This window comes from Pinus tabuliformis, chromosome X (assembly GCF_031772625.1).
Source record: "Pinus tabuliformis cultivar Carrire ecotype Pingquan chromosome X, CPIR1, whole genome shotgun sequence".
NCBI lineage: Eukaryota > Viridiplantae > Streptophyta > Pinopsida > Pinales > Pinaceae > Pinus > Pinus tabuliformis.
Genome location: NC_142308.1, coordinates 1,413,415,900 through 1,413,487,988, shown reverse-complemented (window position 1 = coordinate 1,413,487,988; position 72,089 = coordinate 1,413,415,900). Strand labels below are relative to the sequence as shown.

At 35.9% G+C, this 72,089-nt stretch overlaps 2 pseudogenes; both read left to right on the top strand.

Moving 5' to 3' along the window:
- Nucleotides 1-12,219: 12,219 nt before the first annotated feature.
- On the top strand, nt 12,220-14,381 carry LOC149145330 ((-)-camphene synthase, chloroplastic-like; annotated as a pseudogene).
- Nucleotides 14,382-25,477: 11,096 nt separating this feature from the next.
- LOC149145329 ((-)-camphene synthase, chloroplastic-like) lies at nt 25,478-54,275 on the top strand (annotated as a pseudogene).
- The last annotated feature ends 17,814 nt before the right edge of the window (nt 54,276-72,089 follow it).

The window sequence follows — 72,089 nt, the reverse complement described above, 5'->3', positions numbered from 1 at the left end:
CAATCAAGATGAACTGGTATCTTGAAACGGTGCTGTGACACGGGACCGAAAAATAGGATGTTTTGAAAGAAAGTTTTTGCTAACTTTTAGCTTTTAATATGGGGTTAAGTGTATATATGAAGTACTGCAGGAGAGGTAAGCTACTGTATCCAAAATGGCCGAAGAACTAGTTCAATGGGTACAACCAGATTGGGGTATGCACCTGCGCCATGCTCTCAAATGCTACAATGTGACCGTGGACGATGGCAAGGAAGAATGTAGGAACAACCACATTCCTGAGTCCGAAGGACAAGGCAAAGTTGAGGGACCTAAGGAAGAAATCCCTGATATATCGAAGCCCTTAAAGACCAATAAGGTGAATATTAGATCAAAAGAAAAATCAAAGTTCACGAACATAAGTTACTATTGGGATGAAGATACAGTAGATAAGGTCGTGGAGCTATTGTGAGAGTATCATGACTTGTTTTCCATCAATTTCTCTGATCTAAAAGGGATAGTAGGGGATTTGGGAGTCATGAAGATCACTTTGAAGCCAGATGAAAAGCCAATGAAACAACACACCTTTAAGATCGATGATTTAGTGTTGCTATATGACAGTAAGTTCACAAAGTTACCAAGCAAATTTTAGATGCATTGGCTGGGGCCATATGTTGTGAAGGAAATTATAGATTTCTACACAGTTCAGCTCGAAAAGCTAAATGGGGAATTATTTCTCAAAAAGGTCAATGGGAGTCGATTAAAGTCATACAAGGGTGACCCTGCCACTATTCAATGACTATATGATTGCAAGAAAGCCTTAGTACTCCAAGCAGCTACAAGGAAGTACGTGACTATAAACTACAGTGCATGAAATTTCGAAAGGAAAATTGAAGGCATTGCATTATAATGTTGAAAAGTGTGAAACAAGAAATGCTTTTCGAGAATACCACAAGATGGTGGAGCTTAGTGGAAAGGAGTCGCCTTCACTAAGTGGGCCCGCAGGCAATTTATGGTGCAAATTCTATTTTTGGATCACAACACGAGTGGTCACAGCAGGATTGATCGCAGCAGGAGTGATCACAGCAGGAGCGATCACAACAAGAGCGATCACAGCAGGAGTGATCACAGCAAGAGTGATCAGCGTCTATTTTTAGACTGCTAGTCAAAAATAGAAAAGTCAAATATTATTGTCTCATAATAATATTTAGACTATAAACTTTATCTTATCCTCTTGGAACACTTCAGTTTGAGCTACAGATGTGGCACATGCAGCTGTCATAAGGAAATACGCTTTCTTATGGGTTACTTGAGCTATTGCATGAAGGACTTCAGTTAGAACTTCAGTGATTGAGTTCTTGTGGAGTTAGATGAGCAGTTAATGGAGTTGTGTTCAATTTGACTTAGTTGAACTAGTTGTATTTAGTCTAACTGATCAATAGACTAAGTGATGAGTTGTGTGAATTGATTGTTAATTAATTCACTAATTATTAACTCATAATGCAACTGAAGAATACATCATTTAACTCAGTGCATGTACAGTTCAGTGGAGATAGGTGTTAGAGGTTGAGATTGCTACCAGTTGTGCATGTGATTGTGCACATGCATGCAATTGAGTTATGCCAATGATCTCTGCGTAGTGTGGGCCAATACCAAGTGAAATATAGTTTGCGCTCACATGATTTACAATGTCGGTGATTTTCACAAGGTAAATAGGAGTTTGGATCAGCCATTATCATTCATTCTCTTGTAGGATTGTGTAGTGGAGGTAGGCAAAGCAGCAGGGGAGATTTGGAGATCAGATCTGAGCTATATTGTGTGTAACAGGTGGAGATAGTGCTGGATACTTGTGAGGAGTATTGTACTATGTATTGTTACATGTTCTAAATCAATATAATATACAGATAGTTGGGGTTTTTAGCGAGATGCTTTCCCGGGGAAAATACTGTGTTGATATGTGTGATTGGTGCTTCTATGTGCACATGTTATTATTTCTGCTTCTGTAAATTGATGATCAACATAGAGGAGGTTATGTATTATGCATGTATTCTGAACTAGTGTATAATCGGGATAATCTCTGTGAATATGTGTCATATTATTCAAAATTTCTAAATGGTATCAGAGTTGGTTGGTTTGTAGAAAACGTTCTACAGGATATCAAAGCGGGATTGATCATCAGATCCATTATTTAGAAAGTGTTTACATTTTATTTCTTCAGGCAGAGTCTGTAATCGGGCCAGGTAGCTTCTGAATTTATCCTTATTTTGGAAGGTGAGATACCCGGTGAATGCCCATACAGTGGATCTCTGTATAAGAAATACTTTGTTCTCACAAATCTTAGATCAGAGGCGGTTGAGTTTTGAGATGGTGGAATTCGAATTTGCAGCAGTGTTTTCTTGGTGTCAAAGTTGAAATGTCTTTCAACGGATTGCGATTGGAGTATGCCCTTGAGGGCAGCTCAAACTATATTGCATGGAAGGACAAGATGGAGGCGGTGTTAGATGATAATGGGTTGAAGGAGTTCATAGATGCAGATGTCCCAAAACCTACTGATGCTGCTCAAGTCGGGGATTGGCAAAAGAAGACAGCAAAGTGTCGAAGGATTCTGTTGGAGGGCGTGAGGTATCACATTGTGTCCAGCCTCCATGGAAAGGCTTCTCCATATTTGATGTGGAAAACATTGACAGAATTATTCCAAAGCAAGAGAGACTAGAGGAAGTTGGCGCTCAAGGATAAACTCAGAAACATTAGGTGTGAGAATGGAGACAGTATGCCCCAGTATCTCACGAAGTTCACCCAATGCCGGGATGAGCTGGGAAGTGTGAGGGTAACTGTTGAGGATGAGGATATGGTGAGTCTAGCACTCCTTGGCCTTCCTAAGAGTTAGCATAGCTACCAGGACTCGGTGAATGGAAGGGAGAAATTGCAAGGATGGGAGAGACTTTGGTCAGATCTTATGCAAGAGGAGATCAGACGGAGCACCAGAGACAGTTCTTCATGCATGCATGATGAGGAGAACTATGCCTTAGCGAGTAAGGTGAAGAATGGAAAGGTTGTTGTTGGGAAAAGTATCCGATACGGAATGCCCCTATCCCACTCTAAGAGGTGATAGTGCCTTAGCAACAAACAGGTAAACTTATTCGAGTATTCTTCTTTATGAAATGCAAGTGAGGAAGAAGGATCTAACTAACCTGTATCTTCCACTAGTTTGTCGATCCAAATCACTCCTCTCTTCGGTAGCTCCCAGCTTCTTGCTCCTTCACCGGCCCAGCTTCACTGAATTCCTGCAAGATCACAAGAGAGAGGAACTACACAAAGATACAGATATACATTCATAAAAAGCTCAAGATCAGATTAAGCTAAACATGTAAGCATAACAAAACATCATTGGTATACAACATGTAGGAGAAACTCAAATAGTTTATTGATAAGATAATAAAGTCTGAGAAGAGATACAACCAAGTGAGTTCCGATCCAGCATCTACCTCCCAGCAAAGGAATCCCTTCCTCTCCACCAACAAAGCATAAATCACCCAATGTGCTAATATCAATCTCAAACCAATAGCAATTCTCTGCAAAGTACAAAATTCCAGCCTCCTGAACCTCTGGGTGAGAGATCCATATATAGATGTAAGCAGAGAGGATAAGTCAGCTTACTTTTTGACTTGTGGCTTCTCTCTGTCAGTTCTTGCTTCCACTTGGAGGTTGAGAACCTCTTACTCATCACTAGTCGAATTCATTGAGGCAAGTGTCATTGGAGAAGATTCTGGAAGCTTCCAGGGTCTTTCCACCTCGTTGAATGAACTTGCCATTTGTCATTTCCCGCTCAACGCACCCTGGTAGTGCTTCTACCTGCGTTGCAGTGCACCTAGCCAGTGTAATCTCTGCATTTCAGCGCAGACAGCTAGTGGAGCCTCTGAATTGATCCTGAATTGACTGTTTCTGAGTGGTTTTTGGTGGAGAACTTCTGGGAGAAGCTGTCATTGGTTGACCTTGTTCGTTTAGGAGCTGTAACAACATCTTTAGGGACTTTGGATCCCTTGAATTATAGACATTTCATGCTCAATGCTGTAAGGCACAAAAATGTCTATAACAGTTGCCCCCTAAAGTATGAGGCCGTTTATCGGGTGAAATGCTTTATTAGGAGGATCTGAAGTTCTTCCAATGCTGGGAGGAGACCTGTAATAAGATACAATACAATACATTATTTTTCATACTGCTTTCATGATCTAGCTGAGGCGGGCATTCCCATGCTCAGCTTTATAAATTCATTTTTCTGTACATAGAACAGACAATCGTCTGATGGTAGACTGATAATTTTGATGAAATCATCATCCTTTTGGTAGGATTATTATCCGCTGCAATGATGTACATGTCAATGTCTTTATCTTTCCTGAATATATATCGCAGCCCGGATGGATGAAACTAGATCCGGGGTCTTCAATCTCGTCCGATCTTCACTCCAAGTTCAAGTCGATCCATGTGAGAAATGTTCTGAAGTCGAACATGGAAAGACATCGCTTGATTACCGGTCAATGAGGTGAACCGTTAACAAGCGCGAGAGGAATCACCGATAATGATAATGACCCTCAAGGTACTACAGTACAATTCACGTGGTGTGAATAAAGGACTTGGCGTTGAACACCACGCAAAATCTTTCGGTCGAAGGTCATTGATGTAAACCTGTCGCCGGAAGTGAGAAACTTGCCATTGAGGCATGCAAGCTTCAAAGTACTGAAGGGGTTGTTCCTAGATCAACTTCTTGGATAATGAGCTAATGTCGACAAGAAGCGATCCGTCAAAGGAGGGCCTTAATGTATCCCACATCAGTGACACGGAACGGAGCAAATGATTTTGATGGAGGTGAAAACGATCTGATGATATATGGTTTAGGGTGGTGGTCATGAAAGGATGAAGGATAATGTATGGTAGTGGATGGGACATGGTTGACTTCTCTGGATGACTTCTCTTGAACATATCGGCGACACTTGTGTGATGGACTGGTAGCATTTACCCCAAAGGTGGATGGTATGGCGAGACCATGGTGATGTGACTGGTGAATGAAACAACCCAACCCGACTCAGGCATGGAGTGGAAGTGTCATGTTCAAGAGCGACTTGCTACCAATAAAGTTCTTTGAGTTTCTTCCCAATTTTTCCCCAGTCATTGCTGACCAGTACCTCTTTATTTTTGTCAAGCTTGAGGAGGATAACATGTGCTTGTTCTACAATTTGCCCTTCGGGCAAACCCATCGCTATGTTTTAGCGAGCCTAGCGATAGTGAAACTCGTTCTCGTCTAAAGACAAGTTTGTCGCTATTTAATGCTTTTAACGAGTCTAACGACAAAGATAACTTGGTCCTTTTCATTTTTAGAGAGTCTAAAAAGGTAGGTAAAGTCAACTCCGAAAGTCCTTTTTCGTCATCTAATCCCTTAAGTTCGAAAAAGTATAAAACAATACAGAAGGGATGAATTTTCGATAGTTTTAACGAGCCGAACAAAACAAGCGCTCGATCTTTTTGTGCAATAATCCCTCAGGTCCAAAAAGATTAAAATCTAGAGGAGGGATAGCACTTCCGGTCGCTTTAACGAGCTGGAAGGCCAAAACTCGGCAATCTTTTCATATTTTACGAGTCAGATGAAAAGAGCTTAAAGAAGACTCGTCTTTTGAGGAACGAGTGATAAAACGGGTTAGCAGCTGATTCCAGGTAAGGGTTGGAATTTTCCAAGCATGGCAATGTCACAAGGATGGCTAGTGAAATCACTCTTCGCAGCTATTCCTCAAAATGGGTAAACAATCAATATGGAGGTGAATGATCGGCCAATGGAAAAGTGGAGGTGACGGTGCAAACACGACCAAGGCTTTAATGGCTGATAATGTTATATTCACGGTGGTTATTTACCGGAAGATAGTTCATTTTTTAACGAGCTTAAACGCGGAAAAACACTGCTCAGTCTTATGTTTATTTTTTATCGAGCATGAACTATGTGCTAAAACTGCTCAATTTTATGTTTATTTTTTAACGAGCATGAACTATACGCTAAAACTGCTCGATTTTCCAGTCATATGATAAGAATGTCTCATGTAAGATCCCATTTTTTATGGAGTTTGCGCCTCACAAAGCTATGCTCATGGAATCCTTTCTTTATGCAAGTTCGGAAACAACTAATCCTATGAGTTTAAAGGGTTAGACCTACAGGTTTAAAGGGAGGACCTAAAAATTTTAAAAATAAATAGCCGCCCCTCGCTTGTATTTAAAAAGGTTTGCATGCCCCCAGGTATAAAACAGAGTTTCAAGGTTACCCCTACTTTAGTCCGATAAAACATTTGTTTCAGCGAGAGAGGCCTACCTCTTACAGGTCACCCAAAGATTGTTCTATTAATCTTTCAAACAAAACACTTCTTCGGGAATGTCTACCAAGATAGACAAAGGTAATTGACTCAGTTCTGTCAACTCACATAACTTTGACAAAAGAATCTTATTCTATAATAACCCCTCTTCCAAGATGGACGGGGTACAGACTAGTCATATTCTCCCGCGGAAACCTACCCTATACCCAAAGTTTTCCTGCCGAAGCAAACCAGGACCCATGCCCCCTGGGTTCCAGTCATATCCCTCCAAATTACTCGCGCTCATCGCGAGGACGGACCGTGGGTTGAGACATTTCTTACGTGAAGAGACCATTTAGGGAAGGTATATGACTATTTGCGATGCGTGATCCGGGAAATGAAAGCTGGTCCACGAGCTTGACCACTCTTCCTTCGTGCGGAAAACACATTACTCTAAAGAGTGAGGAGACGATGGCTCCCATGCAATATATATAGTCTCGTCCAAGGAGTAGGTTATAATCCAAGGGTCCTTGAATGACCATCACGTTCATTTGAACGATCTTCCCTTTCAATGTGATAGGCACATTGGGGAGGATCCCTAAAGGTCGACTGGTTCCTTTATCAAAGCCTGTCAGATTTCTCATTTCAGGCAAAAGCACTGGCGAACCAAGCGCTTTCCAAGCAGTGGAGGAAAGGATACTCACAGATGCCCCTTCATCAATGATGGTGCCAGCCATGACCATTTTGTATATTTGGACGATAATTCTAAATGGTATGCTTGCTGGCAAACGGGGTCTGCCTAGTTGGTTCCAGTCGAAGGAGACAACTAGGTTGCTTGGTGGTGGGACCGAGTAAACGGCCGGGTATCGCTCTGACAAACTTCCTTCCTGCGATAAAGGAATGGGGGGAGTGCCCCCATGCTCGTCGGAGTCTGTGTTGATGAAGAGAATTTGGATGGTGTCATCTTTATTCTCTTCAGTGACTGTATCATTCAAAGATAAATCCTCTGAAGGCAAGACCGGGTCAACTGCCGCCTCGACCTTTTGACTTTCGTCAGGTATGGATTTAGCTGGTTCATCTTCAATGACCAGTGCTTCAGCTGACCACTTGAGCGGGCCAGCTGGATTTTCAACTAACAAAGGACTCGGCAAGAGTTTTTTATATCCAGGAGGAAGTCGTAACGGTGAAACCGGACGATCATCCAAAACTCTTTTCGCTTCGTCTAAGAAGGGACAACGGTGGATGACATGATTGCCTTCGCACAGTCTACAGGGGGATCTAGCTCTCCCTTTTTTTCCAAGGACTTCACTTTCGCTAGTTGATGGTATGCATTCAACATGGCTATCAGAGGTTGATGCTACCAGATTGTGCAAGCGGGGAGACTAGTCCCTTAGTATCCGAGGGATGCAGGGACAATCTTTGTGGAAGTGGTCTCCCTTGCATATGACACATGGCGATTTAGGCCTAGTTAATGCTGTGTGTGGATTTTTGTCAGACGACACTTGTTTGCCCCCAGTCGCTTTTGGATCCTTCTTCTTCTTCTCTTTCTTCTTCTTTTCCTTCTTCTCCTTAGGAACTTGGTTTTTTGTTTTACTAGTTCCGTCAAGCGAAGAGGAAGGAGGAGAGGAAGAATTAGAGGAAGTAGAAGGCTGGTGGGCAACTCTGGGCTGGTCTAACTGTTGATTCGACTGTTCAGGAATAGTGGTGTTCTGAACGACATTGGTTGAGAAGAGCCAGACCGGCAAGCCAATTGTTAGTCCTGGAAGCGACAATGTGGCCATATGGGGCGCACCAACATCTCCCCAAGAGGAGAAGGGACTAGGATTTCCACCAAGGGGAATTCCTTGGTTGGTGGGTTCCATTTTCTCAACTTAAAGATCAACGCAGGAAAAAGGGGTGATTGTTCCGTTTAAAATAAATTTTAATGATGCTTTAGACACAACTTGCTTTTTCAATTTTAAAGAGTCGAGAAAAAGCTAAAGATGACTCTAGTCTCCTTCGATGTTTTAACGAGCCCGAAGTGACAAATGCTCGGATGGACTTTTTCCGTTATAGAGTCTGAAAAAGGCCAAAAGGAACTGCTCTGGAGTTCTAGGTAGAGGGTGTGCCAAACTTTTCGCAAAACCGCAGAATACATTTTAAGGTACGGGCGGTCAATCTTCCTGAATGCTGTGTTCAGTGCATTGCGATCAGTAGGGCAGCCGACACGGCTTCCTAAGGATAAAGGTTTTATGCCTATAGGGGTCTCCCAATATATACTCGATGGTACGTGGGAGCACAATCCGTACTGGCGCTATCGTCCCTCGGGAGGAATCACCCAACCATCAGCAAGATCGACAGTCACCAGGTTTTACGACGCCGGAACACGTCTCTAGCCTAGACCTCTATGTTGTGCGTTATGTTACAAAGCGTTGTTAAGTTCATTCAATTTATTTTAGGTTGATCTTTCTTAGAAGTTTGCCTTTTTGGATCACCACGAGATGTATGATACAATTCCTAAATGCAGTCTAAAGATGATAAGCAAGCTTTTATATCTTTTCAACAATGAAAATCCTAGCTACAAGGGGAAAAGGAAGATACAAACTTTTCTCAAAGAGCATAGAGCACACTGTAATGCACTTTTCCCTAAATCAAAGCATGCAAACTATCAAAATGCAAATGCACAAATGCATGTATTTGTTTTCGCTTTCTTAATATTGATGCCTAAAAAGAAAGCTGTTGTACAAATTTGAATTCGATTTCAAGTGAAAACATAAACAAGTTCCTTTTCAAAATCAAAAAGACGATTACGACACTTTGTGATTTACTTGTTTCGACACTAGAAATGCATAAATTCAAACCAAACAACAAAAGTAAAAGCTAAATCAACTGTGAACAACAAACGAACTCACTCCTAAGATCAAAACGACACTTACGACAGGTCTAGATCTAAGGGCGACAGTATGACTAGTTTACTTTTATAATGGGAAACTGCAAATGATGTAACAAATACACAAAGAACAAATACAGTTTCTTTATACAACCGAGGCGGAATTGAGGCAAAGAAAAGGGGTTTCAGATAGGTACACTAACTGATAACAGGCTGCAAAAAACTGAGATAAAACTGAGCAAAAGGAAGCAGGGAACCACAGCTGCACAAGGCAAAGACTGATCAACGCACTCCCAACACAGAGGTTTTGACATTCAGCACAAGTAGCCTTCACGGGACCTGCGTTGAAATGCAAAACCTCTTCACAGAGTCTGCGCTGAAGCAGAAATGAGAGTTGTTTCTGGGTTCTGGGTTATGTTTGCAGTTAAATCAACAGTTTTTGGTCGGATCAAAGCTATCAATTAGGTACAATTAGGAGGATGATTTAAAGGAGGACTAAGGTCTATCACAAAGGGTTGTTAGAGCACTTATGGATCAGTTTGTTCAGATCATAAAAACAGGCCCAGTGATTGGACTAGAGTGGCAGATCTCTACTTTGCACTTGAAAATGGCAAGTGCATTTCTATTCGGCACTCCTGAGTTTACGAGAAGAACAACAATAGAAACACAAATAAACCAACAAGATACGATCCCCAGCGGGATTCACCAATTTTTTGTTGTGAAAAGTATCTGATACGGAATGCCCCTATCCCACTCTAAGAGGTGATAGTGCCTTAGCAACAAACAGGTAAACTTATTCGAGTATTCTTCTTTATGAAATGCAAGTGAGGAAGAAGGATCTAACTAACCTGTATCTTCCGCTAGTTTGTCGATCCAAATCACTCCTCTCTTCGGTAGCTCCCAGCTTCTTGCTCCTTCACCGACCTAGCTTCACTGAATTCCTGCAAGATCACAAGAGAGAGGAACTAAACAAAGATACAGATATACATTCATAAAAAGCTCAAGATCAGATTAAGCTAAACATGTAAGCATAACAAAACATCATTGGTATACAACATGTAGGAGAAACTCAAATAGTTTATTGATAAGATAATAAAGTCTGAGAAGAGATACAACCAAGTGAGTTCTGATCCAGCATCTACCTCCCAGCAAAGGAATCCCTTCCTCTCCTCCAACAAAGCATAAATCACCCAATGTGCTAATATCAATCTCAAACCAACAACAATTCTCTGCAAAGTACAAAATTCCAGCCTCCTGAACCTCTGGGTGAGAGATCCATATATAGATGTAAGCAGAGAGGATGAGTCAGCTTATTTTTTGACTTGTGGCTTCTCTCTGTCAGTTCTTGCTTCCACTTGGAGGTTGAGAACCTCTTACTCATCACTAGTCGATTTCATTGAGGCAAGTGTCATTGGAGAAGATTCTGGAAGCTTCCAGGGTCTTTCCACCTCGTTGAATGAACTTGCCATTTGTCATTTCCCGCTCAGCGCACCCTGGTAGTGCTTCTACCTGCGTTGCAGTGCACCTAGCCAGTGTAATCTTTGCATTTCAGCGCAGACAGCTAGTGGAGCCTCTGAATTGATCCTGAATTGACTGTTTCTGAGTGGTTTTTGGTGGAGAACTTCTGGGAGAAGCTGTCATTGGTTGACCTTGTTCGTTTAGGAGCTGTAACAACATCTTTAGGGACTTTGGATCCCTTGAATTATGGACATTTCATGCTCAATGCTGTAAGGAACAAAAATGTCTATAACAAAGGTGAAGGGTTCTCTTTCTGAATCTAGTTCTTCCAATGATGGGAAGAAGGTTGACAAGTCGAAGGTGAGATGCTTTTGTTGTCATGAGTTGGGCCATTGTGCTACTAATTGCCCAAAGAAGAAGTCCAAGAAGGGATCCAAGGAAGGATCCGAAGGTGAGGCAGCCTCACTTGCTTCATAGTTTTAGTTGGACTTCACACTCTTTGCATGCATGGTTTCATCCATGATGGGAAGTGGTTGGTTTCTTGATAGTGGAGCTTCTTTCCACATGACCAGTGACAAAAGTTTGTTCAGTACTTTGGAGGAGAAAGATCTCCAGATACTCATAGGGATGGGTAATGATGAGAAGTATAATGTCTCAGGTGTAGGCACGGTTATTTTTCAGAGGGAGCATGGAGCTCGCCTTACCTTGACCGATGTCAAGTATGTACTAGCACTGAAGAGAAACTTGGTGTCGATCACGATGCTGGAAGACAGAGGCTATGATGTAGTCTTCAGTAAGGGAAAGGTTTTCCTTAGACACATCATCACTAGACAGGTGAAGCAGATTGGTTCACGGGTCAAGAACCTGTATGCTCTTGAGGTTCAAGATGCATGCAAAGCCTTGAGCAGCAAGGCAACTGATGGAGACTTGGTGGTTGAGAGAGAGCGTGTATTACCTCTCAACATGAAGAGCTAGAAGAAGTCTCAGACGATTGTGGAGGAGCCACGATTGGTTCAGCAACTTCAGGAGGTTGTGGAGCAACCACAACAAGGGAAGCTAAGAGGAGATCGAGTAGAGACATCTACTCATGCAGAGACCTCCAGTAGGGGGAAACTTCAAGCCAGGTGGGCAGAGGGATTGCATGCAGCCATACCTCTAGGTAGGAGGTGGGGTGATGTGGATTGATATTTCTAAGGAGGAGGGGCAGGATCCTTGAGGTACGCAACCTCTTAGATGAGACCTTGCTACGGGAGCCTCGATGTGGAGTAGCGGGAACTGATTAATTGGGTAGAGACAGATGCGGATGGAGTGGCGGAGAGAGCGACAGTGTAGGGAATCCCAAGACAGGACATAGCATGCAGGTTGCAGCAATGCGAGAGGCACAAGTGTTTTGCACAGTGCTAGGTGGCACAGAGAGGTATGCAATGGTGCGATATGCTATAAACAATGAGTGGGTGCATGAGTGGGTGCATGACGCTCTATATATAAACAATGGCAATATGGTTCCAAGGCACAAATTTTAGTTCGTTATAATCTTCACCTATCACAGTAGGCCGAAAGGTATCATACCGTAGAAGCCTAACACAAATGGCTCTAGTTTCTGTTGCACCGTTGGTTTCCGTGCGCAGACCCTCTCTCAGTTCTACTTATGAGCTGAAGGCTTTGCAACGGAAGTCCGCAACACGTTTTATAAGCATGAGATCGACCACTTCTGTATCTAGCGATCACGCTGAAAGAAGACGCATAGGCGATTATCATTACAATCAATGGGACGATGATGTCATAGACTCTCTGGCAACGTCTTATGAGGTCGTTAACTAATTTCATAAAAATTTATTCTTCTGCATATTCCTTTTTTCGTTCAGAATTAGTTTACTGTATTTAATGTAATGTCATTCAGGCACCTTCCTACCGTGAACGTCATCATAGACTTATTGGGGAAGTAAAAGAACTAATCAGTCCCCTCAATGACCTCCATCAACGTCTTATCAAAGCATGGTGTCTTTTAATAATTTAGTTCCAAAGTAATAGTAATCAATTAATGACGCGCTATATATATGAACATGAACAGGAAGAAACTCGTAGAACTTGCAAAAGTGGAGTTCAACATCTTTCACTCGTTACAAAAGAGCGAGTTACAATCTCTCTCCAGGTAATGAAGTTTGTTTGTTTAGATGGTGGAAACATTACGGGTTGCCTAAACTGGCATTCACGCGACATATTCACGTGGAGTACTAGACTTTTGCATCTTGCATTGCAACCGATCCTAAACATTCCGCATTCCGACTTGGCTTCGCCAAAATTTGTTATTTTGGAACGGTGCTCGACGATATCTACGACACCTACGGAACAATGGAGGAGCTCGAACTCTTCACCGCAGCAATTAAGAGGTGACAATTTACAGTTGGTAGTAACATGTTTTGTTTTCGTTTTTTCTTCATCTTATTTTCATGTAAGGGTTGTGAAATAGTTGTGAAAGTGATGGACTATAAAAATATTTTAAGGTAATAGATATATTCAAACGTCAATCATAATTTAATATTGATGTCCTTTTAAGTTACTACTAAACGCGTCCCACGATATGACCTTTCACTATACTAATTGACATGACTAAAAGTTAATGTGTATAATGATCAGGTGGGACCCGTCGTCGATAGAGTCGCAAGAGCTATTTCCAACACTATAGCATATTTATGACGCCTGACATGCGCCGGAGATAGCACTTTATAACGCGCAGTTTTTTCTTTTCTTCCTATAGTCATCCGGGCGCGTGTTATAAGGGACTATCTCCGACGCATGTCAGAGTGTCATAAATATGCTATAGTGTTGGAAATAGGACTCGCCCGTGGTCGATACATTCTCTTCCGGAATATATGAAAGGAGTGTACATGGCGGTGTACGACACGGTAAACGAAATGGCGAAAGAGGCAGAGAAAGTTCAAGGCCGCGACACAGTCAACTATGTTCGACAGGCTGTATGTACCATTATAAAGCAAATATGTACCAATATTTATTTCTGAGAAAGTTAAGAAAGCCAAATATTTCACTGAGAGATGATTAGTTAATTTATTTTGCTTGTCATGTTCAGTGGGAGTCTCTTTTGGATTCGTATATGATAGAAGCGAAGTGGATTTCCAGTGGTTATCTGCCAACGTTCCAGGAGTACCTGGATAACGGGAAAATTAGTTTGGGTTCTCGCTTAGCCACATTGCAACCTATCCTCACTTTGGATGATCCCCTTCCTCATGAAATCCTGCAGGAAATTGACTTTCCATCGAAGTTCAGTGACTTGATATCTGCCATTCTTCGACTGAAAGGTGACACTCAATGCTACAAGGTACTCTCGACAAACTTGTATATCAAATGGAGTAAGTTCCGCATTTGTTGATTGTGTATACTAATTTAGAATTGGAACACAGATGATAGTGGAATTGGCATGGTGAGTGTAGGCTGACAGGGCGCGTGGAGAGGAAGCTTCGTCCGTATCTTGTTATATGAAAGACCATCCTGGATTAACAGAGGAAGATGCTATCAATCATATCAATGCTATTGTATCCAACTTACTCAAAGAACTAAATTGGGAGTTACTCAAACCCGACAGCAATGCTCCCGTTTCTTGCAAGAAAGCTGCTTTTGACATTTGCAGAGTTTTACATCACGGTTACAAATACAGAGATGGTTATGGTGATGCCACCATTCAAACAAAGTATTTGGTGACGAGAACCGTCCTTGAACCCGTGCCTGTGTAACCACACGTCAAATCTACAACAAGTTCCTACTTAATTTAGGTTTCTGATTTCATTAAATAAACCTCGATGTTGAATACGGAGCTCACCTTGCTTGGTCGAGATTTCTCTGTCATATCTGGAGGACGTAGTACAGTGCATTAGGATCAGAGAGATACCACAGTATATGTTGGGTCATGTTATTCTATTATATTGATTATGAAACATGTGCGTTCTTGTTATTCTATTTCAGTGATTGAATTCCATATCACTTCCATAGTAATCAACATAGAGAAAAGGATAACTCTAAAAAGTGTATAAATTTCAGAACCAATCACAAAGATTTCACATTTTGGCTTTTAATTATAAATACAAACTTAAATTTAATTTCAGTTTTTTAATTTTTGATATGCATATTTATATTATTTTTTAATATAAATTATTTAATAATTAATATTTTGTCTATGTTGTACAACTCTTTTGAGGATTTTTTATTTTATTTTTTATTTTTATTATTTTTTTTAAATTTGGGTTAATTTATTATTAAGTGTAGCTTAACCCAAGGTTAATTTATGTTGGTTTAATTATTTTCTTAATTTTTAATTTAGGGAAATAAATTAATTCATTAGTAATAATTGAGACATGTTCCGTGTTCTTCTAAACACTTCTATTAAAACTTAAGTGCTCTTAGCCATAAATTATATCATTTCAGATCTAGATCTTCATCATTGATTTCTCAATGAGAGATAGGTAATTTTGGAGATCAATTCATTGTAGTGAAAGGGGCGCAATGACGGTGTAGGATTTGACACTACTGAGGGTTTCAACACGACTATTCTAACCAGGGATAGCATAACTAACCAGGGGCTAGAAGCACAAGTTCACTACCCACCCATACCAAGCTGGAAGGGAAATAGTTCACTACCCACCGCCAAATCCCTTCTTCCTACTGTTGTGCACCTCTCTGCACCAGGTGATCCATAATCCCACCTTCCCCCATTGAATATGAACTGAACTATTTCTACGCCTTTGTAAGGGGTAGTGAGGGTTTCAAGAGTAGTTGAAGCAACAAATATTTCTGGAGTTTTATTTCATTAATATTCTTCTAGTTTTCTAGATCTAGTCGAGGAATTCTCCGAGAGTTATTCTGCAGGCAAAAAGTGCGAGATTGTCGGGAGAGGTTGTACAAGATTTGTACGAGATTTCTAGGAGGAGGTCGTATGAGTTGCCAAGTTTAACAGATCCATATTTTCAGTTGCAAAGTGAATTACAACCAATCAGTGAGATTACAAGAATTCGTAATAGATTACAAGAATGGCTTTGTGAATTGCACGAGAGGTTGTGTCAAGTTGAAATATTATATTCCAGCTTTGTCGTAGTTTGGCAAGTAGTTTTAACATTTATCAATGACTTAATTTGTTTAAGATAATAATAAAACTCTTAGATTTGAAGAATTGGTTTTCCCTTTGGGGTTTTTCAAGAAAGGTTTTTCTCAAAAATATTATGTTTACATTTCCTAGCTTTCCTGTCAAGGTTTTTGCAGTTTATTTAATTGGTAAAATTCAAAATTTTGTTTTATTTTTTATTTGCAATAAATAACTGGCTAAGATAAATAATTAGTTTAAAGATAGTAGAATAATAATTAGATAATCACAACCTATGTTTTGGATGGAAGAATAATCACCCGTGAGATGTCATCACTAGGATTACATGCCTACCATTAAAGTGCTATCAACAAAATTGTATAGCACTAAAATTTCTTTCCTTTTTTTATCATGGAAAGAAAAGAAAATTAATTGGAATTGTTTCTCAACACAATATATAGAGATGTATTGTAAATCTAATTTCATTATATCCTTTTTGCTTTCTTTTTTTTAGGGTTTTTGCTAGGGTGGGGGCTTGTGGAAGGGATATCGACATGGATACAATCTACATGTGTATTGATTCTATTGTACATGTTTCCTGTAGGCAATCCTTAGCTGCAAAAACTACGCCAGGAAACCAACTCAAGAAGCCTTTAGGTTCAAGCTGGCCCTTGAACCAGAGGGGGCTCCCTTAGGTGTTACGAGGCTTTGTTTAACGTTGTTCACCTGTCATTGAACAACAACCTTTGAAGCACAATGGCCAGATTTATGGTTTTAATTGGGGGTGGTTGGCGATCAATGATAATCCCTATCCATGATTAAAGGCCTCTCTCACAGGGTCCCTTCAGAACATGTCAGCTTCCAGTCTGACAGAATGACTTACCCTTTCAAGGATTATGATAGAAAAATGTAAGGAGATTCCTAATAATTAAGTGGCCAGACAAACTTCTTAACAACAAGGGAAATTTCGATACATGTAGAAGATTTCTACAACCCAACAAAACACATTGCAGAGTATTCAAGAAGGCCAAACTGAAACCAATTCTAAGAGGAGCCATTTCGGATAGATAGTCCAATAAGCTAATATCTTTTAATGGCTATGATTTTACAAGGGATTTTACAGAGATTAAGACTTAATCTACACTTACCCAGACTTTCATATAAATGCTTTGAACATGTGTAGAAATAAGATATGAAACACTAGAAATACATACTAGAAAACACAAAATTCTGTCAAACTGGAGCTAGAAGGCTTTCAATAGAAATGATATAATAGAAGTTATTAGAAAGTTAAGAACCTTGGCATCAAAAGCCCACACATATTACTTCAATTGATGAGGTATTTATACAATTTCCTCCCAAAATATCTTCATAAAAATATCAAGAGCTATTACAAATATTTGAAAATTGTATTACAAAAGTAGAACACAAATTAAAGATAACTAAAACTTTTTGAAGAGTTATACTACTATCCTTGAGGATTTCTGTTGATAAACAAGAGAGATTTGAATTTGATTGCAACTCATATATGATGAGGTTGCCTCCAAGTCCCTAAATGTCTTTGAGCTTTTTCCTCCCGAAATGCTGAAAAATAGGGTCCTGTAATACCTTGGTTTCTCCCAAACCATAATACCTATTATAAAATGGAGAGAGGTTTCTGTAAATTACGATGTTGGAAACAAAAACCTCTTTCCATTTTGGAAAATACATTTCCACCTTATCCAAAACCGCATTCGAAAAAATTGGCTCAAAATAGGAAAATTCGAGAAAACATGCCTGTAAAGATTCATCCGAATATCCCAATAATAACCTCCGTTACAAACGGAGAGTTGTTTTGTAGATTAGAATCTAAGGAACAAAAACCTCATCTAGTTTACCACAAATCGTTTCTGATTAGATCCACAATAGTCTCTGCAAAAAGGTGACTGAAACAAGAAATTTCTAGAAAATATGCCTTTAAAGAATCATTAGCATCTCCCAAATCGTAATAGTTGTTAGAAAACTAAGAGCAGTTTTTCTACATGAGGATGTTATCAACAGAAACCTATTTTAGGTTTTGAAAATTCATTCTTGGATGTTTGTAAACCATGTTTGAATTTACTTTATTACATCATTTAATGATGTTTAAATGAATGATTAACTAAATCAACCAGCTAATGAGACTTAAATTTACAATTTGAGGGCGTATTTACTCTTGCAAACCCATTTATTATTTCTAAATGACTAAAACCTATTATATAAGCAAATTTAAATTATCAAAACTAATAATGTTACAACATCGACAACAATGGGGACTGCTTTCCCTTGTAGGATGCAGAGAACTAGTAGACTAGTTTCCTTTAGTGTTGGGCATGGAGTCATACCATTCAACCATCAACCACTAATTCGCCATATTATGTAGAAATATTGCCAATCCCCATGGATCAATGTTTTTATTTGAATACTCTTCTACTGCACACTGTCACTTGCAACTATAAAATGCAACCATGTGCCTGCACTAATTCGGATGTCCCTTCATACTGAAACATGAAAACTGAAAATTTCTGGAGACTGAAAATATAAGTTGATCTATCATATACTCTTCAAATCACACCAGTCATAAACAACGAACATGCTGATATACTACATGTTGAAACTCATAATATCTATTCAATCCCCACACCTCTATCTAACTGAACTAAAAAACTTTACACTATTAGGTGTAATCTGCTTTCCAATGTAACCAAGTGCGGAGTGGATTTATTGATAAGCCACATTACGAGAAGATTAAAATTTGAAGAATATATACAATATGAACATGAAATCCCATGGGAAACATATACTCACATGTGTACTTTAAAAGTTGCATCCTCTGTAGAAATTTTAGATTTCTGACCATGGTTGAGAGGGAGAGACATATACTGCTGATTGCAAGTATCAATGAACCTTACATCATAGTAAAGGTAGTTGAAATTTCGAAACGATAGGATCAGTTACCCTGTGGAATCACCATATGACAAAGTGGAGTCCCAAGGTGAAAGCAATGCAACCAATACTAAATGCCTACTCCTTATTCACCAACAAAGAATAGATCTAGTCTTTATCGTTCCCCGAAGAAAGATATCTTCGTTACTTTACTACCTAGAAACGACACCAAATGTTGTACTTGTTTCCCATAGGCAGTCCTTGGCTATAAAAGCTTGTCGGGAAACCAACTCAACCAACCTTTAGGTTCAAGCTAGCCCTTGAACTAGAGGGGGCTCCCTCAGGTGTTATGGGTCTTTGTTTAATGTTGTTCACTTGTCACTGAACAACAACCTTTGAAGCAAAATGCCCATATTTATGGTTTTAATTGCGGGTGGTTGGAAATCAATGACAATCCCTATCCATGATTAAAGGCCTCGCTCACAGGGTCCCTTCAGAACGTGTCAGCTTCTAACCTGAAAGAATGACTTAGATTTTCAAGGATTATGATAGAAGAATGTAAGGATATTCCTAATAATTAACCAGTCAAACAAACTTCTTAACAACAAGGGAAATTTGGATGCATGTAGAAGATTTCTACAAGCCAACAAAACACATTGCAAAGTATTTAGAAAGGCCAAACTGAAACCAATTCTAAGAGGAGATATTTCAGATATATAGTCCAATAAGCGAATATCGTTTAATGGCTATTATTTCACAAGGGATTTCAGAGAAATTAAATGCTTTGAACATGAGTAGAAATAAGATATGAAACACTAGAAAGACATACTAGAAAACACAAAATTTTGTTAAACTCGAGCCAGAAGGCTTTCCTTAGAAATACTCTAGTAGAACCTGTTACAAAGTGAAGAGCCTTGGCATCAAAATCCCACACATATTACTTCAATTGATGAAGTATTTATACAATTTCCTCACAAAATATCTTGATAAAAATATCAAGAGCTATTACAAATATCTTAAAACCGTATTACAAAAATAGAACACAAATAAAGGTAACTAAAACTTTTTAAAGAGTTATAGTACTATCCTTCAGGATTTCTATTGATAAAGAAGAGAAATTCGAATTTGATTGCAACTCATATTTGATGAGGTGGCCTCCAAGTCACTAATTGTCTTTGAGCTTTTTCCTCCCAAAATTCTGAAAAATAGGGTCATGTAATACCTTTGTTTCTCCCAAACCATAATATCTATTAGGAACATGAGAGGGTTTTTTGTAAATTATGATATTGGAAACAAAAATTGCTTTATGTTTTTGAAAATTCATTTCCACCTGCTTGGAAACCACATATGAAAACACTCGCTCAAAACAACAAAATTTAGTAAAACATGCCTCCAAAGATTCATCTAAATCTCCCAAACCATAACCTCTGTTACAAAAGTGAAAGGATCAGATAATCTCATGCTTTTAGTGTTAAATGTAACATTGAAAATGAAAAATGGACTTGCTAAAATAAAAAGTTTTGAAAAAGGTATTATGTGTATGATACATGATACACTCATAATATTTCACATGAAAATGAAAGTTAGGAGCCCGGAAAGAAATGGGCCATCCAATTGATATGAAAGGAAAATAATAAAAGTAAAATTGTTTAGTAAGACGTTGCAAAAGGATGGTAAAGTGGCAATATTATTAAATATTATTTTAGTGATATAAATAAAATGATTGGTAAATATTTATATTTTTTGACTTATTAAATAGTGGGTAAATTTTCATCTATATTAATTTATAATAAGTATCAAAATACTTATTTTATCATATATTTTAAGTTAATTTAAAAAACATAAAAATAGATTAAATTATATTATTTATCTATTTATTTATTAGTAATAATAAAATAAAAAGATTATTAATCATAGAGATTTACTTATTTTCTCATGGAAATTTTTAATTTATAAATAAGATACATTACAATACTATGGCTAATCAATACTAATGCCCAAAAAAACATAACACATTTCACATCGTAGTTGTTGATATGGCATTTTTTCTAATTAATGAATTTATTGAAGAGGATAAAAAAACATCACTGCTTTAGAAATAAATCTTTGCCTTTGCTTTGAGCATATTATTAAGAATATTCTAGAATATTTTATAGAGATTAAATACCTACCATCTATTTTGAAATAGGGTTTCATAAATTTAATTTAACTATAAATAATTATCACATGGATGGTAGGGATTTAAATTCCATAGAATATCTCTTAATATTAAGGTTAATATTTATTTTCAAAGTAGTTATTCATTTTTTTTTTTATTTTTTACTTCAATTGATTGATTAAAAAAATGTCATTTGAAAAAGCGTCATATGAAGTGAGTTGTCATTTTTTTGGCATGTGGTATTGATAAGCCATGGTATTAGAAAAAAAGACTATTTACATATTAAAAATCTGACATATGCATAATGTATTGACTTTTCAAGTAGGTGAGTTTATGTTGTTTTCTAATCTTTAATCATTAATTCCTTGAATGCTAAGAGATATGTACTTGGAAAATTTCCCATGTGACATTGTTTTCCCCGTTTTCAAAAGACCTTCGGTTGGGGGGGATATTGATGCAGGAGCATCTAGACCGGGCCAGCAATATGATGGGGTGGTCACATGTTGTGGCTAAATGCAAGACTTGAGGAAGGCTTAGTTGTTAAATTTGTGTTAATTTCAACAATTAGGGTAGGTAGTTAAAAGTGGTCTAGTTTAGTTAAATGATGATGAGTTATAACTGAATAACTAATTCTTCATGTGTGGGAAGAAGTAGTTAGGTATGAGTGTTGTATAACCTCCTTTTGAAAAAAAGGAAGAGATAGAATAGAATAGGGAGGAGAGGTGAGGCTTGGACAAAAAACGTTTGTAAGCCTCTGGGCATTTGTAAAGGGCCATCGATTTGAAAATATGGCCATGAACCAAGAGAGCTTTTATAATTGATTACATTTGACTACATTGATGAGGAATTTGTTTTGGAAATTCTGTGTGAATTATATATATTCTTGGTTACGTTCTGTTTAGAGAATGTTTGAATTACTGTGAAAAGCATATGAGGAAAGCATCGATTTTAATTAATATCGAATTATGTATTGAATGGAATTCAATCTACACATGCGAAAGAGGATGTAAGAAAAGGGATCGATCATTCTAGAGAAATATTGAATCGAAGTTCGATTCAAATTGGTATTGGTATATCGGCTTTGGAAAGTCGATTTCCAGGATAGCGCAGTGGAAATATGGACGGAAGGATTTTGGATGAATCTGTGGAATGCTGAATTAGAATTGAGGAACCGACCGAGTGATGGGGGTATGGCGCGGAGCTTGTGCCAGCGGTAAAATCAAACCATGGTCTGGATGATACAGAATCTGTCATTATGTGGAAGAATGCGGATTCCAAAATTGAGATCGAAGTAGTCTCCGTGGAGTTAGAGTAATCGAATAAAAAATGGAGACAAAATTGATAGAGTTAGATTGAGAGGACTTTCGCGTTGAAGATGGAGACAAATTCCAGTAAATTTGATACGTAAGTGTTTGTTTGTTTATATCTTATTGATATATATGTTTGAATGCTTTGGTTAGTATAAGTCAAAGATGCAGATTGGTATTGATCGCCTGGAGAATCGAGAGCAGTATAGTGAATCCACAAGTTAAGGCAGAACCAGAGAAATTGAACCAAAGCAAACGATGAGCAGACCTTCGATGATGAAATTGAATCGAATGAAATTGTGAAGATGGATGACGGCAAAGGATGGATGCAGAGGTTGTTAATTCTCTGTGCGAACTGTAGTAAAAGCGTACCAAAGATGAAGGCCATCCGAGGAAGTGATATGTATTGAAGTGGCAGATTCGACTGATGAAGACAGATCGATTTACATAAATCGATGCTAATTTGTGTTAAAATTCCTACACAAGGAGTCAAGGGCGCAGAGAAAGAGTTGTCAATTCGAGGATGATGGATGAATGGTAAGTCACAATTCAGCATTGGGGAAAATTGGTACAGAATGAGTACCATAATGAAGATTGTTGAGTTTATGACTTTTAATTGAGGAGCTTCCGCAATTGAGGTGTGTACAAATTGCTAGAAGGAGTCTTATCTGGGAAAATGTTTGGAGATGTGTTTTTATATGCATGAGTAGAGTAAATATTCTGGGTTTGCAGGGTAGACCTGCATCAAGTGGTATCAGAGCAAGAATATCTCTGTGTGAAGAAGCAAGTTTTTTTTTTTTTAATTGAGTTAATTGCATGTGATGAATGAATCTCAGATTTGGAAACTAATGAAGATTGCAGCATAGGGACACAGTGCAGTTGAGGAAGGAAGAAAGATCAATAGGATCTTGAAGGTGAGCAGACAAAGTCTTATTTAACTCTAGTTGAAGGTTATGCTTGAACAATTTGGTTTACAGGCATAGTGAAGAAAGTCTCAGCGGGAAGAAGCAGATTATAGCTGTAGAGCAGTAATGAAGGAGTCGAGCAAGGGATTCTAAGAGAGAGTGGCAGAACTTGAAGATTCAATAGAGGTTGAATAAAGTTGCAGATGAGTGAAGCCTGAAGGAGCAGTGAAGAAATGCTTAAAGGGTTCCAGCAGAGGACCGAGCGATTACCAAAAGACCAGATCCAGAGGGAAGGATTGGTGAGGTAAGTGGCAGCAGGAGAGTTTGCTGTTGTAGAGGTTTGGTGCAACTCATAGCGAGGAAGATGACTACTGAAAGTCATAAAGGAGAGAGCAGAGGTTCAGAAAGAGGCCACAGTAGAAATAGGGAGAAAGAAGATGCCAAGGCAAATGGCATAAGACAGCAGTTGACTGATTAAGAGTATGAGAAAGAGAAAGTTGAGATAACAATTCACCTTGAATTGTTAATGGAGTTGTTGCAGGAAAATGTGAAAAACTGGACACATGGTTGGACCATGACAAAGAGGATGAAGTGGCAGAAGCTACATGCAAAGAGAGAAACGTTGATAAACATACAGTTGGTAGAAGAGCTAAGGAATCTCGAGCAGATGTTGAGTTGTGGAGAACTCAGAGAGGCTGAGTTAAAAATGGATGTTTCCATTTGTGGCCCAGAACAGGGTGAAAGTCTGAGTGAAGAGACCAAAGAGGAGGATCTCATGAACTATTGGGATTGTTCAGAAGCATCTGAAGATGTGTTGGCGAGAGAAGCAGATGAGGCTATGCAGTCTTGCAATTTTTCTCACAGTTTATGTATGTTTGTAGGATGTGCGAAAGATGGTGAGCAGTCTGATGGAACTGTCACAAAGGAGAATGAAACGTTTGAGGTAAAGCCTGGTAGGGAATTCCTTTTAGAGAAGGAAGGTAATGATTTATCACAATAGGAAGAAATCACAAACGAATTCTTGTTGGGAATAAGACAGAAATTCGAAGGTATTATGGAACAGGAGAAACGTGGAAATGCCGAAGAAAAATTCCAAGGAGGTAAACAAATGTATTTGTTTAATGAAATTGCTGACGAAAGTTTTCAATGTAATGATGCTGAAACCAGGATAACTCCGGAAGATTGCCAGAATGAAGGTAGTGATGAAGTGCTAAAAAGATTTCAAAGGGAAATCGAGTTTTTGGAACGATGGCTAAAGGAACCCGATGGAGGAGGAAAACCTGTAGAATCTGATCAAGGAGAAATTACGGTTACTATGCATGATAGAGATGAAATATTTTTAACACTTATGTAGTTGAATGAATGTCATAAATTTTTAAATGATGATGTAATTGTAGGAACAGAAAATGACATTAATAGATATGATGTCGAAATCAGAGGAATCGAGCAGAAGTTATTTGGCAGTGAGATGGAAGATCAGAATCCGCAAGGAAGTTGTGTCTGTAGGGACATTAAAGAAACTGTGAATCAACCGAATGAAGACGAAAGCAACCAACAATTCGAAAAAAGATCTATTGAAGTCCAGAAAGTCAATGATGGGAGATTGATGCCTGAATCATCAAAAGAGACCGAAAGATCCTATTTCTTTAAAACTAACCATTTATTGGTGAATGCAGGTATTGTTGCCGGTGTTGAGAAGCATTTGACTCAATTGAGCAGTTAAATGAAGGAAGAATAAAATTCTGTGGAAATTTCAAAACCATGGGATGAGGACATTATGTTGCTGGAAATGATGCTGAAAAATCAAAATTTAGTACAGGAAGAATCTCAATTTCAGGGTTGGAAATTGCAGATGCAGAGAGATGAAGACAACAGAAAAGAGTACAAAATGTACCAGTCGAGTAAGTTGCTGATAGGAGAAAGCAGAAAACAAGAGGGCATGGATGATTGGGTGGCAGTAAGAACAGGAGCAAGAAGTCAACAAGTGATAGTAAAAATTGAACAAGTAAGAATTGAGCAAGTCGTCTTAGCTCAGCAGGCAACAAGAAATCAGCAACTTGAAGTTTTATTGGACAAGAAAATTGAATTAATCAGAAGAATCATGTCGAAAGTGTCTCAGAGGAAGACATCAGGAGGAACGAGGAGAAGCAGCAGTAGCAGTAAAATGAAAATAGAGACTAAGAACATAAAGAAATTGAGGTTGTAGCAGACTAGAAGGCAAAGGTTGGCAGCATCAGGAAAAGTGAACAGTCAAATATTAAAATAATTTCAGCAAGTTAAAAGAATTTGTCCAAATGGTCCTGATGCCACCCAAAAGTTTGAAGAGACCGAAGCAGTGCTCAAAAAAATTAGATTTATTGAGGCCATCTCAGTGAATGATATGGTGAATCATTCGGTTGTTGAACCCATTGATTTTCATTCAATAAAGGTGGAGCGATAGCATGGAGTAGAAGGAGAAAATGTAACATTGGAATTTATAAAGATGGATGACTTCAAGAATGAGGAAAGTATACACAGAAGGTGTGCATTTCAAATATTATTGCAAGTAAAGGATTTGCTGGAGGCGATTTCTCCGAATGGAAAACAATTCACTGTTTGTGATGACATACATGGTCAGCATTATGACCTTTTTAACATCTTTGAGGTTAGTAGGCTTCCTTCGGAGGACAATCCTTATCTTTTTAATGGTGATTTTGTTGATCGAGGTTCATTTTCAATTGAAGTCATACTTGTGCCATTTGTATTCAAGTATATGTGTCCAAGAGGAAATCAAGGAAGTAGGAGTAAGAACCAGATTTATAGTTTTGGGGGCGAAGTCAAGTCCAAGTACATCGGAAGTATGGTTGAGATTTTTGTTGAATCGTTTTGTCGTTTGCTTTTGGCTCATGTCCTCAATGACAAGAGTTTTGTTGTCCTTGATAGTCGTTTTAGTGTTGATAGTATAAAACAGGATGATATCGAAGACATTGTTCAGTTCCGAGAGCCACCTGAAGAGGGTCTGATGTGTGAAATACTTTGTAGCGATCCACAGCACCATAAAGGGCGTGGACCCAACAAACGAGAGGTTTGTTTGTCTTTTGGAGAAGATGTGACCAAAATATTTTTCCAAGAAAACAATCTTGCGCAGGTGGTTAGGTCTCATGAAGTTAAAGAGGACGATGAAATTGAACACAACGACAAACTTATTACGGTGTTTTCAGCCCCAAACTATTGTGACCAGAGAAGGAAGATGAAGCAGGAAGCAGCTAACATGCCGCCTAAACGGAGGAGAAGAGCATATGGACAACTCCAGGACAAAGTCTGGGATCCAGGAGGAATTCTTATTTTTCTTCATACCTTTTTGAAAGCACATGATCAGGAGATCATGAATGTTTTCAACCGTGAGAGTCTGATGCAGGAGCATCTAGACCGGGCCAGCAATGTGATAGGGTGGTCACATGTTGTGGCTAAATGCAAGACTTGAGGAAGGCTTAGTTGTTAAATTTGTGTTAATTTCAATAAGGGTAGGTAGTTAAAAGTGGTCTAGTTTAGTTAAATGATGATGAGTTATAACTGAATAACTAATTCTTCATGTGTGGGAAGAAGTAGTTAGGTATGACTGATGTATAACTTCCTCTTGAAAAAAAGGAAGTGATAGAATAGAATAGGGAGGAGAGGTGAGGCTTGGACAGAAAAAGTTTGTAAGCCTTTAGGCATTTGTAAAGGGCCATCGATTTGAAAATCTAGCCATGAACCAAGAGAGTTTTTATAATTGATTACACTTGACTACATTGATGAGGAATTTGTTTTGGAAATTCTATGTGAATTATATATATTCTTGGTTAAGTTTTGTTTAGAGAATGTTTGAATTACTGTGAAAAGCATATGATGAAAGCATCGATTTTAATTAATATCGAATTATTTATTGAATGGAATTCAATCTACACATGCTAAAGATGATGTAAGAAAAGGGATCGATCATTCTAGAGAAAGATTGAATCGAAGTTCGATTCAAATTGGTATTGGTATATTGGCTTTGGAAAGTCGATTTCTAGGATAGCGTAGTGGAATTATGGACGGAGGGATTTTGGATGAATCTGTGGAAGGCTCAATTAGAATTGAGGAACCGACCTAGTGATGGGGGTATGGCGCAGAGCTTGTGCCAGTGGTGAAATCAAACCATGGTCTGGATGATACATAATCTGTCATTATGTGGAAGAATGCAGATTCCAAAATTGAGATCAAAATATTCTGCGTGGAGTTAGAGTAATCGAATAAAAAATGGAGACAGAATTGATAGAGATAGATTGAGCGGATTGTCGCGCTGAAGATGGAGACAAATTCCAATAAATTTGATACGTAAGTGTTTGTTTGTTTATATCATACTGATATATATGTTTGAATGCTTTGGTTAGTATAAGTTGAAGATGCAGATTGGTATTGATCGACTGGAGAATCGAGAGCAGTATAGTGAATCCACAAGTTAAGGCAAAACCAGAGAAATTGAACCAAAGAAAACAATGAGCAGACCTTCGATGATGAAATTGGATCGAATGAAATTGTGAAGATGGATGACGGAAAAGGATGGACGCAGAGGTTGTTAATTCTCTGTGCGAACTATAGTAAAAGCGTACCAAAGATGAAGGCCATCGGTGGAAGTGATATGTATTGAAGTGGCAGATTCGACGGATGAAGACAGATCAATTTACATAAATCGATGCTAATTTGTGTTAAAATTCCTACATAAGGAGTCAAGGGCGTAGAGAAAGAGCTGTCAATTCAAGGATGATGGATGAATGGTAAGTCACAATTCAGCGTTGGGGAAAATTGGTACAGAATGAGTACCATAATGAAGATTGTTGAGTTTATGACTTTTAATTGAGGAGCTTCTGCAATTGAGGTGTGTACAAATTTCTAGAAGGCGTCTTATCTGTGCAAATGTTTGGAGATGCATTTTTATATGCATGAGCAGAGTAAAGATTTTGGGTTTGCATGGTAGACCTGCATCAAATATTCATTACCATTTTTTATTTCCATATTTCATAACCCCATACATTATTGACCAACATACTTCTCCTAACTGAATGTTGTTGCTATGTTTTTTCAAAGATAGATATGTTTTGAAAATATTGAGATTATGAGCAAGGATCACTTGATGTCTATATATAGGTCTTCATTTTGAATACATTTTTCAAGTATTCCTTATTGCAACAAGAATAAGAATAAAAAAAGTGTTACCACACAAGAACCAACACTTGAAATACTTAGGGTTTCCACACAAGAACCAACCACAAGAGCTTCCATTTAGATCTCTTTCAAACAAAGAAGACTTTCTACAACATTAAGATATTGAGAAAAATAAACAATTGAAGAAGACTTTGCAAGTATTGGAGGTATCTCAAAGTCACAAAAATGAATTGTTGATAGATCTTGCATACATCAAGGCTACAGAAAATAATATGACTTCAATCCATGACAATCAATGCAAAGTTGCTTGAGAAAATGCAACATCTTCAGTTGGGGTGTGGGGGGGAGGGATGTTGGGCCTCCAAAATGTCATCCATTTCACCCTCTTTTCTTTCATTTTCCTTTAGTATTTACCATATTCCACAACTCCATAAATATGCACTAGGCCATATTAATGGTTAAATATAGGTTTAGACATATTATTTTCCAATACATTTATTTTGGTATTTTGAGTAAATTTATGGTTAAATATCATAAAATAAACATGCATTAACTTATATATGAAAGTTGTATAAGTTTTGTGATGTGTGTAGGCATATTTGAAGATTTCAGCACAATCATATTTAGTCTCAAATTCAAATTTCCTCTTCAAACTCTTAAAGATTTCATTAAGATGTGAGATCATTGATGAAGCACATTTCCTGGAGAAGAATCATCGAATTTTTCATAAGTGTCTCCTATCAAAGCTATGAGAGATATTTGAGAGGATATAAAGGCAGATGAGTTGCAAGATGTTAACACATAGTTGTAACCATATGAGATATTTGTCAATCTACAAGAGCTATGTGGATCTAGGAGAGATTTATGGATCTACATTTGTTAATTAGTTATCTTAGTTTTTATATAAATAAGAGTGCCTTATCTATTTAAAGATGTTTTAAGTTTGGGAATGTTAAAACTATGCTTATACTTGATCTTATGAATACTATTGATGTTAATACAATCCTTTGATATGGTTATTTTGTTATGATGAGATATGGTGTTTGATCAAACAGCTTCCTGAAATTTCCACCTCTCATGCACTCTAGGATAGCCACCTGATGAGTATGGGGCGTATTTTAATGTTTCATTTTTTGCAGTATAGATAAGTTTCTTTTAGGCTCATTTTATGTAATATTTATTTCAAGTCCTCTGATTAGATGTTTTTATTCTCTTTTAATTTATGTTATCTTTTATGTCAAGCATATTTATTTCATTTGCATATAATACGTTATAACATAGTTTTCTTGCACAAGCATTCATAGGAAAATCATGGTTTTAATTTATCAATGAAATCTAAGCTTTGAACAAACACTAAATTCTCAAATTGCTTTACAGTCTTGAATTCCTTCATATATTAAATTTACAAGATTTCATAGACTACATTTACTCGCCTTCCTACATTAAATATTTATATACTTTCATAGACTAAATTTCAATTTCTTTCATGGATTAAGTTTACATGATTTTATATATTAGATTCACCTACTTTCGTAGGTTAATTTTCCAATGCTTTCCGAGATTAAATTCAAATACTTCCATTAGATTAAAATTTCTTTGCCTTCCTCGAATAAATTGTCTTTGATTTTGTTGGATTAGAACATTTCCTTTTCTTTAACTGCCTTCAAGGATAGTCATCTCATTGCTTCAATCAATTCGTGTGTGTCCTTTCACTAGATTTCATCTCATAGATTTTCCTTTCACTTGCAGTCTTTAAAATTCAATTTCCTTTTAGGTTGAGATTTCATTTTAACTTCATCGCATTCTTTTGATTCATTTTCATAAGTTTACCATATATTTCTTGCTATTAGAATTCTTCTTTTATAATTAAAAGTGAATGTTGATTTCCTAACATATATTGTGCAAGTGTACTTCACAAGTATACAAACCTAGATTGATAATTTAATGCTAAGTAATTTAACTCACAATTAAATTCCCTAACAACTAGATCAGGACCTTCTTTTAGCTATTAAATAAGAAAGAAACTCTAAATACCTAATTAATAATTATTTGGAACTGACTTAGCCCAGATCTATAGTTCTCAAAACCTCATAATTTGCAATGGAATAATCAAGTGGCCAAATTATAACCACATTACTTGTACTCATGGGATTAGTATAAATTCCATGGATTAGGTAATATTTGATATCCTTGTTTCCAACCAAATTGTAAAATTTGATCTATTAAATGACCATAAGTCTAACTTTGATCGCAATTATTTTAGCTTAATTATAAACTTTTTCACACACAAAATCCATATGCAAGAGAAATGTGAGAATCAAAGGAGTTTTTTTCAACAAAAGTAAAATGGATATCTTCCTAAAGAATTCAAATATGGATTTACACCTCTTGACTTATAAGGATCACATCAAAAACCACTATCATAATCTTACTACAACCATCTCCCCTATCATTAGTATGTTCTCTATCAACATGTCATATAGAAGGAATAATATAACTACCAACCCTTAATGTATGATAAGGGTTGTAAATTTTCTATAAAAGGTATTAGGGATACTCCTAATCAATATTTAAAGTGTGATGAGATAGATATGTACAAATCTCTTATTAAAAGTAAGAAAATGTACTATATATATAAAAAGCAAGAGAATTTGAGGCACCTATGTAAATTTAATCCTAAGATGTTTTGAAGTAAATTTCTAATTCATAAAACTAAACAAAATAATATAATTCCCTCGAAGAGCTATAATTACCTTAAAAGCCTTTATCAATCCCCTAATACCATGCATGGTAAATTTTAGGGGTGAACTTTAGCCCAAGGGTGAAATTTAATGGATTTCTCATTTTCGAGCAATGAAATTTTTATAAAACACCCATTTCATATATTTAGTCCAACTTTTATTTAAAAAATAATTATTTTATTCAATTTAGCCCAAAAAAAGGGGCATATAAACTATGAAAAGACTCATTTGACCCAATTCGCCTGGTTTGGGATGTTATATTCGATTACAATCACCCGATTTTCTGCTTTGCAATGTTAAATTTGTTTGCAATCACCCATTTTCTAGTTTCGGAGGTGGTTTGGGAGGTCGTATTTGGTCCCAATCGCCCTGATTTCCTCTATGAATGGCTCCCTGTTTTCAAATTTGGTTTTCATCGATGGCAAGGGTGTAAATAAATAAAAATATAAATAAAGTGGAGGCATGGTAAATAAATAATACCTCTTTTTATACTTACTCCAAAGGTATGGTAAATAAATAAAAATATAAATAAACTAGAGGTATGGTAAATAAATAAAACCTCTTTTTATATTTAGTCCATAACCCTCTTTTTATTTAAGAAGGCTCAGAAAAGAGGTTTTATTTAATTGAATCCTATGGGGCGACTACCATATTTATAAAAGAAGTATGGTAAATTAATAAAAATATAAATAAAGTGGAGGTATGGTAAATAAATAAAACCTCTTTTTATACTTACTCCAAAGGTATGGTAAATGAATAAAAATATAAATAAACTAGGGGTATGGTAAATAAATAAAACCTTTTTTATATTTAGTCCATAATCCTCTTTCTATTTAAGAAGGCTCATAAACGAGAGGTATGGTAAATAATTAAAACATTTTTTTATATTTACTCCATAAGTCGCCTTATATTTAGGAACACGAAAGGGTGTAAATAAATAAAAATATAAATAAAGTGGAGGTATGGTAAATAAATTAAACCTCTTTTTATACTTACTCCAAAGGTATGGTAAATAAATATAAATATAAATAAACTAGAGGTGTGGTAAATAAATAAACTTCTTTTTATATTTAGTCTATAACCCTCTTTCTATTTGAGAAGGCTCAAAAAAAGAGGTTTTATTTAAGTGAATCATATGGGCCAAATACCATATTTATAAAACAGGTATGGTAAATTAATAAAAACATAAATAAACGAGAGGTATGGTAGATAAATAAATTATTTTCTTATATTTACTCTATAAGTCACCTTATATTTAAGGACATTAATAAATTTTTTATATTTAGGCGAAGCCTATGGGCCAAATACCAATGGCCAAATTATTATTATTACCGTGCAAAAAAACATTATTAGCCCTAATATTAGTATTAATAAAAATAAAGATGGCACATGGTATTGACCCATGGTATTCACATGGAATGTAGCCTATTTAAAGGGGGGAATTAAACCAGCATAGATCCATCTTTACTCTGGATCTACTGAGTGCCGAGAGGAATCAAATATCGTGATATGTGAACTAGCATAGAGTGAAAAAATATTTGATCCCACTCTGGGCTTGGTAGATTAAGAGTAAAAATCGATCTTGTAATTTAATGTCACTTAAACATTTTGACTTGGTTAAAAAAAAAAAATCAATTATTAATTTTATTAATTTTTATAAATTACTAATAGTAGTTTTTAAGCTCCAGGTTTATGATAAACCATGGTATTGACCCATGGTAATACCATGGTATTCATGTGAGCATAGACTATTTAAAGGGGAAATTCTATCAGCTTAGATCCATCTTAATTCCAGGTCTACCAAGTGATGAGGGATAAATAGATTTCATCCCTGTTAGAGTGGTAGATGTGGAGTTAAGATGGATATAGGTTGGTTTTTATGATAATGAAGATATTAAATAGACTTAGGAAATTATATTGTAAAAAAAATCTTAAGGTGAACGGTTAAAGCTAGATTTAGTCACTTCACAAAATTTAGTGAAAAATACCAATATCTCCATTAATATTGGCTTTTCTGATTTAACAAAAAATAATAATCGAAAGAGTGAAATATTATCACTTTTTCCACATCACCCTCGCAAAAGAGAGATAGTCGCTACACATATTTCCCACCATTTTTCAAATGTTCTTAATATGATATCTTCATGAAAAAGTTAGGGTACTGATGTTGGAGTAGTTGTTTGAAAAATATGTTGGTTTGTACAACCTTTCATCTTCTTTGTTATTCTTATTTTGTCGTAATCATCTATAGGGGTTGGGACACTGCACCATATTGTCCTAAAAGGTGGATATTGTGCACCAAAAAGGAAATTAATCCACATGTTACGAAGCTGTTAAAAAATGCAAGATGTATGAAGGTAGTGAATTATGCTAATAAGCAATTTAGATTGGGAGAGACGTAATTAAATTTTATTATTTAATTGAAGATTTCTAATTAAAATAATAATAAATCTACATGCATATATTTATATATTGATTGGAAGGCTTCTGACAACGGTCACTTCTTTCCATTAGATCCCCTTCAGGCCTTTGGGACACCTACTACTTTCTTATATTATATAGTTGGGGCTTGCTACTTGTTGGCGTGTTGGGGTAAAAAAACTTGATGTGTTTTTTTTATCTTGCCATTGGAGTCTTTGGAATAAGAAAGAAATTTGATTTTCATTTTCTCATCCTAATAGGTAAATGTTTGTAGATGAAGATTCCATCTTAGCAACTCTATCACAAGGAAATTTTGTATATTTTGTTGTTGCTCAGTGCAAAATCAAGATATATTTTTTTTTTTTCTAAACTAAACATTGGTTGCATTTAGGAGCAAAGAGTTGTCTCCATGTCATCTTCACGGATGAAAGTTGTATGGTCCAACAATCCTGCCATATTACTGTTGATAGCTTGCTTGCGGTACAAGCCTATCTTTGATGATGAAGCAGTAGTAGTAGCTTGGTGGTGGGGAATATTTGGAAAGTTAAATCTTCAATGAAATCCATAATTTTTATGTGGTTTTCCTAACGAATAATGTTTTGACGTGAGAGGTTATACAAATAGGGCAAGGTAGGGTCTTGGAATTTGTACTCTATGCAAATGTGAAGGGGAAACAATAGAGCACATGCTGGTGTTCATTTGTATTTTTTCTCAAGAGGTATGGGGTGTTATTCTCCCCTTATTTGAGGATAGGGTACTTGGCAGGAGGCTTCCTTGTTGGGCTATTTGATGACAGAGCAGTCAAATAACATAGATCATTGCCCCTAATTGCCTCTACAACAATTTGGATAGGAAAGAAGGAATAACAATTTTGTAGACAAAGAAATCCCTCCTTTTCAGGTACATTATCAAATAAAATACCTATATGAAGGCATAAATGACTCCAAAGGTTAAAGCTCCAAGGTGGGTTGCAATCTAGAGGTTGATAAAACTTATCCATGGCCTTTTATTGGTGCTTTCCAAGGTGATATTCTTGTTATATATATTGTCTGCGAATATGTGTGATATTCTAGCTCTATATATTATCTGTGATTCGAACCCAAGTCAACTGCTCCTGCATGTGTGATATCTTGTTCTTTATATTATCTGCTATTCGAACATAAGTCAGCAATGCGCGAGAGGCAAATTCAAACTGGTGCTGCTTTTGGTGTCTTTCATGTCTACCCTTGCTAGAGAATTATCCATAATACATCAAGTTATGGATTCACCTGTCTCCCGATATTTGATTATTTTTCACATTTTGAAGTGGGCACAGACGATAGATCTTGTTTCATGTGCAAACATATCCATTGTGGGTGATAATGGGCAGTGGACCAGTAGGGTGGGCTTGTTGGGTCAATATAATTTGAACCCAACTGCAAATTTGATGCCCAAAACTTCACAACTAGTTTTGGGGGTTCCTTGGCAACAGAAAAGCAGAAAATTAGGAGGTTTGAGACTTTGAGGCAGTGCCCATCATATAAACCTTTTTATATCATAAAAATATTGACAATGGGAAATACTTTGGCATTCATGCTGGTGTAACCCTGCAACTTCCCAGGTGTGCATGTTGTTCACAATTCACGTTGTGATTTAGATATTTATGTGTTTGTTTTTGGTTGAAATTTCTACATGTATAGATAACCTATGTGACATCCTTGATAATCTTTCCATTTAAAGACAAAGTGAAGAAAGCACAGATCATAATTTCATATAGTTTAACTTGGAGGTGTTTAGAAGATTCATTTGTCAATTGAGTTGCTGCAAATAAGCTTCTTATCTTCATTTAATGTTCAAATACCTCAGTTTTATTTATAGTTTTGTTGAGTTAATGGTTAGTGAATGGCTTGATAAAGACTTTTTTCTTGATCCAGATTCACTTCGAATGCCACTAAACAAAAATAGTAGAAGTCAATAATGCAATTAATGCTCCTGTCAAACCGTGCCTCAGTTATTGAGGGTACTAAATTTATTGTGATTTCTTTATCTAGTTTGTAAATTACTCCATGCGGAGGGTAAGCAAAGCTTTCTAGATCCTCCTCTGAGTGAGCTCAATCTTGAAATGAATGTGATAATTGAGAAAGAAAAGCAGTCCCAATTCAATGGCTTGGAACTTATTTCTTCTGAAAATTTAACACCGTAGGTAGTTGTGGAAGCTGTTGGATCATGTCTAAAAAACAAGTATTCAAGAGGACTCCCTAGTAAGAGGTAAGGTCTTGAAGATATAACTTGGAATGTGAAGAATGGCACCATCATGATTGTGATTGTGTCTAAGCCACTTGGCAATTTCTTCTTGCCACTTGGTATTTTTTTCTTGTTAAACTCAGTTTCTCTTGGCTTTTGGACCTGTAATTTTTAGTTTGAATGTTTGACATGTGTGTAATGGTTTCTGGGTTCAGTGTTATAGTGTATAGACCTGTAGTTGTTGAATGAGTATTTGTTACCATAATAATGGATACAATTGTTTGAGACTTTTCTATATTTATTCACTACTGTGTTGGGTTCGGATTTATGTCATGCATATAATATGATGGAAATGAATTCATTGACCAAAGTGAGAGGCTTTGCTAGCAGAGGGCCCTAGAAGCATTCCATCTTGACAACAGTACATGGGGTGTTAATTTTCACCCAGTATCCCGATCCCCAACTAATTTTGTTGTTTATACAACTCTCCTCCAACCACATCATCGCATTATGGTGCGTATGGTTCTGAACTATGAACCTCCTTTAGTAAGATTATCATTCCTATTTGGGCATGTAACATGTGAAAATTTTCTTTGCAATGTTTAGGGTTTGGACTTACCACATTGAGGGCATCTGTCTCATGGATTCATGATAGAAAAAGCGAGTATCTGCTACAGCAATTTACTTTGAATCAATGCCATATTGTCTAGATGAGTCCTCAAGTGAGCTCGCATTTACAGTCTAATAATAATTAGGAGGGAAACAATTCCATCATTGACAAATATTGAACAAATATTTTGGGGAAGTGTTCAAAGTGTTAATGGTCGGGTTTGTTTTCTTGGGTTATAGGATTCATTGACTATGATATGCTTGAGAAGAATGCCACCCCTTTTAGGATCAAGCTTATCATTGCTGCTACTAGTGCATATCCCCGAGACATTGATTACCCTCAGATGAGGTAGGTATTGAAGGTGGGTATTTCTAGATCTTATAATGGCAGTCCTATAAAAACTTTCTCATTCCAACAATGTTTATTCTAGCATATTTTATTAATATGTTCTTATAGTATGTAATGTTGGATTTTTTATGCTTTTTAGTAGTAAAAAGTTTGTGGTTTGGGAAGATTTCCAATATAGTTGGGGCATACTTAATGATGGACATGGCACACATAAATGGTCTCATCGTTGATTCTATAATGGTCAGTTCATTTGATATTTATGATGTAGTAAAACCTACAACGCACAAGGTGAGTTGATGCTATTAATTTTATGTGCACTTCACCCTTTCGATTAAAAATATGAGTATATTAGATGGAACTTTTTTTGGATCTATCTTAATGATATATATCTAGGCCATTCACCCCTTGTAGAAGAAAAAAAATACCATTAATGTTCAAGAAACGAAGAATAACTAAAACAAATATGCCATTCCCATTATAGGAGGAGTGATTATAGAGCTAAGAGGCATAGGTTTTCCTTTTGATTCTCTTAAATGTTCTTTGATTCAGTTTCCTATTTTCATTTTTTTATGTTCTTTCTATTTCTTATGACTACTAGATCAAAGCTTCGATGAAACTCATTATGTTCCTTGAATTGTTTGTCAATTGTTTCACTTTTTTCCTTTCATTTTTATCTTTGTGATATTTTTCATTCTAAAATATTTTTGGATTGGAGGGTTGTGATTTTTAGTCTTTACGAGGTCCTTGGGGAGGCATGATATTCTCCAGGAAGGACCCAATATTGGGGGTCGACCTAGAGACAACCATCAAAAATGTATTTTTTCCAGGGTTACAGGTCAATCTGAGTTCTCCTTCCTTTCCTCCATCATCCATATTGTTCTCTTGCTCACTAATATCATAATATTGGATATATCGATTTTTTGTATCATTTTGTTTCTAAAAGATACATGAAATAATTTGTGGCTTTCTAGGGAGGACCACATAACCATACCATAGGAGGGTCGGTTGTTTGTTTAAAACATGATGGAACTATAGAGTTCAAGGCTTATCAAGTACAGTTGTAGCACTCTCACATGTCTAAGCTTCTGTAAAATTCATGCATGTGAATTATTTTTTGAATGGATTTTGTTTCTTATCAAAGGTAAAATAGTTTTAGTAAGTTGTAGCAAATTTCTGAGCCCTTGCAAATAGCCTAATAGATTTGGGTTACAATTTGGTGTCTCATGATAGTGAAATCACCTAGTTCTAATTGATTTGAGGCCCTTGGTAAGGATCCTCTTTTCATACGCTGGAGTACACAACCTACTTGTATATTGATTTCTATTGGATTTAGTTGGTTGAATGTAACATGCTATACATTAATGGTCTTGGAAGGGCATTGATGGTGCAAGAGTAGAGGATGTTTTGGTCATTCCTTCTACCACACTGAACAAGAATTTTGTACCAAGTTACATGAATTTTTTATTTGTATATTTAGATGTAAGGGATTCATTAATTTTCCTTAATCCATGGGATGATATAGCTTACTTTAATAACTTACATTTTCAGGTGATAAAAGTGTTATGGTTTCTAGTGGTATACACATAGGGACTCCTACATTAACCACCTCTGGGCTTCATGAGGATGACTTTATTAAGGTTGCAGATTTTACCATGAGGGGGTGCAGATAGCCATTAAGGCTAAGAGCTCTGTGAAAAGTACAAAATTAAAAGATTTTATAGAATTTTTTAAATCAGATAATTTCCAACGACGAAATAGCATTGTTGATCTCAAAAAGAAGGTTGAATCATTTGCTAGCCAATTTCCATTGTCTGGTGTTGGCACTGAAAATATTAGTTAGATATCTGACATGCTCACAAGATCAGAAGTGTCCTTTATTAACTTTTAGGTTGGGCTTCAGTGACGATAACCAAGTTGGGAAGATTTCGTTCCATGTGTATATTATAGTGATGAATAATGTTTTAATATGAATTTTGTCTGAATTTATGTTCTTTCCTAGCATTTCCATTAACAGATTCTATTCTAATGTGTTGGATGTTGAGTTTGCCATTTTATTTATTGGAAATTATGTACGACTCTCTTTTTGTTCATCACAAGAATTTTGTGTTGAAAAATATTGATAACTTGTATCGAAGCTATTATATCACTTATTTATGTGATGTGACTATGGATATTTTATATAGCCTAGAAAGCAATATTCCATACTTATCAAGGGCCCAGGTATTGGGCCAATGACACAGTTTCATAAAGCGTGTTCACTAATATACTTCTACACATTCACAGATACCATGTATACATGACACATTTGCAATCAATTGGGCTTCTAAGATTTTATTGTTACATTCATCATCTCACATGGGCTAGCAAGAATTGGTCCCATTTGTAGATTATATCAATGAACCATTTTGAGATCTGTATTTTTCTTGATTTTATGTGCTTTCCCTATATCAGCATACACTATCTGTTTTGGTGTGATGGATGTTGAGTTTTCTATTTTATTTATTGGCAAAAAAAGTATACATAATTTGTATGGTACACCCTTTCAATCCTTGATTTTCTTGAGTAATTATTTAGGCTCTCTTCTATTGGTTAGGACTAAGTAATATGAATAGTAGGCATAAAGACTTAAGTAGGAATAAGTAGAAATAAAGTGCTAATGTTACATTTATTGTACACACCCTTCATAGAATTAATTTACCACCCTATCCATGGTTTATAGATATAATTGGCGTAACTTGAGTAGGTATTTACACAGGGTTTGATTACTGAATTTACCATTTTACACACCTTGTCTGTGTTTCATTTGACTAGTTGACTACTCTTGCTATTTTGAATTATATTAGTATTAGTCAATATATTAGATTGATTGGGACTTACACCATTAAGATGCTACATTTTGAGTTTATTGGGTCTAGAGAATCAAGCTCTCATTTAGTTTATAGGACAGATGAATGCAAAGTATATAGAGACAAATTTGAGATCCAAAAACACAAAAAAATAAGTGGAGTATTTCATCCAATTACTATTGGATTCATTTATTCTAAACAAGTGTATATATAATTTGTTATGGAGTTTTATCAGTTGAAGAAAAAAGTGCAAGGATTGTTGGATTAAGGCTGTGAGACGTGATGTGATGTGCCTGAGGACTGTAAACTATACCATGATTGGGTGGTATCTATTTTGCAAAAATTGCAAAGGACTTGTAACTGGTCCCATACACAATAAGCAACCCCTTGTGGAGGTATGCGAGTCCATGAGAGGTGAACATGTCACTTGGGGGATTTGAACCCCAGTGGGTGTGATAACAACACCCTTCTTTCACTGAAAAGGTAAGATCCTATTGACAACATTGTTTAGCTTTTGATTTAATAGTATTCTGGTCTTAATTGTGTTAATAGGACATGGTATTATTCAATGGAATCTTAGTATATAAATGATGAACATGGGTTAAGTTTTGTTTCAAAATATTTGATTCTTGAATGCTCAAATTTTTGTGTGACCACCAAATGCAAGTCCTTTCAACCAACTGGATGTTCAAAGTAGTGCAAATTATAGTGATTACAATCTCACATTGCTAGAGATTGTTTTCAGTTGGAAGTGTTGAAAAGAATCATGGGAGCTTAAGAAACTTGGATTGTGAAACATATGAGTAACTGCTTCTATACCTTGGTAAACTTTCATTTGCATATATATATATATATATATATATATATATATATATATATATAGATAGATATATATATATATATATAGTCAATTCATTTGACTAGTTGACTACTCTTACTGTTTTGAATTATATTAGTATTAGTCAATATATTAGATTGATTGGGCCTTACACCATTAATAAGCTACATTTTGAGTTTATTGAGTCTAGAGAATCAAGCTCTCATTTAGTTTATAGGACAGATGAATGCAAAGTATATAGAGACAAATTTGAGATCCAAAAACACAAAAAAATAAGTGGAGTATTTCATCCAATTACTATTGGATTCATTTATTATAAACAAGTGGATATATAATTTGTTATGGAGTTTTATTAGGTGAAGAAAAAAGTGCAAGGATTGTTGGATTAAGGTTGTGAGACGTGATGTGATGTGCCTGAGGACTGTAAACTATACCATGATTGGGTGGTATATATTTTGCCAAAATTGCAAAGGACTTGTAACTGGTCCCATACACAATAAGCAACCCCTTGTCGAGTTATGCCAGTCCATGAGAGGTGAACATGTCACTTGGGGGAGTTGAACCCCAGTGGGTGTGATAACAACACCCCTCTTTCACTGAAAAGGTAAGATCCTATTGACAACCTTGTTTAGCTTTTGATTTAATAGCATTCTGGTCTTAATTGTGTTAATAGGGCAAGGTATTATTCAATGGAATCTTAGTATATAAATGATGAACATGAGTTAAGTTTTGTTTCAAAATATTTGATTCTTGAATGCTCAAATTTTTGTGTGACCACCAAATGGAAAGCCTTTCAACCAACTGGATGTTCAAAGTTGTGCAAATTATAGTGATTGCAATCTCACCTTGCTAGAGATTGTTTTCAGTTGGAAGTGTTGAAAAGAATAATGGGAGCTTACGAAACTGGGTTTGTGAAAAATATGAGTAACTGCTTCTACACCTTGGTGAACTTTCATTTGCATATACATATATTCCAACTAATCTCTCCTTGAATTAGCAGGATGTAAAATCTTGTGTGAATGGTGGGAATGGTATATTGGGATGTTTCCATTAACTGAGGTTTTGAACATCATGATTGAGTGTCAGTTTACAGGTAAAACTTGGCATGTTTTGAATTAGTAATGATTTCTCTCTCAATGCAAATTTTTCATCTGCATATGCATCTTAGCTGGGCTCTCTCGAAAATGGTAGACTATAAAAATTTTGTTATTGTGTGATTGATGGCATAAATTAAGATGATTTAATTAGCTCAGGTTTTCATTAGGTTAAGTGTCGAAGATCAGGATTGAAAGTCGTCTACACCCGTGGTGGTTTCTCAAATAGTAATGGTGTTTTAATGAGAAATCTTCATCTCCATGTACATTCATACTTGACTCTTTCATAAATGGTAGATTTTACTTTTGTGTTTTGAGTATTATTGGTCGAATAAGGTAACGATATGTAGGCAACTCGGTTATTGCATAGCATCCATGATTTTCCTACGTCTAGTCATCATCTTGTGCTTGCTTTTTTTGTTGTACACTGCAAAATTGAGAGTTTTTTGCTTTTGATCAACTACTCTGATTTTTCAATGGGTATTTATGTTTGATAATGTGGTGTTTGTGCATGATTTGTTTTAATTCCTACACAGCTGTTGTGATATGTCATTCATCAAAAGATAATATTTTTTTCAGTCTGGATTATTTTTCATTACTCCACTGCCAAAACACATAAGTCCCTGTTGCGTTATGCATGTATTTGGTTCTTGGAATTTTATGTTGGCAATTCCTTTGTTGTTCATTGTAATACATTTGAAATTAAACATGAGGTGTTGTTTGTGGGGTAATACATTATTCTTAAACAACAACTCTTGTTGATCAATGCTTTGAATCTTTTTGTATTTGATGTAATGACCCCCAGTCATTCCTGATGTTATGTAGATCGTTCTCGCAAGCGTTATCGCATGCTTAATGTATTGCCTTCATATAGTGACCTAACCATGTTTTTTTATTGTTGCAACTCCATTGATATTATTGTCAACTTCTCATTGGTTCTATTCAGTTGTAATCAATGCCTCATGAGTTTGTGATTTTGGAGAAGGTGATAAACTAGGGGAGGGAAGCGAGTAGTGGAATGGGGACCAATAGTGGAGATAGAACCTGACCTCTAAATTTATAACAAATCAAAACAAATCACACTGATAACACATTATAAAAGTGGTATGAAAATAATGAAGAATTCTCACAAGTTTAAATATAGTCCATAAAATCACTAGGCATACAATTATCTAGAAAGTGACTCTTAGTTCACTACCATACAAAACATGATGTCCAAACACATATTTAAATGCTCTCGCATAAAGACACTTCAAATCCTTAGACATTAAGAACCATCAAATGTTTAGTCCAACAAGGTTCAGTTTTGATGTACAGATTACCTATCACACCTGTCAAAGAGGTTGATTACTGGAGAATGTCTACAGTAAACGATGTTCCAATGTGTATAACCTCGAGTTCATATAGAGCACAATTCTTATTTCCCCTTGTGCATTTGATCAGACATGAATAGGTAATGCTTATCATACAATTCTTTCCATGACCCACCCCTAAGTTTGAAATCTATAATGCAAAGGAGTAACTTATTCAACTATGTTAAAAAAGGCCATTAATCAAATCAATTTTTCAGGGCCATTAAACATTTTAGAAGCACCAGCATTGTCTAGGAGAAACTAAGAGCCCCTAGATCATAATGAAATCAATCCTAGACACATATATCATCATTCTACATATGCAATCCTTGTCGATGACCATTCACCACTCAACTTTCTAATGGAATGTTATACATTTAATCTATAATTCATGGAAGCACCATTGCAGAAACTCAGTTTACAATATTGCTCTCTAGATCACTGTCATAATTTCATACAATGTACCTTTATTCTTGGGACTCATTAATCAAGATTTCCAATGGAGAATTATAAATCTAAACCATCATTAATGGAAGCACCATTTTTTCAACCAAATTTACAATAATTCTCTATAGGTCACTCCAAACATTTCTCTGACCACGAATCTTTAGTTAGGGATCAACACTATTTCATAAACTCTGTCCTTTTAAATTTTTGTTTCTTGACACCTATGTTTACCTTAAATTTTTTTGTTTCCTTGTTGCTATGCACTGCATCAACCTCTATTATTCTAAAATATTTGGTTGTTTAATGTTTTTCTGTCATGCACGAGGAAACAATGTTGCTCTTGTGAAGGTAAGAATGCAAGTGACAAGGGTTGATCATCTACAAAACTCTTCCTCAAATGAGGAGTTAAATCTAGTAGGTTTTGAAGAGCATAATGATATAAGAGTTGAAGAGCATATGATGTATACGTTGAAGGTGGTGCTTCTGCATGAATTATAGTGCGAGGTGCAATTTTAACCAAGAATATTAGTGTTAACAGAGGCTAAATTAAAGAGGATATGCACAAGGAAATTGATGATGTTGACTTCAATGGATGCTTAATAAGAGTTGCAGTGAGAAAATATGCAACTCAACAGCATAAATACATTATTGGCTAAATACCTCATGCAAGGAAGAAGAAGAAAGGGGTTATTAGAGTGTTAATTGAACAAAGGAAGGAAATAATTGATTGGTGTAAGGAGATACTTGAAATTGACCATGACCTAGAATTGATACAACTTAAGGCTAACATTGCTCCACTTTGAGTCCATTCGAAGATGGATTTTGGTGAAATCAGGGTGTGCAAGAGTTAAGAAAATATATCAAGAGCTGGCATTATGAATAGTTGAAATCCTAAATAGAGACAAAGGTATGAATTTACACCCTAAAATTCTGACCAAGTTCTATTACACTCTATCCAAGGCATACAATGATTATTCATACAGTTTACAAAATATATATGCAATTTTGACAAGTTTCCTCACCATGTTGGAAGGAATTGTGGCATGTGGATAAATGCCAAGCGAATGAGTGAAAATGTGAAATTACAATTGGTTTATCAATGTCTAGGCTATATTTGTTTTAGGGAAATAAAAATATGAAGAACCATGTCAATAATTGTGAGAAAGGAATATCCTTGGTTACACATCCTAATGCATGGATAACTAAATAATTGTTTATGATTTGGCTAAACGATTTTGTCACTTTTTACCTGGAGTCGTCTATCTTACAGACATATACTTGTTAATTTTTTATGGCCATCATAACAACATATTTTTACAAACCAAAGAGGCAAACACAATAGGCATACATAGTGTTGGCACTGCTTAGACATTACTCATAAGTTGCAACCCCTAGAAGTGTTTTTGGGCCTTTTAATAATCACTTAAGGCTTGAGAGAATAAATTGGATGGCAAAGAACGCAATGGAGAGAGGTAAAAAGGTTTGAAACAGTTGAAATTGCTAACATATCTATTGAAATGACCTTGACACCCTCTACTATTAATGTGGAATTTAGGTGTTATGGAATTTGGCTAGTCAATTATGATGCTCTTACGATGATGAGGCTTGTAGCCAAGTTTTTGAAATACCTGGTGATAAAGATGCAAAATTTGTTATAAACATGTTGAGTCTACCTCAAGGATGTTACCATGTATTAGGTGATGATGATGAACATCGCAATGCTACTTAAGAATATGATGGAGAAATTCAAGAAAAAATAGTAGTTGTTGATGAAAAAAACCACATACAAATTTTACAAATGCTAATCAAAATGAAATTGTTGAAATGAATGTAATTGAAGGTGGTTGAGTGATGGGAAGCATTAATGAGAAATTTGCATCACCAAGCCAAGTGACCTTACATGAGTGGTTAGCGGAAGCCATGATGAATATGAATTGAAATGATCTTTACAAAGACTAATGAAGAAATCCTTAACATGCCTTCATTCGTGTTGGGCCATAAGGTGTTCAGTTGGTGGGGACCAAAGTTACATAAATATTTTATTGTTGGTCTATTAAACTCCATAATTCAAGGTAGGAAGCATTTTTTGGTTGGGTAAGATACAACTATTTAGGTAAGAGAAAGGAAGATTGGTACGTAAGGGGGCCCTGTTTCATTTTCCTACTTGCATAAAGCCTACTTGAAGGGGAGGGATTTTAACACAATGACTCAAAATAGAAGATTGCATCATAAGATCACAGGTAAGGTTCATGTGTATGGGATTCCCTCGATTCAACACTTCATGACATGGTAGAATGACATTCATAACTTATATATTTCTTGAAGAACATAGTGTAATGACCAAATATCATATGGAAGGATGAACTACCGAAAGGTTGATGGCTTAAAAACTACCTGGAGAGCAAATGAAAGTGTTTATAAATTGCCCCTACAAATATAACAACTTCTCCTTACAATGAGGCTGCAAATTTGTAGAAGCAAGAAATTCCTTTGTCACAATTAGGCTGGCATTTGAGAAATTGGTTTGATATGGAATCAACAAGGTAGTAATGGAAACACTTGAGGAAACAAAAGTTGGGAGAAAAGTAAAACAAAATTTGTACAAACATTAATCTCTCATAGCTTGAAAAAAGTGGTAGAGAAAAGATTAATTTCTCCTACCTTGACAGAACTGGTGGTAAAGATCAACACCTACAAGACAAACACAGCCACTGAAACTTGCAACATTGTTTGTGGGAAGAGAAAATTATGTTTCTTTTTTCCAAACATGTATGTTAGTATATTACAGTTTAATGAATATGTTCTCCTATTATCATATATGGTTTCATACTTTAACAAAAAAATCACCAAGACATTACAATGTTTTATTATTCAGTGAAATATTTGCCAAGGTCTTACAAGATTTTATAATCCAATGAAAGATTCGCCGTGACTTTACAAGATAATATAATCTAGTGAGAGATTCACCAAAAAAATTATATATACATATTATATTATTGATAAAATCGCCTCTCATTTTTCCTATGTATCATGGGGATTCGCCCATTTATTATACATATAAATTTAGGGTGGTTCTTAAAATTAAAGCCTGATACCATGGTCACCATTTTGAATTTCCTTATAGATGTTGATATATTTTCTTTGGAAGATGTTGAGTTTGAGGTTAAGAGGCTAACTAATGTGAAGGGTAAGGATATTGACATCTACCATGGAAAATTTTAGTAATGTTCTGGGCTAATTTTCCATGAAATTCGCCAATTTCCAATTTTATAAAAGACGATTCGGAATATAAAATTATTTTACCTTAAAAATCGCCAACATTATAGAGAGACTATATAAATTATAAATTTGATTAATTTTACAAATATATCAATAAACATTTATAATTTGCATAATTAGTGAGATTCAATGTTTGAAACTTCAAGAAAATTTTCCATCCTTAAAATTTTCCTTGACATCTACCAAGTTGAAATTTTTGAAATGAGATGGTCTATCCTCATCCCCCACATACACAATATCTTAAATTGTGTACTGAAATAAGGTTTCCTTCATGATTAGACACAAAACCTCATTATTCCTATCTTTAAAGGTGGGGATAAAATCATTCCTTGTAATTATACAACCATTATGATTAGCCATGCTTTAGCGAAGCTATATGGAACGATTTTGGAAATGAAGATCAGCCTATGGATATAAATTGATGGTAAAATAGATAAATGCCAATATGTGTTTAGGAGATATCATTCAACTATGAATGACCTTGTTACTCTTAGTATCATTGTAGAATAATGTCACAATAATTAAACATATCTCTACTATTGTTTTATTGACTTTATAAAATATTTTGACACTATTCCTAACAAAAATATGTGGAAGAGGTTAGAAGAGAAAATGGTTCCTCTAGATTTTTATGATTGGTTAGAAGAAATTAAATGCAATATTGGAGTCAAGCAAGCGTGTCCCTTATCCCCTACCCTTTTAGGCATATACAATTATATGTTAGAAGAGATTTTTTAAGAAGCAGGTTGTGTTGGCCCCATGCTCACCAACATAGTCATAATTATTCTCCTTTATATTGAAAATATTATTCTCTTAGCAAGGAGCCATTAAAATCTTGGCAAGAGACTAATAATCCTCTAAGAATTTTCCCTTCAGGATAACTATGAAAATTAATATTGAAAAAAATACAGTCATGATAATTAAATTTGAAAGGATCACATATGATACTTTCATATATGAAAACAACTGCTTGGAGGAAGTTCCTTCATAAAATTATTTTGTACTCGATATCCATCACAACCTCAATGAGAGTTATAGCATCGAGAAAAAAAAATTGGAGGATGGAAATATTAATATGAGTTTGAAAGAAATTTCAAGTCAAAAAATCTTTGGATATGGGATAAAAAGAAACTCCTCTTTTAGGCTGTCATCTCATCTATTATTTTATATGGATGTGAGGCTTGGAATTGCAATATATCCAAAGAGTCAGGGAGTAATATAAAACATATCAACAAGAAATTTATAACATGTAGTCTAAAGATTAAAGGAAATAATCACTATCTTATCCTCTTTATTTAAGAAAGGCTTCACCCATTGAAAGTATGGTTATGAATAGAAGAATAAATTAAACAAAATGGAAGCCAAATGATTTCGTAAAATTTGCTATAATCCTAGCCAAACCACCAATCTTCAGCTCAAGACAAGGATGGAACAAGGATGTCTAGTCTTTTCTTGAACATTGTGGGATAAGGGAGGATATGATTTTGATGAGTAAGAATAATATTAAAAATATTTGTACTTCAAAATTTAAATAAAAATGTAGGGTGATAAAGAGTTATGGGGGAAAATCAAACTAAGATGTTACAAGGAGATGATCAATCCTAATCTTGAAAATCAAAAGCTTCTCTCCTTCTTGACTAATGTTAAGAAGAAAATGAATATTTCTAAAATAAGAAAAATATGCCATGATCTTCATAGTGAAACTAGACAATGGTTACCTCCAAAAACAACATGGGATGAAAGAGTTTGTCACCTTTGAGACACCAAGAGAGTTGTAGATGAAACACCCTTTGTCTTAGATTATCAATCTTATACTCGCATTCAATCTAATATTCAAAATATTTTTCAAACTACTAGCCTTCTTGACCTTTTAAATGAGAAAAACTAGGGTGATTTTGGAACACTTATCTTAAGGCTACTTGAGTGTAGAAATAAAATGCTAAAGAACATAATCATTTATTTATAGTAAATTTATTCTATTCTTCAAGTTCGATTTCTACTAGAAGTAATAATCTTGCTCTATTTTGAAAAATAATTGTGAAATCTTTATATTCATTGCCAACATTACTAGATCATAATTTTTACTTTCATTCTATAAATGTTATGAAATTAGTAAAAAAGAAATATCATAAATATAAAATCTTATTGAAAAATCATTGTGCCATTAATCAAATAGATTTTTCCATACCAATCATAACACATATTGATTGAGACTCTTCTTTGGTTTAAAATCCTATTTGTTTTTATGGTTGGATAACACATCCATCTTAGTTAAATTGCTATAGTTTGACACAAACTCAACTTTTTTTTGTTAGATAATGAATGCCCAAGTTAATGTACTTGTGGTTGTCACCATGATTGGTTATAGGTCATGGCATTAGTCCTCACTCCTAAAAAGTGATAGCTATCAAAATCAAGTGTAGCAAACCTAAGGCTCATGATCGGATATAAATATTTATATCTTTACATATTATTTGGGTTGCACAACTTTGATAAATATAATTGGTTCTTTCTACATCATTTCTCTACCTCATTTAATTAGTTGAGTACCATCATTTTGAAAATTGATTTTTTCTAATCATTTCTGTAGGTGAGTACAATCATTGAAAAATGAAGGCCAAAATTTCATAAATATAATTAGATCCTTCTACATCATTTTTCAACCTCATTTAATTAGGAGAGTACAATCATTGAAAGTGAACCAAAAAAACGTGGGTAAATGATTTTATAGGTAGTAGTCATTCCTAATAACATAGCGACAAGAAATGGGATAATTGAAGTATTAGCGCCTAAAAAACGACAAGGAAAACGGAGCTATGCTGATAAATAAAGGATTATGACCTAGATTAGGCAAAAGCATACCCACAAGTAAAGGTATTTATGATAGTAAATACGAGATAAGCACCAAGTAAAGGCATTTATGCTTATAAGTACACGACAAACACCTGGAAACTTAATAACGCAGCGACAATGAAACGGATCTGTGCCGTGAAATGCGGGATTAGCTCATAAGGCAAGAACGGCAACTAAAGGGATATTTGCTTATGAATAAGTAATGGAAAAGTGGCCAGAAAAGGTGGGAATGCGTACAACGAAAGGAATCTAAGACAAAAAAGAAAGGAATGGCGCAAATACCTGCGAGGGTGTCCCAAGAAGTAAATGTACCGAAGAACAAACGTTGGGGAGAGGAAGCCCGGAAAAATCTATGGGGGTAAAGTTTTTATTTTATAATTAAAATCTATGGGGTAAAGTTTTTATTCTATTGAGATTGGGTCGAGGTTTCAAACTAACTATTCATCCTCTTTATCGGGTGAAAAAATCAATCTTCTCAAATGTTTAAATAACATAGATGCATTCTCTGGAATTAGTAGTAGGAAGCTAAAAAAGGATTAAAATAACTAAGCTAAATGAACCAATAAAGATAAAGTCAGATAAGGTGACATAGAAATGAAAATAGAAAAAATAGAAAATAGAAATGAAAAACAATCGAGAGGAAAGAGCAGGAATCTAGCTCCTGCTTAATTTCCAACCATCATCCATGTTGAGATTGATCGCATGTTTCTCAATCTCAATGGTTTCTCTTACCTTCCTATGTTGGAAGTGATCAACCCTTGCGATTACTTGGGAATCCTCAATAGAGACATGGTGCTTATACTTCACTGCATGTTAGATAAAGCTCAAGAACGATTGTGCCCAATGTGTTGCATGCTCTTGGACTCTTTGGTTAATGGATTGTGCCTAATGTCTATTGCATGTTCTTTGATTCTTTGGTTAATGGAGCTAACAGTTTCACCTATGTAAGGAATCCCACACTAGTAAGGAATTGAGATGAAAGTGGTCTACTTACCTTTGTCTTGCGGATGAACCACATTAGTTGGTTCAACTAAATCTCAATAATGTGATTATTTTGAAAAAAAAATCTCATTATCAATATCGATCTAGCAATAATAATAGTAAAATTACAAGTTAATTATTATTATTTTTTTTATTTTTTTTTTAACAACATGGATATATCATTAAGCAAGATTTTTTATCTTGCTTATTATACATTGGTGTCTATAAGAATTAACAGAGCATTTCTTTTTATTGTCACACTAATTGATAATTACATTAAACTGAAGCCCAAAATAGACATGCCTATAAACATAACAAAATTGAAAAGAAATTTTTTAACTATTTCTTATTTTGATTGTTTTCACTCATTTTGATTATAATTAAAATAATTTCCACATATATATAGTATTGATTTCAAAAACCATTTTCTTGGTTTTTTTAATCATTTGGTTATATCATTTTTTATTATAACAATGCTACATAATTTATAACATATTTATAATATAACAGTTATCAAATGATTTATCTATATAATTTAAATGGCTAAGAAAACATCTATAAACATAAAAAACATTTAGTTCAATATACATTTCAAATTACAAAGTTAAAAATAAAAATAAAAAAAATCATTAACTAAATTATAACATCATTATTTTTATTAATTATATACGTGTGTGTTTAATATGATTTTTAAAGATAGAAATCCACTTCCACTTCATTATGGAGATTTTTACCTTGCAAATAGCCTTTGTTAAAATACTATGGCCCAATGCCATGGCTTACTAATACCATCATCACATTTTTCAAATTAATCAATTTAATTAAAAAAATAAAACTATTATATATAAATACTAATTAAAAATATTATTATCTAAATCAAATCTCTATCTTCCACACAATAATTTTTAATAATTAATCTAAAATCTTAAAAACCCTATTTCAAAATTTTATTCCAAAATTTCATACCTAATGCATGTATTAAAATAATTAGTTCAAACTCAATTATTAAAATACATTACATGAGTGGGTGCATGACGCTCTATATATAAACAATGGCAATATGGTTCCAAGGCACAAATTTTAGTTCGTTATAATCTTCACCTATCACAGTAGGCCGAAAGGTATCATACCGTAGAAGCCTAACACAAATGGCTCTAGTTTCTGTTGCACCGTTGGTTTCCATGCGCAGACTCAAATCCTGGAATGCACAGGCAACGGAAGTCCGCAACACGTTTTATAAGCATGAGATCGACCACTTCTGTATCTAGCGATGACGCTGAAAGGAGATGCGTAGGCGATTATCATTACAATCAATGGGACGATGATGTCATAGACTCTCTGGCAACGTCTTATGAGGTCGTTAACTAATTTCATAAAAATTTATTCTTCTGCATATTCCTTTTTTCGTTCAGAATTGGTTTACTGTATTTAATGTAATGTCATTCAGGCACCTTCCTACCGTGAACGTCATCATAGACTTATTGGGGAAGTAAAAGAAATGTTCAATTCGATGGCAGTGGAGGATGGAGAACTAATCAGTCCCCTCAATGACCTCCATCAACGTCTTTGGATGGTCGATAGCGTTGAACGGTTGGGGATCGATAGGCATTTCCAAAATGAGATCAAATCAGCATTGGATCATGTTTACGGGTCTGTCCCCATATCCTTATCATCATGTTTAATCTCTGCTTTATACATCGAAAACACACGATTATAACAAGAAAGTTATTTGGTCAGCAGCTATTGGCACGAAAAAGGCATTGGACGTGGCAGAGAAAATGCTCTGATTGATCTCAACTCAACGGCCTTGGGACTTCGAACTCTCAGACTACATGGATATCCAGTGTCTTCAGGTATACATACATGTTTTATTAATTAATTACTCTTTGAACGTTCTCATTATAACTGACAACTGCCATTTACGAGGACGCATTGACTGATAATCCATCATACATTAATATCAGTTGTGTTACAACACTTCAAAGACCTCGACAAGCAGTTTGCCTGCTCTGCCATTCAAACAGAGGGAGAGATAAGAGGCGTGCTCAATTTATTTCGGGCATCCCTCATTGCCTTTCCCGGCGAAAAACTCATGGAAGAGGCCGAAATCTTCTCTACAATGTATTTAAAAGATGCCCTACAAAAGATTGCGGCCTCTAGTCTTTCACAAGAGGTGAGCCAGTAATACTAATATCACATCAGCTAATTAACATCACATATCATTATTGGTTGGCATCTGTGTTTTATAGTTTCAATTTTGTCGATGGCAGATAGAGTATGTTCTGGAGTATGGTTGGCACACAAATCTGCCGAGACTGGAAGCAAGAATGTACATGGAAGTATTTCCACAAGACACTATATATGAGTAGGTTCATTATTTCATTATGTAACATCCAATTTTAATTCCATAACTTAAAGACTAGTTTTTCGTTAATATCTTTAGTTGAATGCACAAATGCTCCTCGCATAGATCCATATATGTTGAGAGAAATACTACCCTGTATCAAAGCATTGTGTCTTTTAATAATTTAGTTCCAATGTAATACTAATCAATTAATGACGCGCTATATATATAAACATGAACAGGAAGAAACTCGTAGAACTTGCAAAAGTGGAGTTCAAAATCTTTCACTCGTTACAAAAGAGGGAGTTACAATCTCTCTCCAGGTAATGATCTCTCATTGGATATCGTCTGAAAAGTAACTGAATTTGAGTGGCGAAAAAATCAAGAGAGTAAATAAATGAAGTTTGTTTGTTTAGATGGTGGAAACATTATGGGTTCCCTAAACTGGCATTCACGCGACATATTCACGTGGGGTACTAGACTTTTGCATCTTGCATTGCAACCGATCCTAAACATTCCGCATTCCGACTTGGCTTCGCCAAAATTTGTTATTTTGGAACAATGGAGGAGCTCGAACTCTTCACCGCAGCAATTAAGAGGTGACAATTTACAGTTGGTAGTAACATGTTTTGTTTTCGTTTTTTCTTCATTTTATTTTCATGTTAAGGGTTGTGAAATAGTTGTGAAAGTGATGGACTATAAAAATATTTTAAGGTAATAGATATATTCAAACGTCAATCGTAATTTAATATTCATGTTACTACCAAAATCGTACCACGATATGACCTTTCACTGCACTAACTGACATGAGTAAACGTTAATGTGTATAATGATCAGATGGGACCCCTTGTCGATAGATTCTCTTCCGGAATATATGAAAGGAGTTTACATAGCGATGTACGACACGGTAAACGAAATGGCGAAAGAGGAAGAGAAAGTTCAAGGCCGCGACACAGTCAACTATGTTCGACAGGCTGTATGTACCATTATAAAGCAAATATATACAAATATTTATTTCTGAGAAAGTTAAGAAAGCCAAATATTTCACTGAGAGATGATTAGTTAATTTATTTTGCTTGTCATGTTCAGTGGGAGTCTCTTTTGGATTCGTATATGATAGAAGCGAAGTGGATTTCCAGTGGTTATCTGCCAACGTTCCAGGAGTACCTGGATAACGGGAAAATTAGTTTGGGTTCTCGCTTAATCACATTGCAACCTATCCTCACTTTGGGTGATCCCCTTCCTCATGAAATCCTGCAGGAAATTGACTTTCCATCGAAGTTCAGTGACTTGATATCTGCCATTCTTCGACTGAAAGGTGACACTCAATGCTACAAGGTACTCTCGACAAACTTGTATATCAAATGGAGTAAGTTCCGCATTTGTTGATTGTGTATACAAACACAGATGATAGTGAAATTGGCATGGTGAGTGTAGGCTGACAGGGCGCGTGGAGAGGAAGCTTCGTCCGTATCCTGTTATATGAAAGACCATCCTGGATTAACAGAGGAAGATGCTATCAATCATATCAATGCTATGGTATCCAACTTACTCAAAGAACTAAATTGGGAGTTACTCAAACCCGACAGCAATGCTCCCGTTTCTTGCAAGAAAGCTGCTTTTGACAATTGCAGAGTTTTACATCACGGTTACAAATACAGAGATGGTTATGGTGATGCCACCATTGAAACAAAGTATTTGGTGACGAGAACCGTCCTTGAACCCGTGCCTGTGTAACCACACGTCAAATCTACAACAAGTTCCTACTTAATTTAGGTTTCTGATTTCACAAAATAAACCTCGATGTTGAATACGGAGCTCACCTTGCTTCGTCGAGATTTCTCTGTCATATCTGGAGGACGTAGTGCAGTGCATTAGGATCAGAGAGATACCACAGTATATGTTGGGTCATGTTATTCTATTATATTGATTATGAAATATGTGCGTTCTTGTTATTCTATTTCAGTGATTGAATTCCATATCACTTCCATAGTAATCAACATAGAGAAAAGGATAACTCTAAAAAGTGTATAAATTTCAGAACCAATCACAAAGATTTCACATTTTGGCTTTTAATTATAAATTTAATTTATAAATACAAACTTAAATTTAATTTCAGTTTTTTTATTTTTGATATGCATATTTATATTATTTTTTAATATAAATTATTTAATAATTAATATTTTGTCTATGTTGTACAACTCTTTTGAGGATTTTTTATTTTTATTATTTTTTTAAAATTTGGGTTAATTTGTTATTAAGTTTAGCTTAACCTAGTTGGTTTAATTATTTTCTTAATTTTTAATTTAGGGAAATAAATTAATTCATTAGTAATAATTGAGACATGTTCAATTTTCTTCTAGACACTTCTATTAAAACTCAAGTGCTCTTAGCCATAAATTATATCATTTCAGATCTAGATCTTCATCATTGATTTCTCAATGAGAGATAGGTAATTTTGGAGATCAATTCATTGTAGTGAAAGGGGCGCAATGACGGTGTAGGATTTGACACTACTGAGGGTTTCAACACGACTATTCTAACCAGGGATAGCATAACTAACCAGGGGCTAGAAGCACAAGTTCACTACCCACCCATACCGGGCTGGAAGGGAAATAGTTCACTACCCACCCCCAAATCCCTTCTTCCTACTGTTGTGCGCCCTTCTGCACCAGGGGATCCATAATCCCACCTTCCCTCATTGAATATGAACTAAAATATTTCTACGCCTTTGTAAGGGGTAGTGAGGGTTTCAAGAGTAGTTAAAGCAACAAATATTTCTGGATTTTTATTTCATTAGTATTCTTCTAGTTTTCGAGATCTAGTCGAGGAATTCTCCGAGAGTTATTCTGCAGGCAAAAAGTGCGAGATTGTCGGGAGAGGTTGTACAAGATTTGTACGAGATTTCTAGGAGGAGGTCGTATGAGTTGCCAAGTTTAACAGATCCATATTTTCAGTTGCAAAGTGAATTACAACCAATCAGTGAGATTACAAGAATTCGTAATAGATTACAAGAATGGCTTTGTGAATTGCACGAGAGGTTGTGTCAAGTTGAAATATTTTATTCCAGCTTTGTCGTAGTTTGGCAAGTAGTTTTAACATTTATCAATGACTTAATTTGTTTAAGACAATAATAAAACTCTTAGATTTGAAGAATTGGTTTTCCCTTTGGGGTTTTTCAAGAAAGGTTTTTCTCAAAAATATTATGTTTACATTTCCTAGCTTTCCTGTCAAGGTTTTTGCAGTTTATTTAATTGGTAAAATTCAAAATTTTGTTTTATTTTTTATTTGCAATAAATAATTGGCTAAGATAAATAATTAGTTTAAATATAGTAGAATAATAATTAGATAATCACAACCTATGTTTTGGATGGAAGAATAATCACCCGTGAGATGTCATCACTAGGATTACATGCCTACCATTAAAGTGCTATCAACAAAATTGTATAGCACTAAAATTTCTTTCCTTTTTTTATCATGGAAAGAAAAGAAAATTAATTGGAATTGTTTCTCAACACAATATATAGAGATGTATTGTAAATCTAATTTCATTATATCCTTTTTGCTTTTTTTTTTTTAGGGTTTTTGCTAGGGTGGGGGCTTGTGAAAGGGATATCGACATGGATACAATCTACATGTGTATTGATTCTATTGTACATGTTTCCCGTAGGCAATCCTTAGCTGCAAAAACTACGCTAGGAAACCAACTCAAGAAGCCTTTAGGTTCAAGCTAGCCCTTGAACCAGAGGGGGCTCCCTTAGGTGTTACGAGGCTTTGTTTAACGTTGTTCACCTGTCATTGAACAACAACCTTTGAAGCACAATGGCCAGATTTATGGTTTTAATTGGGGGTGGTTAGCGATCAATGATAATGTCTATCCATGATTAAAGGCCTCTCTCACAGGGTCCCTTCAAAACATGTCAGCTTCCAGTCTGATAGAATGACTTACCCTTTCAAGGATTATGATAGAAAAATGTAAGGAGATTCCTAATAATTAAGTGGCCAGACAAACTTCTTAACAACAAGGGAAATTTCGATACATGTAGAAGATTTCTACAACCCAACAAAACACATTGCAGAGTATTCAAGAAGGCCAACTGAAACCAATTCTAAGAGAAGCTATTTCGGACAGATAGTCCAATAAGCTAATATCTTTTAATGGCTATAATTTTACAGGGGATTTTACAGAGATTAAGACTTAATCTACACTTACCCAGACTTTCATATAAATGCTTTGAACATGTGTAGAAATAAGATATGAAACACTAGAAATACATACTAGAAAACACAAAATTCTTTCAAACTGGAGCTAGAAGGCTTTCCTTAGAAATGATATAATAGAAGTTATTACAAAGTTAAGAGCCTTGGCATCAAAATCCCACACATATTACTTCAATTGATGAGGTATTTATGCAATTTCCTCCCAAAATATCTTCATAAAAATATCAAGAGCTATTACAAATATTTGAAAATTGTATTACAAAAGTAGAACACAAATTAAAGATAACTAAAACTTTTTGAAGAGTTATACTACTATCCTTGAGGATTTTTGTTGATAAACAAGAGAAATTTGAATTTGATTGCAACTCATATATGATGAGGTTGCCTCCAAGTCACTAAATGTCTTTGAGCTTTTTCCTCCCGAAATGCTGAAAAATAGGGTCCTGTAATACCTTGGTTTCTCCCAAACCATAATACCTATTAGAAAATGGAGAGAGGTTTTTGTAAATTACGATGTTGGAAACAAAAACCTCTTTCCATTTTGGAAAATACATTTCCACCTTATCCAAAACCGCATTCGAAACAGTTGGCTCAAAATAGGAAAATTCGAGAAAACATGCCTGCAAAGATTCATCCGAATATCCCAATAATAACCTCCGTTACAAAACGGAGTGTTGTTTTGTAGATTAGAATCTAAGGAACAAAAACCTCATCTAGTTTACCACAAATCCTTTCTGATTAGATCTGTTGGCATTTTGGCATAGGTGTGGCTCTACGGTACAGGTGTTGTCCTTGATGGCAACTCTCTTTGATAACAGATCTCATTCTAGACTACAAAAATGAAGAGAAATTTCATATATGCAGGTTCATTAAGCCCAAGATGCGTATACACGCTGGTACGCTATATACTAAGTTGCGGATACGCAGGTTTGCTATATACGAAGTCGCGTATACACGCAGTTTCATGAACATAAAAGAGCGTACATGTCGAGAAGCTTCCCTTTGGTCCGTGGTAGTTAGTCCTCGGTACTTGAGCCTATGTTGTTGGACCAAGGTATCTCGACAGTCGTGTTGATCCCGAGTTTTGAAGTTGATGGTATTATATTACTATGGTTTTGGCTCGTGGTATTGAGGAGGGCCTAATGCTATATAAGGAGAAGAAGATCATTAGGCTAGTGTATGGAAAAAGTCTTGAATATCTAATGAAGAAAGAGATCTAGTATGCAGGTTCTGGGTTGATGCTACATTGCTTGATCTGAGCTAAGGAGAGATCACATCGGTTGGTGAAAGGATAGATCGGGATCAAATTGTTTGAAATGAACTATCGGTATATGGTTGATTACGCATATTTTTAGATCTGCATACTGACGCAATGTTATGTTCTGAGTATGACTGATGACTGGTACAGCTGCAAGTTATGAGAAATTATTTTTAGATCTGTACGTAGGTTGGCTTCGGTAAAAGCGCGTGTATATGCGGGCATGTTTCATTGAAGTAGCGTATATCTTTTGAAGCTTGATTTTTGGGTTGCAGTTGGGTCTGTCTGTTATTGCAGGGTTCTGTAGTCTGCTCTGTGTTCTGGTGATTGGGTGTTGATAGGGTTTCAGTGGTTCAGAGATTCAAAGTTTGATGATGCTAGTATTGGTTGTTTTGTGCTTCTATGATTTGCTATGAAAAGTGAATGAATTGTGGTCTTCAGATTGAAATGTTGTGCTTCAGGAGTATCCAGTCTGAAAATTGATGAAAAGTGGTACCTGAAGGAAAGAAGATTGTAGGCCAGCACCTACGTACTAGTATCTTAGCTAGTACAAGAGCAAAAGGGTGTTGGAGCTCCCTTCCAGGAGAGTTTGGAAAACGAGAGAAGGTTGTAGCCTGCGTACTGGTATAACGCTGCACCAGTACAAAATATTGTAAACTGAAGTTTCTTATTAAAGAAAGATAGAGACGACTTGCAGCAGGTGGTTTTCACCCACATTGGGTTTCCACCTTATATCATGGTGTTCATGTGTGTGGCTTTTGTGTGATGATCTGTTATGTTATACTGCATCTGTTTATCCTTAATATGGTTAATAATGTCCTGATGCCTTTACAGAAGATAAACTAACTGAATCATAAGTTTTCTGGTTATACGCTGGTTTCTTTAGACACAGTAGCGTGTACACGCTGGTTCACTTAACTGAAGTAGCGTATATGTTTCTGAGTATTGAAAAAGTATTATTGATCTGATAATACTGATTCACCCCCCCCTCTCAGTATTATTTCCAACAATTGGTATCAGAGCAGGTCCTTCAGAGAAGCTTGATCTCTTGAAGGTAGATCGTTCATCATGAGCAACTACGAGAGAGAAGCATCAATTAGGCCACCGTTTTTTGATGGGACAAACTTCAATTATTGGAAGGTAAGAGTTACTGCCTATCTTCAATCTCTTGGTACAGAAGTTTGGGACATCGTAGAGACAGGCTACGCCTTTCCTTCAGCTACTCCTACAGATGCAGCCGAGAAAAAGAAGTATGAAACAAATGCAAAAGCAGTCAGTACCCTATTAGGATGTATATCCCAATCGGAATTCATGAAGGTAATGCACTATAAATCCGCAAAAGAAATATGGGACAAAATTGTCACGAGCTATGAAGGAGACGAACAGGTAAAGCATGCTAAACTTCAAACTCTCAGGATTAAGTATGAGACTCTCAGAATGTATAATGATGAAAGTGTGGTTAACTATTTCCTTAGGGTAGATGAGATCGTTAATTGCATGAAAAACTTGGGTGAAGAAATAAAAGAGGCTATTGTGGTTGAAAAGGTTCTAAGATCATTGTCCCCCAAATTTGAATCTAAAGTGTCTGCAATAGAAGAAAAAGAAAATCTACAAATTCTTACTATGTCTCAGCTTCACAGAATTCTAACTACTTATGAAATGAGAAAAGGAGGTCCATCAGACAGAAGAGAAGCTGCTTTCAAGGCTTCAGGCAAAGAAGATTATTATGAAGCAAGTCACGTGCCAGAAGATGAAGAAGAAGAATCAAATTTTGTCAGAAATCTTCAAAGGGGTTCTGGAAGGTTCAGAGGTCTGGGATATAATGGAGAAACATCTCAAGCTTCTACCTCTAAAAGTTATCTTCATGCAGCAAGGAGGAGCGAACAAAGACCAAATAAAAGTCATCAAGTGAATCAGGGACAGTTTACCTCAAGAACAAATAAAGACTATCAAGAAGTTCGGGGACAAGCGGCCTTAAGGACAAACAGAAGCTACAACCAGCCACAGGTAAAATCTTCCTAATATGCCCCAAGAATGGATGTCAATAGAAGCTACAATCGGTTGGATGATAGATTTGATTATCGGAGAAATTTCTTTAATGGCCAATGCTTTTCTTGCCATAACTTCGGGCACAAAGCAGCTCAATGTGTTGCCTACAAGACAATCATGACTAGAGAAGCTCAAAAGCAAAGAAGTATGACTGGAACCATGAAAAGGACTTATAACAACTTTTCGGTTCTTGAAAATGAAGTTGAATGCTCTATTTGTAATAACTTTGGTCATGAAGACTCTGAATGCAGGAGCAGGTTCTGGAAGACAACTCAGAAGGAACAAACCTCAAATGTCAGAACATGGAGAATAAAGGAACCGCAACCAGAAAGATGTGGGATAGCCTTTTATGCAGAAGGTCAAGAAAGTCTATGGTACATTGACAACGGATGTTCGAAGCATATGACAGGGGACAAAGAAAAAACTTGAATCATATACCGCATTAGAAAAGGGAAAGAAAGTTTCTTTTGGAAACGATATCTCTGTAGCCATAAAAGGAAAAGGCGTTGCTCCGTTGAAAGAGAAGGTCAAAGCTGGAAATGTTCTGTATGTTGATGGATTGAAGCATAATCTTCTGAGTGTCAGTCAGATGTGCGATCAAGGAACAGAGGTAATATTTAGATCAAATGGATGTTGTGTTCGTGATCTTGATACAGGTGAAACAGTGATCAAAGGAAGAAGGACTCCAAATAATCTATACATATTTGGAGAAAGACAACAACAATGTTATTTGAGCAAGAATGATGAACACTGGCTATGGCATCGGAGGTTGGGGCATCTAAGCTTTCCACAAATAAGGAAAGCATGCAAATATCAGGCAGTTCGTGATCTTCCAGATATCAAAATTCCAGACAACACCATATGAAAATCATGTCAGTTTGGAAAGCAAACCGGAACTAATTTTCCGGAGAAGGAAGGATCAGCTAGCATGCCTCTTGAGCTAGTACATACAGATACATGTGGTCCATTCAGAAAAAGAACACCTCGAGGAGAAGAATATTTGATATTATTCATTGACGATTTCTCCAGGTTTGTCTGGTTAGGACTTATGAAGCACAAAGATGAAGCATTCGAAAAATTCAAATCCTTCAAAGCCTTGGCTGAAAATGAATCAGGACACAAGATTAAGTGCCTCAGATCTGACAGAGGTGGGGAGTTTACCTCAAATTAATTTTTCGATTTCTGTGAAGAACATGGGATAAGAAGAGAATTCTCTACAGCTAGAACTCCTCAGCAAAATGGAGTTGTGGAAAGAATGAACAGAACAATACAACAAATGGCTCGTGCTATGCTTGATGAATCAGGTACTCACGCAACTTTTTGGGGTGAAGCTGCACATGCTGCAGTTATTATTCTCAACAAAACAAATGTCCGAGTAAATAGCACTCAAACTCCTCATGAGCTCTGGTGTGGTAAGACTCCTTCGGTGAAGCACTTCAAAATCTTTGGAAGCAAATGTTATATTAAGAATACTGATGAGCAACTTGGCAAACTTGAACCAAGAGCAGACGAAGGCATTCTTCTTGATTATTCTCCACATAGCAAAGCATACAAGTGCTACAATAAAAGACTTGGGAGAATTGTTGACAGCATTGATGTTGTGGTTGATGAGAAGGGATACATTCCTAGGCAAGTTCATCATGAAGACATCGAAGAAGATGAAGGCTACCCTCAAAGATAGAATGATGAAGAAGAACCTCAAGAAGAAGAAGAACCTCAAGAAGAACCAGAGGAACAGAGAAGAATAGAAGAGAAGACTCCATCCAGATATGTCCAGAAGAATCATCCAGAATCTCAGATTATGGGACAGAAAGAAGCAGGAGTACAAACAAGAAGAACAATTGCAGAAGCTTCAAGCTATTTGGCATTACTCTCTTCCACTGAACCACAAAATGTGAAAGAGGCATGCAAAGATGAATGTTGGGTCAAAGCAATGGATGAAGAGCTTGAGCAGATCGAAAAGAACAACACTTGGGAATTGGTTCCTAGACCAAAAGATAAGAATGTCATAGGAACTAAATAGGTCTTCAAAAATAAATTGAATGAAAATGGAGAAGTAATTAGAAACAAGGCCAGACTTGTTTGTAAAGGGTATGCACAGCAAGAAGGAATAGATTTTGAAGAGACCTTTGCTCCTGTTGCAAGACTTGAGGCCATCCGAATGTTCCTTGCTCTCTCAAGTTTTCAAAACTTCAAGGTATTTCAAATGGACGTGAAATCAGCCTTTCTGAATGGAGACTTAGAAGAAGAAGTATACATTGAGCAGCCATATGGTTTCATTCTTGGGAATGATCCAAACCTTGTATGCAGATTGAAAAAGACTCTCTATGGTCTCAAACAAGCTCCAAGGGCTTGGTACTATCAGTTGGACAAATATCTTCACCAACAAGGCTTTTCAAAAGGATCAGCAAATAGCAATCTCTATATGAAAGTTGAAAATAACAAATTGCTAATACTTGTTGTGTATGTAGATGATATTATCTTTGGCAGCAATGAAGAGGCTATGAGTCAAAACTTTGCCTTGGTTATGCAGAAAGAATTTGAAATGTCATTACTTGGAGAATTGACATACTTTCTTGGATTGCAAATCCAACAAAATGAAGGAGGTATTTTCTTGTCTCAAACCAAGTACCTGAAGCAGATCTTGAAGAAGTATGGCATGGAAGATTCAAAGCCAGTATGTACCCCCATGGTTACAGGATGCAGCCTCAGTACAAATGATGAATCAACAGTAGTTCATCAACCAACTTATAGATCCATGATTGGGAGTTTGCTTTATTTGACAGGTACCTGACCAGACATTATGCATGCAGTAGGAATTGTTGGAAGATTTCAAGCCAACCCAAAGGAAACTCATCTTCAAGCAGTCAAAAGAATCTTCAAGTATCTTCAAGGGACTCAAAACTATGGCCTATGGTATCCTAGAGATACAGATCTCACTCTTCATGCTTACACAGATGCAGATTGGGCCGGAAGTGTGGATGACAGGAAAAGCACAAGTGGTGGTGCATTCTTCATGGGTTCCAGATTAGTATCTTGGTTCAGTAAGAAACAGAGTTCGATTGCTTTATCTATAGCTGAAGCAGAATATGTGGCTGCGGCATCTTGTTGCACACAACTTCTTTGGATGACGTAGACCTTGCAGGATTTTTAAATCACTTGCACTCCACCTGTCTCTATCTTATGTGATAATACAAGTGCAATCAGCATTTCAAAGAATCCAGTCATGCATTCAAAGACCAAGCACATACCAATCAAGTATCATTTCCTCCGGGAACAAGTGCTTGAACAAAAGGTCAAGTTGGAGTATGTTCCTTCTAAAGAACAAGTTGCTGATATTCTCACAAAACCACTGCCCAGGGAAACTTTTGAATATCTCAGACAGAAGCTGGGAGTAGTTGATGCTTCATCCTGCTGTTGAAGCTTGTCTGTTCTAAAGAAAAGTTGGTATACACGTGTTGTATAAGGGATATCTGCATACATACGCTAATTGATGCAGGTGAAGTCGCGTGTATGGAGTTCTGAACAGCAAGGGCAGATTCTGATTGGAGAAGGTATGAGATGGGTATGACAGAGTCCTTCAGGCACAGTTTCAGGGGGAGCAGCAGGCACAGTTTTAGGGGGAGCAGCTTAAAGTCTAATAAAGCATTGTTGGCATTTAGATGCTTTTGGTCCTAGTTCACAACTATTGTTGAAGAAGGAGCACAGAAGGAAATCTTGGTTGCTGATCTAAAAAGATGATTATCAGATGCTGCTGGTGACTTTCATAAGTCTTGGTCTAGTTCTTTCGTCTCTATGTCATGTATCTTTTTTTTTGATATCTCTTCTATGGTGTCAAGGTCATGTAATGGCCTATGTTGATTCCCCACTATGCCCGGGATGAATGATGTAATGTAATTGGCTATTATATGTAAATTTCTGATGTATCCCCTCTTGGTTGGGAGTATGGATGTATGTATTGAGTCTTTTGGTGATAGGAAGGTCCTTTATGTTGTTTAAGGCTTGGTCCTATTTGAAGAACATCTTTTGCAGATCTTGCCTACAGTCAGGGGAAGCATGTTCAGCACAGCAGAACAGAGATATCAGCACATTCACAGGGAGAGCACAGCCCTTTTCCCTTGATGACAAAGGGGGAGAATGATTCTAAGGATCTTGGGGTTGCCATCAAGTCCAAAGGGGGAGATTGTTGGCATTTTGGCACAGGTGTGGCTCTACGGTACAGGTGTTGTCCTTGATGGCAACTCTCTTTGATAACAGATCTCAGTCCAGACTACAAAAATGAAGAGAAATTTCATATACACAGGTTCATTAAGCCCAAGATGCGTATACACGCTGGTACGCTATATACTAAGTCGCGAATACGCAGGTTTGCTATATACGAAGTCGCGTATACACGCGGTTTCATGAACATAAAAGAGCGTACATGTCGAGAAGCTTCCCTTTGGTCCGTGGTAGTTAGTCCTCGGTACTTGAGCCTATGTTGTTGGACCAAGGTATCTCGAGAGTCGTGTTGATCCCGAGTTTTGAAGTTGATGGTATTGTATTACTATGGTTTTGGCTCGTGGTATTGAGGAGGGCCTAATGCTATATAAGGAGAAGAAGATCATTAGGCTAGTGTATGGAAAAAGTCTTGAATATCTAATGAAGAAAGAGATCTAGTATGCAGGTTCTGGGTTGATGCTACATTGCTTGATCTGAGCTAAGGAGAGATCACATCGGTTGGTGAAAGGATAGATCGGGATCAAATTGTTTGAAATGAACTATTGGTATATGGTTGATTACGCATATTTTTAGATCTGCATACTGACGCAATGTTATGTTCTGAGTATGACTGATGACTGGTACAGCTGCAAGTTATGAGAAATTATTTTTAGATCTGTACGTAGGTTGGCTTCGGTAAAAGCGCGTGTATACGCTGGTTTGTTTCATTAAAGTAGCGTATATCTTTTGAAGCTTGATTTTTGGGTTGCAGTTGGGTCTGTCTGTTATTGCAGGGTTCTGTAGTCTGCTCTGTGTTCTGGTGACTGGGTGTTGACAGGGTTTCAGTGGTTCAGAGATTCAAAGTTTGATGATGCTAGTATTGGTTGTTTTGTGCTTCTATGATTTGCTATGAAAAGTGAATGAATTGTGGTCTTCAGATTGAAATGTTGTGCTTCAGGAGTATCCAGTCTGAAAATTGATGAAAAGTGGTACCTGAAGGAAAGAAGATTGTAGGCCAGCACCTACGTACTAGTATCTTAGCTAGTACAAGAGCAAAAGGGGGTTGGAGCTCCCTTCCAGGAGAGTTTGGAAAACGAGAGAAGGTTGTAGCCTTCTGCAAGTTGTAGCCTGCGTACTGGTATAACGCTGCACCAGTACAAAAGATTGTAAACTGAAGTTTCTTATTAAAGAAAGATAGAGACGACTTGCAGCAGGTGGTTTTCACCCACATTGGGTTTCCACCTTATATCATGGTGTTCATGTGTGTGGCTTTTGTGTGATGATCTGTTCTGTTATACTGCATCTGTTTATCCTTAATATGGTTAATAATGTCCTGATGCCTTTACAGAAGATAAACTAACTGAATCATAAGTTTTCTGGTTATACACTGGTTTCTTTAGACACAGTAGCGTGTACACGCTGGTTCACTTAACTGAAGTAGCGTATATGTTTCTGAGTATTGAAAAGGTATTATTGATCTGATAATACTGATTCACCCCCCCCTCTCAGTATTATTTCCAACAAGATCCACAATAGTCTCTGCAAAAAGGTGACTGAAACAAGAAATTTCTAGAAAATATGCCTTTAAAGAATCATTAGCATCTCCCAAATCGTAATAGTTGTTAGAAAACTAAGAGCGGTTTTTCTACATGAGGATGTTATCAACAGAAACCTATTTTAGGTTTTGAAAATTCATTCTTGGATGTTTGTAAACCATGTTTGAATTTACTTTATTACATCATTTAATGATGTTTAAATGAATGATTAACTAAATCAACCAGCTAATGAGACTTAAATTTACAATTTGAGGGCATATTTACTCTTGCAGACCCATTTATTATTTCTAAACTACTAAAACCTATTATATCAGCAAATTTAAATTATCAAAACTAATAATGTTACAACATCGACAACAATGGGGACTGCTTTCCCTTGTAGGATGCAGAGAACTAGTAGACTAGTTGCCTTTAGTGTTGGGCATGGAGTCAAACCATAAAACCATCAACCACTAATTTGCCATATTATGTAGAAATATTGCCAATCCCCATGGATCAATGTTTTTATTTGAATACTCTTCTACTGCACACTGTAACTTGCAACTATAAAATGCAACCATGTGCCTGCACTAATTCGGATGTCCCTTCATACTGAAACATGAAAACTGAAAATTTCTGGAGACTGAAAATATAAGTTGATCTATCATATACTCTTCAAATCACACCAGTCATAAACAACGAACATGCTGATATACTACATGTTGAAACTCATAATATCTATTCAATCCCCACACCTCTATCTAACTGAACTGAAAAACTTTACACTATTAGGTGTAATCTGCTTTCCAATGTAACCAAGTGCGGAGTGGATTTATTGATAAGCCACATTACGAGAAGATTAAAATTTGAAGAATATATACAATATGAACATGAAATCCCATGGGAAACATATACTCACATGTGTACTTTAAAAGTTGCATCCTCTGTAGAAATTTTAGATTTCTGACCATGGTTGAGAGGGAGAGACATATATTGCTGATTGCAAGTATCAATGAACCTTACATCATAGTAAAGGTAGTTGAAATTTCGAAACGATAGGATCAGTTACCCTGTGGAATCACCATATGACAAAGTGGAGTCCCAAGGTTAAAGCAATGCAACCAATACTAAATGCCTACTCCTTATTCACTAACAAAGAATAGATCTAGTCTTTATCGTTCCCCGAAGAAAGATATATTCGTTACTTCACTACCTAGAAACGGCACCAAATGTTGTACTTGTTTCCCGTAGGCAGTCCTTGGCTATAAAATCTTGCCGGGAAACCAACTCAACCAACCCTTAGGTTCAAGCTAGCCCTTGAACTAGAGGGGGCTCCCTCAGGTGTTATGGGTCTTTGTTTAATGTTGTTCACCTGTCACTGAACAACAACCTTTGAAGCAAAATACCCAGATTTATGGTTTTAATTGCGGGCGGTTGGCAATCAATGACAATCCCTATCCATGATTAAAGGCCTCTCTCATAGGATCCCTTCAGAACGTGTCAGCTTCTAACCTGAAAGAATGACTTAGATTTTCAAGGATTATGATAGAAGAATGTAAGGATATTCCTAATAATTAAGCAGTCAAACAAACTTCTTAACAACAAGGGAAATTTGGATGCATGTAGAAGATTTTTACAAGCCAACAAAACACATTGCAAAGTATTTAGGAAGGCCAAACTGAAACCAATTCTAAGAGGAGATATTTCAGATATATAGTCCAATAAGCGAATATCGTTTAATGGCTATGATTTCACAAGGGATTTCAGAGAAATTAAATGCTTTGAACATGTGTAGAAATAAGATATGAAACACTAGAAAGACATACTAGAAAACACAAAATTTTGTTAAACTCGAGCCACAAGGCTTTCCTTAGAAATACTCTAGTAGAACCTGTTACAAAGTGAAGAGCCTTGGCATCAAAATCCCACACATATTACTTCAATTGATGAAGTATTTATACAATTTCCTCACAAAATATCTTGATAAAAATATCAAGAGCTATTACAAATATCTTAAAACCGTATTACAAAAATAGAACACAAATAAAGGTAACTAAAACTTTTTAAAGAGTTATAGTACTATCCTTCAGGATTTCTATTGATAAAGAAGAGAAATTCGAATTTGATTGCAACTCATATTTGATGAGGTGGCCTCCAAGTCACTAATTGTCTTTGAGCTTTTTCCTCCCAAAATTCTGAAAAATAGGGTCATGTAATACCTTTTTTTCTCCCAAACCATAATATCTATTAGGAACATGAGAGGGTTTTTTGTAAATTATGATATTGGAAACAAAAATTGCTTTCTGTTTTTGAAAATTCATTTCCACCTGCTTGGAAACCACATATGAAAACACTCACTCAAAACAACAAAATTTAGTAAAACATGCCTCCAAAGATTCATCTAAATCTCCCAAACCATAACCTCTGTTACAAAAGTGAAAGGATCAGATAATCTCCTGCTTTTAGTTTTAAATGTAACATTGAAAATGAAAAATGGATTTGCTAAAATAAAAAGTTTTGAAAAAGGTATTACGTGTATGATACATGATACACTCATAATATTTCACATGAAAATGAAAGTTAGGAGCCCGGAAAGAAATGGGCCATCCAATTGATATGAAAGGGAAATAATAAAATTAAAATTGTTTAGTAAGACGTTGCAAGAGGATGGTAAAGTGGCAATATTATTAAATATTATTTTAGTGATATAAATAAAATGATTGGTAAATATTTATATTTTTTGACTTATTAAATAGTGGGTAAATTTTCATCTATATTAAATTATTTATAATAAGTATCAAAATACTTATTTTATCAGATATTTTAAGTTAATTTAAAAAACATAAAAATAGATTAAATTATATTATTTATCTATTTATTTATTAGTAATAATAAAATAAAAAGATTATTAATCATAGAGATTTACTTATTTTCTCATGGAAATTTTTAATTTATAAATAAGATACGTTACAATACTATGGCTAATCAATACTAATGCCCAAAAAAACATAACACATTTCACATCATAGTTGTTGATATAGCATTTTTTCTAATTAATGAATTTATTGAAGAGGATAAAAAAACATCATTGCTTTAGAAATAAATCTTTGCCTTTGCTTTGAGCATATTATTAAGAATATTCTATAATATTCTATAGAGATTAAATACCTACCATCTATTTTGAAATAGGGTTTCATAAATTTAATTTAACTATAAATAATTATCACATGGATGGTAGGGATTTAAATTCCATAGAATATCTCTTAATATTAAGGTTAATATTTATTTTCAAAGTAGTTATTCATTTTTTAATTTTTTACTTCAATTGATTGATTAAAAAAATGTCATTTGAACAAGCGTCATATGAAGTGAGTTGTCATTTTTTTGGCATGTGGTATTGATAAGCCATGGTATTGCCTCATGGTATTAGAAAAAAAGACTATTTACATATTAAAAATCTGACATATGCATAATGTATTGACTTTTCAAGTAGGTGAAGTTATGTTGTTTTCTAATCTTTAATCATTAATTCCTTGAATGCTAAGAGATATGTACTTGGAAAATTTCCCATGTGACATTGTTTTCCCCATTTTCAAAAGACCTTCGGTTGGGGGGGATATTGATGCAGGAGCATCTAGACCGGGCCAGCAATATGACGGGGTGGTCACATGTTGTGGCTAAATGCAAGACTTGAGGAAGGCCTAGTTGTTAAATTTGTGTTAATTTCAACAATAAGGGTAGGTAGTTAAAAGTGGTCTAGTTTAGTTAAATGATGATGAGTTATAACTGAATAACTAATTCTTCATGTGTGGGAAGAAGTAGTTAGGTATGACTGTTGTATAACCTCCTTTTGAAAAAAAGGAAGAGATAGAATAGAATAGGGAGGAGAGGTGAGGCTTGGACAAAAAAAGTTTGTAAGCCTCTGGGCATTTGTAAAGGGCCATCGATTTGAAAATCTGGCCATGAACCAAGAGAGTTTTTATAATTGATTACATTTGACTACATTGATGAGGAATTTGTTTTGGAAATTCTGTGTGAATTATATATATTCTTGGTTAAGTTCTGTTTAGAGAATCTTTGAATTACTGTGAAAAGCATATGAGGAAAGCATCGATTTTAATTAATATCGAATTATGTATTGAATGGAATTCAATCTACACATGCGAAAGAGGATGTCCAAAAGGGATCGATCATTCTAGAGAAATATTGAATCGAAGTTCGATTCAAATTGGTATTGGTATATTGGCTTTGGAAAGTCGATTTCCAGGATAGCGCAGTGGAAATATGGATGGAGGGATTTTGGATGAATCTGTGGAATGCTGAATTAGAATTGAGGAACCGACCGAGTGATGGGGGTATGGCGCAGAGCTTGTGCCAGTGGTAAAATCAAGCCATGGTCTGGATGATACAGAATCTGTCATTATGTGGAAGAATGCAAATTCCAAAATTGAGATCGAAGTAGTCTCCGTGGAGTTAGAGTAATCGAATAAAAAATGGAGACAAAATTGATAGAGTTAGATTGAGTGGACTTTCGCGTTGAAGATGGAGACAAATTCCAGTAAATTTGATACGTAAGTGTTTGTTTGTTTATATCTTACTGATATATATGTTTGAATGCTTTGGTTATTATAAGTCAAAGATGCAGATTGGTATTGATCGACTAGAGAGTCGAGAGCAGTATAGTGAATCCACAAGTTAAGGCAGAACCAGAGAAATTGAACCAAATCAAACGATGAGCAGACCTTCGATGATGAAATTGAATCGAATGAAATTGTGAAGATGGATGACGGCAAAGGATGGATGCAGAGGTTGTTAATTCTCTGTGCAAACTGTAGTAAAAGCGTACCAAAGATGAAGGCCATCCGAGGAAGTGATATGTATTGAAGTGGCAGATTCGACTGATGAAGACAAATTGATTTACATAAATCGATGCTAATTTGTGTTAAAATTCCTACACAAGGAGTCAAGGGCGCAGAGAAAGAGTTGTCAATTCGAGGATGATGGATGAATGGTAAGTCACAATTCAGCATTGGGGAAAATTGGTACAAAATGAGTACCATAATGAAGATTGTTGAGTTTATGACTTTTAATTGAGGAGCTTCCACAATTGAGGTGTGTAAAAATTGCTAGAAGGAGTCTTATCTGGGAAAATGTTTGGAGATGCGTTTTTATATGCATGAGCAGAGTAAATATTTTGGGTTTGCAGGGTAGACCTGCATCAAGTGGTATCAGAGCAAGAATATCTCTGTGTGAAGAAGCAAGTTTTTTTTTTTTTTTAATTGAGTTAATTGCATGTGATGAATGAATCTCAGATTTGGAAACTAATGAAGATTGCAGCATAGGGATGCAGTGCAGTTGAGGAAGGAAGAAATATCAATAGGATCTTGAAGGTGAGCAGACAAAGTCTTATTTAACTCTAGTTGAAGGTTATGCTTGAACAATTTGGTTTACAGGCATAGTGAAGAAAGTCTCAGTGGGAAGAAGTAGATTACAGCTGTAGAGCAGTAATGAAGGAGTCCAGCAAGGGATTCTAAGAGAGAGTGGCAGAACTTGAAGATTCAATAGAGGTTGAATAAATTTGCAGATGAGTGAAGCCTGAAGGAGTAGTGAAGAAATGCTTAAAGGGTTCCAGCAGAGGACCGAGCAATTACCAAAAGACCAGATTCAGAGGGAAGGATTGGTGAGGTAAGTGGTAGCAGGAGAGTTTGCTGTTGTAGAGGTTTGGTGCAACTCATAGCGAGGAAGATGACTACTGAAAGTCATAAAGGAGAGAGCAGAGGTTCAAAAAGAGGCCACAGTAGAAATAGGGAGAAAGAAGATGCCAAGGCAAATGGCATAAGACAGCAGTTGACTGCTTAAGAGTATGAGAAAGAGAAAGTTGAGATAACAATTCACCTTGAATTGTTAATGGAGTTGTTGCAGGAAAATGTGAAAAACCGGACACATGGTTGGACCATGACAAAGAGGATGAAGTGGCAGAAGCTACACGCAAAGAGAGAAACGCTGATAAACATACAGTTGGCAGAAGAGCTAAGGAAGCTCGAGCAGATGTTGAGTTGTGGAGAACTCAGAGAGGCTGAGTTAAAAATGGATGTTTCCATTTGTGGCCCAGAACAGGGTGAAAGTCTGAGTGAAGAGACCAAAGAGGAGGATCTCATGAACTATTGGGATAGTTCAGAAGAATCTGAAGATGTGTTGGCGAGAGAAGTAGATGAGGCTATGCAGTCTTGCAATTTTTCTCACAGTTTATGTATGTTTGCAGGATGTGCGAAATTTGGTGAGCAGTCT